At 41.1% G+C, this 72,089-nt stretch overlaps 1 protein-coding gene across 1 annotated transcript; it reads right to left on the bottom strand.

Moving 5' to 3' along the window:
• Positions 1 to 36,504: 36,504 nt before the first annotated feature.
• On the bottom strand, positions 36,505 to 45,416 carry LOC122704753 (pregnancy-associated glycoprotein 1-like). The gene is made up of 9 exons (XM_043919706.1): positions 45,316 to 45,416; positions 44,094 to 44,244; positions 42,997 to 43,114; positions 42,779 to 42,897; positions 41,390 to 41,583; positions 40,339 to 40,455; positions 38,676 to 38,817; positions 38,491 to 38,589; positions 36,505 to 36,793 (listed from the first exon to the last, which is right to left on the bottom strand). The coding sequence occupies exons 1-9, from the start codon at positions 45,414 to 45,416 to the stop codon at positions 36,644 to 36,646; spliced, it is 1,191 nt and encodes a 396-aa protein (XP_043775641.1). The 3' UTR covers positions 36,505 to 36,643.
• Between the last annotated feature and the right edge of the window lie 26,673 nt (positions 45,417 to 72,089).

Below are 72,089 nucleotides of genomic sequence, written 5' to 3'. Positions count from 1 at the left end.
AGAAAGAATGGGTACATGTGTATTATAAGGGAATTAATTTCCCATACAACTAATAGTAATACAATACTGTAAATTAACTATACTCCTATATAAATTAAAAGCTGAATTTTTAAAAATGCTTATGCCTAGAGACCCATTGAGTTGTATAGACTTGCAAGATTCCAGATATGATGCTGGAGATGGCAGAGTGGGTGTAGAAATCTAGACATCATCTGAGGTTGCATTTTCCTGAGCTATGGTGTCCTTTTGCTTCTAGTGTTACCTTTCCTTTGTCTTTGGAGGATATAATACAAAGGCTCAGAGACAGCAACTGGGTGTTAGTTGAAGGATGAGAGGGAGATGCTAGTGGGAGAGTGAAATCCCAGCTCCCTAGCCTTGAAACCTGTATGCAAGTCATGAAACAACAGTTAGAACTGGACATGGAACAACACACTGGTTCCCAATAGGAAAAGAAGTACGCCAAGGTTGTATATTGTCACCCAGCTTATTTAACTTATATGCAGAGTACATCATGAGAAACGCTGGGATGGAAGAAGCACAAGCTGGAATCAAGATTGCTGGGAGAAATATCAATAACCTCAGATATGCAGATCACACCACCCTTATGGCAGAAAGTGAAGAGGAACTAAAAAGCCTCTTGATGAAAGTGAAAATGGAGAGTGAAAAAGTTGGCTTAAAGCCTAACATTCAGAAAACTAAGATCATGGCATCTGGTCCCAACACTTCATGGGAAATAGATGGGGAGACAGTGGAAACAGTATTGAGTTTAATTTTTGGGGCTCCAAAATCAGTACAGATGGTGACTGCAGCCATGAAATTAAAAGACGCTTACTCCTTGGAAGGAAAGTTATGACCAACCTAGATAGCATATTAAAAAGCAGAGACATTATTTTGCCAACAAAGGTCCGTCTGGTCAAGGCTATGGTTTTACAAGTGGTCATGTGTGGATGTGAGAGTTGGACTGTGAAGAAAGCTGAGCACCCCAAAATTGATGTTTTTGAACTGCAGTTTTGGAGAAGACTCTTGAGAGTCCCTTGGACTGCAAGGAGATCCAACCAGTCCATCCTAAAGGAGATCAGTCCTGGATGATCATTGGAAGCACTGATGCTGAAGCTGAAACTCCAGTACTTTGGCCACCTCATGCAAAGAGTTGACTTGTTGGAAAAGACCGTGATGCTGGGACGGATTGGGGACAGGAGAAGAAGGGGACGACAGAGAATGAGATGGTTGGATGGCATCACTGACTTGATGGACATGGGTTTGAGTAAACTCCGGGGGTAGGTGATGGACAGGGAGGCCTGGCGTCCTGTGATCCATGGGGTCACAAAGAGGTGGACACGACTAAGCGACTGAACTGACTGACTGACTGACTGACTGAGCTTTGAGTTGGGGCACAACTTGTGTCTCAACTTCCCTGTGAAAACAGGCTGTAGCTTCCCTCTCCATGACTTGCCTGAAATCAAACCCAGACTGGTTTCATCCTTTTTCATGTCCTGCTTCCCCTGAGACCTCACTGATTTCCCTGGCCTGGGAGAATATTTTTTTAATATAAATTCATTTATTTTAATTGGAGGCTAATTACTTTAGAATATTGTAGTGGTTTTGCCATGCATTGACATGAATCCACCACAGGTGTACATTTGTTCCCCATCCTTAACCCTCCTTCCCACCTCCCTCCCCATCCCATCCTTCTGGGTCATTCCAGTACACCATCCCCAAGGACCCTATCACATTCATCAGACCTGGACTGGCGATCCGTTTCACATATGATAATATACATGTTTCAACGCCATTCTCCGAAATCATCCCACCCTCACCCTCTCCTACAGAGTCCAAAAACTGTTCTATACATCTGTGTCTCTTTTGCTGTCTCACATATAGGGTTATCATTACCATCTTTCTAGATTCCATATATATGCATTTGTATACTGTACTGGTGTTTTTCTTTCTGGCTTACTTCACTCTGTATAATAGGCTGCAGTTTCACCCACCTCATTAGAACTGATTCAAATGTATTGTTTTTAATGGCTGAGTAATATTCCATTGTGTATATGTACCACTGTTTTCTTATCCATTCGTCTGCTGATGGACATCTACGTTGCTTCCATATCCTGGCTATTATAAACAGTGCTGCGATGAACTTTGAGATACACGTGTCTCTTTCAATTCCGGTTTTCTCAGTGTGTATGCCCAGCAGTGGGATTGCTGGGTCATATGGCAGTTCTAGTTCCAGTTGTTAAAGGAATCTCCACACTGTTCTCCAGAGTGGCTGTACTAGTTTGCATTCCCACCAATAGTGTAAGAGGGTTTCCTTTTCTCCACACCCTATCCAGCATTTATTGCTTGTAGGCTTTTGGATAGCAGTCATTCTGACTGTCGCGAAATGGTACCTCATTGTGACTTGGATTTGCATTTCTCGGATAATGAGCAATGCTGAGCATCTTTTCATGTGTTTGTTAGCCATCTGTATGTCTTCTTTGGAGAAATGTCTGTTTAGATCTTTGACCAATTTTTTGATTGGGTCGTTTATCTTTCTGAAATTAAGCTGCAGGTGTTGCTTGTATATTTTTGAGATTAATTCTTTGTCAGTTGCTTCATTTGCTATTATTTTCTCCTAATCTGAAGGATGTATTTTCACCTTGCTTATAGTTTCCTTTGTTGTGCAAAAGCTTTTAAGTCTAATTAGGTCCCGTTTTTTTGTTTTTGTTTTTTTGTTGTTGTTGTTGTTGTTGTTGTTTGTTTTTTATTTTATTTTATTTTTTTTTGCACTTATTTCCAATACTCTGGGAGGTGGATCATAGAGGATCCTGCTGTGATTTATGTCGGAGAGTGTTTTGCCTATGTTCTCCTCTAGGAGTTTTATAGTTTCTGGTCTTACGTTTAGATCTTTAATCCATTTTGAGTTTATTTTTGTGTATGGTGTTAGAAAGTGCTCTAGTTTCATTCTTTTACAAGTGGTTGACCAGTTTTCCCAGCAACACTTGTTAAAGAGATTGTCTTTTAACCATTGTATATTCTTGCCTCTTTTGTCGAAGATAAGGTGTCCATAGCTGTGTGGATTTATCTCTGGGCTTTCTATTTTCTTTCACTGAGCTATATTTCTGTCTTTGTGCCAGTACCGTACTGTCTTAATGACTCTAGCTTTGCAGTAGAACCTCAAGTCAGGCATGTTGATTCCTCCAGTTCCATTTTCTTTCTCAAGATTGCTTTGGCTATTCGAGGTTTTTGGTATTTCCATACAAATTGTGAAATTATTTGTTCTAGTTCTGTGAAAAATACCATTGGTAGCTTGATAGGGATTGCATTGAAAATCTATACATTCCTTTGAGTAGTATACTCATTTTCACTATACTGATTCTTCCAATCCATGACCATGGTATATTTCTCCATCTATTTGTGTCCTCTTTGATTTCTTTCATCAGTGTGTTATGGTTTTCTATATATAGGTCTTTTGTTTCTTTAGGTAGATTTATTCCTAAGTATTATATTCTTTTCATTGCAATGGTGAATGGGACTGTTTCCTTCATTTCTCTTTCTGTTTTATCATTGTTAGTGTATAGGAATGCAAGTGATTTCTGTGTGTTAATTTTATACCCTGCAACTTTACTGTATTCATTGATTAGCTCTAGTAATTTTCTGGTGAAGTCTATAGTTTTCTATGTAGAGGATCATGTCATCTGCAAACAGTGAGTTTTACTTCTCTTTTCCAATCTGGATTCCTTTTATTTCTTTTTCTGTTCTGATTGCTGTGGCTGAAACTTCAAAAACTGTGTTCAATAGTAGTGATTAGAGTGGGCACCCTGACCTTGTTCCTGACTTTAGGGGAAATGCTCTCAATTTTTCACCATTGATGATAATGTTTTCTGTGCGTTTGTCAAATATAGCTTTTATTATATTGATGGATGTTCCTTCTATTCCTGCTTTCTGGTGTTTTTTTTTTTCTTATCATAAATGGATGTTAAATTTTGTCAAAGGCTATCTCTGCATCTATTGAAATAATCATATGGTTTCTATCTTTCAATTCATTAATCTGGTGTATTACATTGATTGATTTGCAGACACTGAAGAATCCTTGCATCCCTGGGATAAAGCTCATTTGGTCATGGTGTATGATCTTTTTAATATATTGCTGGATTAATTTTTAAAGGATTTTTGCATCTGTGTTCATCAGTGATATTTGCCTCTAGTTTTCTTTCCTTTTCCTTTTTTTTTTTTTGTGTGTGTGGCATCTTTGTCTGGTTTTGGTGTGAGGGTGATGGTGGCCTCATAGAATGAGTTTGGAAGTTTGTTTTCCTCTGCAATCTTCTGGAAGAGTTTGAGTAGGATAGGTGTTATCTCTTTTCTAAATTTTTGATAGAATTCAACTGTGAAGTCGTCAGGTCGTGGGCTTTTGTTTGCTGGAAGTTTTCTGGTCACAGTTTCAATTTCCATGCTTGTGATGGGTGTGTTAAGATTTTCTATTTCTTCTTGGTACAGTTTTGGAAAGTTTGTTTTTCTAAGAATTTGTCCATTTCTTCCAAGTTGTCCATTTTATTGGCATATATTTGTTGATAGTAGTCTCTTATGATCCTTTGTATTTCTGCATTGTCTGTTGTGATTTCTCATTTTCATTTCTAATTATGTTGAGTTGATTCTTCTCCCTTTCTTTTTTGATGAGTCTGGTTATTGGTGTCTCAATTTTATTTATCTTCTCAAAGAACCAGCTTTTGACTTTCTTGATTCTTACTATGGTCTCCTTTGTTTCTTTTGCATTTATTTATGCCCTAATTTTTAAGTTTTCTTTCCTTCTACTAACCCTGGGATTCTTCATTTCTTCCTTTTCTCCTTGCTTTAGGTGTAGAGTTAGGTTACTTATTTGGCTTTTTTCTTGTTTCTTGAGTTAAGCCTGCATTGCTATGAGCCTTTCCCTTAGCACTGCTTGTACAGTGTCCCATAGGTTTGCAGTTGTTGTGTTTTCATTTTCATTCATTTCTATGTATATTTTCATTTCCTTTTTTATTTATACTGTGATTTGTTGTTTATTCAGCAGTGTGTTGTTCAGCCTCCATATGTTGGAATTTTTAAAAGTTTTCCTCCATTAATTGATATATAATCTTACTGCATTGTGGTCAGAGAAGTACCTTGGAATGATTTCAATTATTTTTAATTTACCAAGGCTAGATGTATGGTGCAGGATGTGACATATCCTGGAGAAGGTTCCATGTGCACTTGTGAAAAAGGTGAAATTCACTGTTTTGGGGTGAAATGTCCTATAGATATCAATTAGGTCTAACTGGTCTATTGCATCATTTAAAGTTTGTGTTTCCTTGTTAAATCTCTGTTTAGCTGATATATCCATAGGTGTGAGTGGGATGTTAAGGGCTCCCCCAATTACTGTGTTATTGTTAATTTCCCCATATTTTAAAAACAATTTTTGCTGCACTAGGTCTTCATTGCTGCTCAGGACTTCTCTATTTTCAGGAAACAAGGGATACTCTGTAATTGCAGTGCACTGGATTTTCAATCCTGTGCTTCTCTTGATGCAGATCACAAGCTCTAGGGCACTCAGACTCAGTAGTTGTGGTCCACAGGTTTAGTTGCCCTGGGGCATTTGCAATCTTCCCAAACCAGGTCTCAAACGCATATCTTAAACAATGGATCAAAAAGGAAAACACTTTGGAAGGAATACGAAATACATCACTTTTACAGGAAACTTGCCACCATGGCCTATTTTTAAGGAGATTTATAGAGGATTCTCCGCTACTTCAAGCAACCTCCTGAGACGAGGGCTGATTCAGGTTCCCCTCCCAAGTGTCCCTACAACATCTTGAAGCTGTCCTGCCATGTGGCTTTGTTCTTGCTTGAGTTTCTGAAACCCACACTAGACCACAGCTTCCATAGGGCAGGGCTGTCACTTGACTCACTTGTAAGTATATGTCAGTAGATCTTGTCTCATTATACCAGACTCTAATGTCAAAACAAGGCTAACACAAATATCACTTATACTATTATGAGTGTTACGTTACAGGTTAAACTTCTGTAATCAAAACTAAATAGCATTGTCTTAAATACAATACAATTTATATTATCTTTCATCTAATGTTAGTGCAGGTCTCTCTACAGAGATGGGGGCCCACTTCTTTCTTGTCACATCTTCCACCTGTGCTCCTTACCTCTGATCTAATATGTCTACTACAGCTCCTGTCATTACATCTGCATTCCAGCTAATGGGAGGGAAAATAACACTTCCATTTGGAAGAGACATATCACCTCTACTCAAATTCCACTGGCCAAAGTATCTTCCATGGTCATGGCAAACTTGGGGGTGGTTGGTCCACAGAAGGGAAGGAGAATGTGATCCTACTACAGAACATTCATGATGAGTAAAAAGGGCCACCATCCTTCATTCTTGTCCCCGTAATTCATTCTTCTTCGGTTCTCCCCACACAGCTCTCAGCCTGTTCTGGACTGCAGATATGGATATGGATGAGATTATAAGAGAGGACATGGCCAAGGGTGTACAAATATGGAGGAAAAAAGAAAGGAAAGAAGATAAGAAAGTATAAAAATGCAAAATCTATAGGAAAGCATGCTTGTAATCATAATTTTGCATTTATACAATTTAGGTATACCTGTGGTTTATGAATCAATTTATAAAATAAAAAATACGAGAAATGTAAAATATAAACATATTTAGTAAACCCAACAAATAATAAGGCTATATCATATTAAACACATAGTAGTATCAGGATTAAGTTTGGATGCACATTGCAAAAAACTAAAACAACCATAACGTTAGTAAGATAAACTTGATTTTTCTTTTCCACTGAAACAAACCTGGAGGTGGGCCAGTCAGAGCTTGGGTATAATCCATCTCCAACGTTACACGATTGTCCAATTCAACTGCAAGAGTTCCAGCCATCACAAGTAAAATCCAGGCAGCAGTTAGGAAGAAGATAGGGAAGGGAAGAGACTCATCTCTCAGCTAAATCAGCTCCTTGAAAGCAGTCTTCCAAGATATCCTTCTTAAAGGTCTGTTTGCATCTCAAAGTCACCAGTCATGACTAAGAGCACGGGTGGGCAGGAAATGCAGTCCTGTCGCTTCTGGGCTTATAGCTATATAAAAAACTATTTTCAGTTTTGAAAGAGAAGCAGAGAATAGATCATTTAGTAGGTAGCCACAAGCGCCTGCCCTTAAGAACAAACCTTTTCTGAATAATTGAGGCTGAACTGCTGGGCACAGTGTGGGAGCCAGGAGTGAGGAGCAGCAATGAGAAACAGCTAGATGGATCTGAATTGTGCTCCAGAATAAAGAGGCAGACTGGTCAGTAGAGATCTTCTAAGGACTGAAGTGAGGATGAGACATACCACCTGACCCAATTTGTTTTGAAAACTGCTTTTCCAACTCAGGTCCCAAATCTATCTCAATTCTTTAGCTTCAAAATACCTTGTCTTTGTTACCTCACATTCTGACCTACCTGTCTCACCTTCCTTATTTCTGTTCACATCACTTCTCCATCCAGTCATCAGCATTACAAGATCCAGTACTGAGGAGTTAGCAACACTTTCTATAAGTGTGTAGAAACACAATGACCTTTTCTACTTTAATATTAGTTTTTGCTGATCAAGGTCTTCTGAAAGGACAGAGATGGCTAGAATTATGAAGATCTCATGTTTCCTCCTAAATCCCAAACAAGAATGTGACTTCCTTGGACCTAGAGGGGATGCATTCACTTTTGTATCCACAGGTCTTAGCAGAAAAGTAAGTCCCCAGTGTATGAAAAGGTTACATTTCAAAAGGGTGTTCAAAAATCCTAATTTCTTCATAAGTCCAACAAAGTTACCTAGGTAGCCAACTAAGACAATTGGCTATATATTAGTTTAATATAGTAGTTTAAAAGCTTTATGATACTTTTCACACAAATAATACATAAAAAAGAAACACAAACAATAAAACAAACAGTACCTGGATAGGGCATGGAATCCCACTTCAGCATTCTTCTCTCAAGAATCCCCATGGCAAGAGGAGCCTGGAGGACTACAGTCCGTATGTTGCCAAAGTTGGACACAGCTGAGCAACTAAGCACATCTTTAAAAGTAGAGTAGTAGTACCATCTACATCACCACTGCATTTATGCTTCCGTTCAGACAGCATAGGCTTGAAATAAAAACACTGCACTATTGTCCTCCATACACTTCTGTACAATAAAGTACACAAAGCACACCCACTTGTCTGGGATGTGCCCACAACAATGTGTGTCAGATCTGTGAACTAACTGATGGGGTTGCACATGCAAATGCACTTTTACATGTTTGAAAGTTTTCAACTTGAAGGTCTGCATGTAACAGACTTACTACACAGGTTTTCAGTGAATGTATGTAGTGAAGGAAAAAGAGAGGAGAGTATGGAGCTGCCTGTTCTTTCGCTTTTTACATGTATTATGGCCACTCTGAGCAGGAATTCTATTGGGTATTTTTGAGGCCCTGTTTATGGGAACATCCCTGCAAGTGAGAGAGGAAAAGGATTCCAGGATGTGGGTCAAGAGACATTGTTCGTTTAAAAGATCCAGAGTTGCAAAATTGAAGGAAACAAGTTTTCACTGGTGTATGTGAAAGACTTGGCAAATATCATCCTGATTTGTTTGTAGTGATTCAGCTGTGGTTTAGGAGAGCAGTCCCTGTTGCCCAGGATGAGCAAGAGAGGAGAAGAGAGAGGAGACTGAACTGTGAAAATCAAACATGCATCCCAGGTTAAGTATGTCTAGTACTGAAGAGACGTAAGCCCTGTCAATTTATCTGCTCCCTCCTGAGAAGAATTAGAGTAGTAAAACAGGGAAGGTCCACACTATGCTACCACCTAAGTCTTCTTCTGTCCAGTGAACATTGATTTCTAATGCAATTTCTTTATATACAGAGCATATACTTTGTATGATGGAAGACTTCTAATTTACTATCACATATAAACCTTTGAGGCTGTTCTGTGCCCAGGCACATGGGGCCCTGGAGACTAGCAGGCTGTGTTTCAGCGGCAAACTGCAGTGTATGGGGATCTGCTCTCGTCTGGGCCCTGAGTTATACCTTCAGTCTGGGTTCACATCTGAGGGGTTAACTCTGAAATTCAAAGTGAAGGGGAAGTCGCTAAGTCGTGTCTGACTCCTTGCGGCCCCGTGGACTAATGTAGCCCACCAGGCTCCTCCGTCCATGGGATTCTCCAGGCAAGAGTACTGGAGTGTGTTGTCATTTCCTTCTCCAGGGGATCTTCCCAACCCAGGGATCGAACCCAGGTCTCTGGAATTGCAGGCAGATGCTATAACCTCTGAGGCACCAGGGAAGCCCGGAGTTAACTCTCAGTCAGTCAGTCAGTCACTCAGTTCAGTCATTCAGCCATGTCTGACTCTTTGTGACCCCATGAATCGCAGCATGCCAGGCCTCCCTATCCATCACCAAATCCCGGAGATTACTTAAACCCATGTCCATCGAGTCAGTGATGTCATCAAACCATCTCATCCTCTGTCGTCCCCTTCTCCTCCTGCCCCCGATCCCTCCCAGCATCTGGGTCTTTTCCAATGAGTCAGCTCTTCGCATGAGGTAGCCAAAGTACTGGAGTTTCAGCTTCAGCACCAGTCCTTCCAATGAACACCCAGGACTGATTTACTTTAGGATGGACTGGTTGTTTCTCCTTGCAGTCCAAGGGACTCTCAAGAGTCTTCTCCAACACCACAGTTCAAAAGCATCAATTTTTCAGTGCTCAGCCTTCTTCACACTCCAACTCTCACATTCATACATAACCACTGGAAAAACCATAGCCTTGACGAGACGGATCTTTGTTGGCAATGTAATGTCTCTGCTTTTTGATATGCTATCTAAGTTGGTCATAACTTTCCTTCCAAGGAGTAAGCGTCTTTTAATTTCATGACTGCAATCACCATCTGCAAGGGCTTTGGAGCCCAAAAAATTGCAGTCTGACACAGTTTCCACTGTCTCCCCATCTATTTCCCATGAAGTGTTGGGACCAGATGCCATGATCTTAGTTTCTGAATGTTAAGCTTTAAGCCAACTTTTTCACTCTCCTCTTTCACTTTCATCAAGAGGCTTTTTTACTTCATCTTCACTTTCTGCCATAAGGGTGGTGTCATCTGAATATCTGAGGTTATTGATATTTCTCCTGGCAATCTTGATTCCAGCTTGTGCTTCTTCCAGCCCAGCATTTTCATGATGTTGTCTGCATATAAGTTAAATAAGCAGGGTGACAATATACAGCCTTGCAGTACTCCTTTCTTATTTGGAACCAGTCTGTTGTTCCATGTCCACTTCTAACTGTTGCTTCCTGACCTGCATACAGGTTTCTCAAGAGGCAGGTCAGGTGGTCTGGTATTCCCATCTCCTGAAGAATTTTCCACAGTTTATTGTGATCCACATGGTCGAAGGCTTTGGCATAGTCATAATGCAGAAGTATGTGTTTTTCTGGAACTCTCTTGCTTTTTCAATGATCCAGAAGATGTTGGCAATTTGATCTCTGGTTACTCTGCCTTCTCTCAAACCAGCTTGAACATCTGGAAGTCCACAGTTCACATATTGCTGAAGCCTGGTTTGGAGAATTTTGAGCATTACTCTACTAGCGTGTGAGATGAGTGCAACTGTGTGGTAGTTTGAGCATCCTTTGGGATTGCCTTTCTTTGGGATTGGAATGAAAACTGACCTTTTCCAGTCCTGTGGCCACTGCTGAGTTTTCCAAATTTGCTGACATATTGAGTGCAGCACTTTCACAGCATCATCTTTCAGGATTTGAAATAGCTCAACTGGAATTCCATCACATCCACTAGCTTTGTTCATAGTGATGCTTTCTAAGGCCCACTTGACTTCACATTCCAGGATGTCTGGCTCTAGGTGAGTGATCACACCATCATGATTATCTGGGTCATGAAGATCTTTTTTGCACAGTTCTTCTGTGTATTCTTGTCACCTCTTCTAAATATATTCTGTTTCTGTTAGTTCCATACCATTTCTGTCCTTTATTGATCCCGTCTTTGCATGAAATGTCCCCTTGGTATCTCTAATTTTCTTGAAGAGATCTCTAGTCTTTCCCATTCTGTTGTTTTCCTCTATTTCTTTGCATTGATCACTGAGGAAGGCTTTCTTATATCTCCTGGCTGTTCTCTGGAACTCTACATTCAAATGGGAATATCTTTCCTTTTCTCCTTTGCTTTTCACTCTAGTTGGGTTTCATTCTATCATCTTGCTCTTTATCTTCAATTTGTCCCAAGTTCTTTCTTTCCATTTCTCTTTTTATCCCTGACTTCTTTGTGACTGAATAGTTTTTATGATTCCCTTTTATATCATTTGCCACTTATTAACAATAACTGTTTTTTTAAGTTTTAAGATCCATGTTTTTCCTTCTGGTTATATTTCTTTGGTTGATTGTTTTAAACAATGAATTATGATGTGCCTTTGAATTGTTGTCATATTTCTTGTCCTTGAATTAAGTGAGCTGCTGTGTTAATGGGTTCAAAGGTCTCATCATATCTGGAAAATTTTCAGCCAGTAATTTGTTCTTTTCTCTACTCTCCTTTCACTTTCTGTGGGATTCCATTTACATAAATTTTAGTATTATTTACAAATATTTTACATATATTTAGTTTCAAGTTTCTCTGATGGAAATCTTTTTCCCAACGTCTTTCCATTACAATTTTCCATGTCTCTATTTAACATACTCAATATTCTTCAGCTTCATGAATGTAAGGATTATTGTTCTATTAAGAATTTTAATATCTTTCCCTGATAATTATGTAATGTATATTTTAACTGTTTTTACTAATTGATTTTTCCCTCATTATGGATATTTTCTTGCTTCTTTGCACATCGGAATTTTTTTTTTCTTTTTAAATGTATTTATTTATCTTAATTAGAAGATAATTACTTTTCAATATTTTGATTGACCTAGGACAAATACTTTCACAATTCATATGGAAATTTTAGATTGGGTATCGGATAAGGTCATTTTTACCCATTGGATGCTGGATATTTTTTTAATTTTTATAAATTACTCCTGGCACTGTTTGCAAACACTGTTAATTTCTTGGAAACAATTGTACTTTTTGAAGACTTGCTGTCCATTTTTTTAGCTGAGATGAGACCAGCCTTTAGACCAGGTTTACTCTTCCCCACTAGCAAGGCAATATTGTCTTCAGGGCCATACTGGTGTCATGAGAATTATGAGTAATTTGCAGGCTGGTGGATGAGGACACAATTTGACCCCTCAGTTAGACCTTGCTCAATTTGAGACTCAAGGATTGCTCCCTATAATACTGACCAGTACTATCAAATCTCTGCTGAAAACTGGAGGGGTATCCCCTGTACACTGCCACAGATCTCTGTGTGTAGCTCTCTCCTGTGAACTCTAACTCTCTAGAGCCTCAAATCTCTCTTCTTGGGGAGACCATTTGTCTCGGCCTAGATACACTTCCATGGATGTGTTGGAAATTATTTCTAGAGTTGGGGCAATGGTAGAACTCACCTTGCTTGCTCCCCGGCTCAGGAATCCATTCTCTGCTGCCTGATGTTTGATATAAAAAAGTGCTCTTTCATTTATCTTGTCTACTTTGGAGTTGTTTGAGACAGGAAGATAAATGTGTCCTTTATTCCATTATGTAGACTAAAATGGAGGTCTCCCTGCAATCAGAACTCACTGAATGCCTTGTGAATGCTAGGCACTGACTTCTGTCCCTGGGTGCAGACTTGATTGGGTATATGTGTTGGGGCCTTGGGGAGACCCAGTCTTGCTGGAGAAACACGCCAATTCAAATAGCATTTCCTATCAGGTATGTTCAGTTCAGTTCAGTCACTCAGTCGTGTCCGACTCTTTGCAACCCCATGGACTGCAGCATGTCAGGCCTCCCTGTCCTTCACCAACTCCTGGAGCTTGTTCAAACTCATGTGCATTGAGTTGGTGATGCCATCCAACCGTCTCATCCTCTGTCGTCCTCTTCTCCATCCTCTTCTCCTCCTGCCTTCAATCTTTCCCAGTAATAGGGTCTTTTCTAGTGAGTAAGTTCTTCACATCAGTTGGCCAAAGTATTGGAGCTTCAACTTCAGCATCGGTCCTTCCAATAAATATTCACGATTGATTTCCTTTAGCATTAACTGGTTGGATATCCTTGTAGTTCAATGGACTCTCAAAGTCTTGTCCAACACCACAGTTCAACAGTATCAGTTCTTCATCACTCACCATTCTTTATGGTCCAATTGTCATATCCATACACGACAACTGGAAAATTCATAGCTTTGATTATACTGAACTTCTTCAGCAATGTAATGTCTCTTCTTTTAAAATTTTTTTCTAGGTTTGTCATAGCTTTTCTTCAAATGAACAAGCATCTTTTAATTTCATGGCTGCAGTCATCATCTGCAGTGATTTTGGAGCCCCCCAAAATAAAGTCTGCCACTGTTTCCATTGTTTCCCCACCTATTTGCCATGAATTGATGGGACCAGATGCCATGATCTTCATTTTCTGAGTGTGGAGTTTAAGCCCGATGTTTCACTCTACTCTTTCACTTTCTTTTTATTATTATTATTATTATATTTTTATTTATTTATTAAAAGGCTGTTTTTTCACCATCTACCTTTTTTTTTTCTTTTTTCTTTTTTTCATTTATTTTTATTAGTTGGAAGCTAATTACTTTACAATATTGTAGTGGGTTTTGTACATATACACCATGGAATATTACTCAGCCACTAAAAAGAATTCATTTGAATCAGTTCTAATGAGATGGATGAAACTGGAGCCCATTATACAGAGTGAAGTAAGCCAGAAAGATAAAGAACATTACAGCATACTAACTCTTTCACTTTCATCAAGTGAGACTTTAGTTCCTCTTCACGTTCTGCCGTGAGGGTGGTGTCTTCTGCATATCTGAGGTTATTGATATTTCTCCCACCAATCGTGATTTCAGCTTGTGCTTCATCCAGTTGGGCATTTCGCATGATGTACTCAGCATATAATTTAAATAAGCAAGGTGATAATGAAACGTTGTTGCTAAACCACGCAAAGATTCTGGGATTCTTGGCCTCCAGAGGAGAAGAATCCAATCCGGGGTCAGAAATGAGGCTTATTTGCTCAGAGCTTTTGTTTAATACAATTTTATTAAAGTATAAAGTAGATAGAGAAAGCTTCTGACATAGGCATCAGAAGGGGGCAGAAAGAGTACCCCCTTACTAGTGTTAGCCATGGAGTTATTTACTCTATAATTAGTTATTACAGTAAATCAGATGTCTGAAGGTTGTAAGGACCTCACTAGACCTACTCCCATAAATTACACCTTAAGATAACAGGATTAGCCAGAAGGATTTTTTCCAGAGACTGTCCTCAAGCAGGATACATTATTGTTATATAATCCTAAGGGATGTAGAGGGACAAAAAAAGTTTGTCCTTTCTTCCTCCTTGAGATTTCCAGACCCCTCTCTCATTGGGGACCCCTGGACTTCTTATCAATCTGCCTAGGAATTGACTCTCTCATTCCCCCCTTTTCTTTTAGGAGAATTATTTTGCCAAGGGAAAGGGCCTTCGTTTCCATTTCATAACTATTTTCTGCTATCTAGGGGCACAGTCCCTAAAGTGTTAAGGCAATATATTCTCCTAACCTTCATATTGACGGTCTCTGATCCAGGACCCCAAGTAATAGTTGGAGGAGGCTGTGGCACTCATAGGAGCTCGGACAACCATTTGGAACTTAAAAGCCTTCATTAGATTAGAAACAAATCCAATTACATAGTTACAGATGCAGGGAACAAACAGCAAATATAGAACAATCAGAATTACCGTCATTAAGATAGTTTTCCACCATGGGGAACTAGTTAACGTCTCACAAAGTGAGGCAATTGGGGCTTCAGGAGTCTGCATAGCCTGAATCATCCTGGTCATGTGTTTAGTAAAATGAGTGACATTAGTGCTCATATCAGGTATATAAGTACAGCATTGGGTATGAATAATGGCACAAGTTCCTCCTTGCACAGCTGGCAGAATATCTAAAGCTAATCTGTTTTGTAAAACCACCTTTCTAATTTGTGCTTGTTCAGCATTAAGAGCTGAAATCGCTTTTTGAGAATACTGTAAGGCCTATTGAGTAAACTTAGCCAAAGCATCCACTCGTAGGATAATATCTGTAGTTCCCAAAGAGGGAACAAACACTGCAGCCAAATAATCATACCAGTGAAATACAGACCTTGCCCACCGGCTTTTAAGGTGGGGTAAATTAGCAGGCTTTTCCGGAAACTCTGAAAATATAAAGCCAGGAGTAAAGGCTAGACTTAGGGTGCATCTCCCTATCCAACCAGGGAGAAGCCATGCCCGTAGGTAAGAGCCACATATCCAATAACTCCCGGCTGGAGCAAGTCAGCGTGACTGAGATATCCAGTTCCAATCAGTGCCTGGCCAGAAAAAGGGAGGACCTGAATTGGGGTTGGAACACACAGGAATGATTATATTGCATATTTCCTGGGGCAAAAATCCTAACTGTTTCCAATCACTATAATGAAGTTGCCAACTAACTTCTGGGGATGGCTCTCTGTTCTAAGCATATAGTGGTAGTAGATATCAGACATACCTTTTTCAGGAGTTAACCATATAACCTCATCCCATACTTGATAAACGTCAAGTAAAAAACCATTAGATCTAGACCTATTTGCCTTATATGTAGCAAACTCGTCATTGAACTAAGACAATGTATAATCAAAATTAAAAATTGCATTATATCCATAGTTAAAGTACAACCTGTTGCACCTGTCGACTTTAGGGTTGTTCGATGTCTTCAGATGAAGAAGAGACATCCCATATGATTGTTGTCAAAGGTATTCACAGACTTGGAGAAAGTATTTCCTTAAAGTGGAGATGTCCACCATGGGAAGTCTTCCACTGATGAGGAGGGGAGTGCTCCACAGACCCAGCAGTTAGACTGATTGTGAAATGCTGCATAGGAGTGAGCCCAGGACAGGAAAGCATTGTCTTGAGGATCAATGGCAGAATAAGGATTTTTGGAGTCAGCATAAGTAGACTCACAAAAATTATCAGGCCCATCTGAAATGTACCAAGCCAGAGCATAGAAAGTAAAGACATAAAATGAAGTCACTTAGTTCTGGTCAGGGTGTCACATCTTAACTCGTGTGTGATATACCCACGAATCAATTTCTGGCACTTTGACAGCTGTGGGAAAAGAAAGAATAACCTGGTAAGGGCCTACTCAGCGGGGCTCAAGGGGTGGACCCCTAGGCCTCAATGTTTTTTTGAGGACCTCGGTTCCTGGCTCAAATAGAGGCTTGCTTGACTCAGAGGCTAGGTAAGGAGTCGTCTCCAGGATTTCTGTTAATGTCTGTTGAAAAACTGAGCTGAGTTATATAACTAGTTAATTCCAAGGCTTCAGGGTCTATAACAATGTCTGTGCATAAGAAAGGCCTTCCATAAATACATTCAAAGGGGGACAGTCCCTCTTTTTTGGGGGCAATTCGAGCCCTCATTAATGCTATGGGTAGGACTTTAAACCAATTGTCCTGGGTGTCTTGAGTTAATTTGTGCAGAAGTCTTTTAATAATGTCATTAGCTTTTTCAACCTTTCCTGAGGATTGGGGTCTCCAGGAACAGTGTAAGTGATACTCTATTCCCGGAGCTTTAGACACCCCCTGAGTTACAGCAGCTTTAAGTGTGGAGGCATTGTCACTCTGAAGGCTCCGTGGCAGACCAAACCTGGGGATAATTTCATGGATTAAAATCTTTATAACCTCCTTAGCTTGTTCACTACGACACGGAAAAGCCTAAATCTGTCCAGTAAATGTATCCATCCAATCTTGTAAGCAAGAATATCTGTTACCTTTTGGCATATGAGTAAAATCAATTTCCCCGTCCTCTCCAGGATACTTTCCACTTCATTGTAATCCAGATTTTGCTAGCTTTTCAGTTTTGGGGTTATTTTTTCTGACATATGTCACACCTTTTGATAATGTTCTTTAAAGTTTTCATTACATTTTTACCTTCAAACAAAGAGAAGCCATCTGGTAAGTACTATCTGCACCTAAATGAAAACTCTGGTGTAAACCCTTAAGAATTTTCCATTGAGCACTTTCAGGAGTTATTAACCGTCCATCCTCAGACTGTAACCATCCTTTATCAGTAATCTTTGCTCCTCTTTTCTCATATCTTTCTAATTCTTCCTTAGTATGTTGTGGTTTCTCCTGTTCCACAGGACCTGTCCAGATCAAATTTGTTTGTAGTGAGGGGGTTTTGTAAAACGCCGCTTTTCTGGCTTGACAGTTAGCCAGCTGATTACCTTCAGCTACTCTACTCCCATCCCTGTTTTGTCCTTTGCAATGTATAACATCTACTTCTTTAGGACAATGTGCAGCAGTTCCATGGGGGAGAGATTTTGCTTCTAAAACCTGTTCAGCAGTCACCACGGCGTAACCTGCTTTAGGCTCTCCATCCCGAATAAGAGAACTGCCATCAGTAAATATTTCCATGTCAGGATTGTCTAATGGGGTATCCATTAGATCCTCCTGAGCTGCATAGCTTAAAGTTAGGAATTGGGAACAATCGCGATCAAGTGTTTCATTTTCCTTCTCAGGAAGGAAAGTGGCAGGATTTAAATTTGCACAAACTTTAAGCTTAGTTACTGGTCCTTCTACCAACTATGAGTGATATTTAAGAAGCCTACTGTCTGTCATCCAAATATTAACCTTAGAATTTAAGATTCCACTCACATCATGAGAAGTCAATACAGTGATGTTTCGTCCACTAATTATTTTTAAAGTTTTGGTTGCTAATAAAGCCGATGCCCCAATTACTCTTAGGCAGTGTGGCTACCCAAGTGAAATTACATCTAATTATTTGCTTAGATAAGCAATAGGTTGCTGGTGAGGGTTGTGTCAAAACTCCCAAGGCCACACCTTTCCTTTCAGTGACAAACAAATTAAATTCTGACCGTGTGGGCAAGCTCAGAGCAGGAACTTGCAGGAGGGCAACCTGAAGAATCTTAAAAGCCTTTTGAGTGTGTTCAGACCAAACCAGTTTGTCAGTTTGGGCCTGCTGAGTTTCAGCTATAAGTTTATATAAAGGCCATTCAGGTTCCCCATAAGCTGGAATCCAAATGTGACAGTAGCCAGTGATTCCCAAAAATCCTCACAATGCTGTTAAAGTCATAGGTAGGGGATGATTTAGTATAGGTTTAATTCTCTCGGGGCCTATGGCCCAGGTTTCTTCTGATATGATTAAGCCCAGATATCTAACAGATTGTTGACAAAGCTGAGCCTTCTTTCTTGATGCCTTGTAACAACCGCCTGCCAGAAAGTTTAAGAAGTCTTCTGAGGCTCGTGAACAAGCTTCCTTTGTTTCAACACAGAGTAAAATGTCATCTACATATGATAACACCACTGCTTCGGAGCTATTAAAGTTTTGTAGATCCTGTGACAAACTTTGTCCAAATAAGTGAGGACTGTCACGAAATACCTGGGGCAAAACCGCCCAGGTTAACTGAGAAGCTGGCTGTGTAGGGCCCTGAAAGGTGAATAGAAACTGACTTTCTTCTGCCAAAGGCCCTGAATAGAAGGCACCTTTTAAAACAATTACGTAGAAATATTTGGCTTGTTCTAGAATTTCAGACAGTAGTGTGTAAGATTAGGCACCATGGGGTATAAAGGAACTACAGCCTCATTTATTATTTGTAAATCTTGAACTAGTCTCCATTTACCATTTGATTTCTTTATACCCAAAATAAGAGTGTTTCATGGACTGTTACAGGGAATTAATAGTCCCTGCCCATTTAAATTCTCAATGATGGGTTTTAACCCTTCTTAACCTCAGGTTTCAGTGGATACTGTTTCTTATGTGGAAATAAGTGTGGGTCTTTGAGCTTGACAACTACAGGAATAGCATTTTGTGCACAACCCACAGATTTGCCATGAGCCAAACTCTAGGATTTACATTTTTTTCAATTCAAGGGAGAGAAAGGGAAGGCTCCATATTCATGAAAACAGAGGCATGGGCCTTGCTCAGTATATCCCTCCCCAAAAGGGGTGAGGGAGACTCTGGCACAATCAGAAACTCATGTGAAAATAGCACAGAGTAACTCACAACTTGCAAAAAAAACTGAAGTAATACCTTTTGGCTCATCCAGACAATCCAATTACAGAAGCAGATCAGGAAGAAAGTGGGCCAGGGGCTTCAGTAATCACAGAGTAAGTTGCCCCAGTATCTAAAAGGAAATCAACGGATTGGCCCCCCACAGTTATTAATGCCCAGGGTTCATCAAGGGAGCTTGTGTGGGGACCTGAGGGCACATTCAGTCCTGATTGTCTTGAGAGTCTGACCCCTGACACCCACGCCTCTGGGGGCCGTCTCTTACAGTGTGGTCCCTTGTGGACCCAACATGGAGCTGGGGGCAGCTTGGATGCCTGAGGGCAATCCCGCTTGAGGTGCCCCTCCTTTCCACAGTAATAGCAAGCCCATCCCTTTTCACCTAGGTCCCTCTGTTCATGTTTCTCGGGCTGTTTAAGAACGGTTTTCATAGCCATTGCAAGGGCTTCCATCTGTTCCCTTTTCCTTTTCTGCCTTTCTTTCATTTCCTCATTTTCACTACCATAATAGACTGTCTGAGCCAGTTGTAACAGACTATGTAAAGATGGATTTGGCCCATACACCCATTTTAATAGCTTAAAGCGAATATCTGGAGACAACTGAGTGAGAAATAATTCCTTTAAGATCACTTGTCCCTCTTCACTTTCAGGATCAATCTCAGTGAATCTGTGAAGGGCTTCTCTCAGTCTATCTAGGAATTTAACAAAAGCTTCCTTCTCCTCCTGTTCTATGTCTGCTAATTTTCCATACTTTTAAGGCTAAGCCAGACCTCAGCAATATGTGAACCATGAAATTCCAGATGTTCAAGCTGGTTTTAGAAAAGGCAGAGGAACCAGAGATCAAATTGCCAATATCCGCTGGATCATCGAAAAAGCAAGAAAGTTAAAAAAAAAAACAAAAACGCATATGTCTGCTTTATTGACTACACCAAAGCCTTTGACTGTGTGCATCACCATAAACTGTGGAAGATTCTTCAAGAGATGGGAATACCAGACCACCTGACCTTCCTCTTGAGAAATCTCTATGCAGGACAGGAAACAACAGTTAGAACTGGACATGGAACAACAGACTGGTTCCCAATAGGAAAAGGAGTATGTCAAGGCTGTATATTGTCACTCTGCTTATTTAATTTATATGCAGAGGACATCATGAGAAATGCTGGGCTGGATGAAGCACAAGCTGGAATTAAGATTTCCAGGAGAAAAATCAATAACCTTAGAAATGCAGATGACACCACCTTTATGGCAGAAAGAGAAGAGGAACTGAAAAGCCTCTTGATGAAAGTGAAAAAGGAGAGTGAAAAAGTTGGCTTAAAGCTTAACATGCAGAAAACTAAGATCATGGCATCTGCTCCCATCACCTCATGGGAAATTGATGGGAGACAGTGGAAACAGTGTCAGGCTTTATGGTGGAGGGCTCCAAAATCACTGCAGATGGTGATTGCAGCCATGAAATTAAAATATGCTTACTCATTGGAAGGAAAGTGATGACCAACCTAGATAGCATATTAAAAAGCAGAGACATTACTTTGCCAACAAAGGTCCGATTGGTCAAGGTTATGATTTTATCAGTGGTCATGTATGGATGTGAGAGTTAGACTGTGAAGAAACCTGAGTGCCCAAAAATTGATGCTTTTGAACTGTGGTGCTGGAGAAGACTCTTGAGAGTCCCTTGGACTGCAAGGAGATCCAACCAGTCCATCTTAAAGGAGGTCAGTCCTGGGTGTTCATTGGAAGGACTGCTGCTGAGGCTGAAACTCCAGCACTTTGGCCACCTCATGCGTAGAGTTGACTTATTGGAATGGACCCTGATGCTGGGAGCGACTGGGGGCAGGAGGTGAAGGGGACCGCAGAGGATGAGATGGCTTAATGGCATCACCGACTCGATGGACATGAGTATGAGTAAACTCCGGGGGTTGGTGTTGGACAGGGAGGCCTGACGTGCTGCAATTCATGGGGTCACAAAGAGTCGGACACGACTGAGTGACTGAACTGAACTGAACTGAAAGGCTTATCACGTGCCTGTCTGAGTCCTTCAAGAACACATCTGACAAAATGACTCTGATCCCATCTACCTTTATCTGTATATAGTCCCAGTCTGGTTCTGTAGTTGGGACCACCTGATTTCCGGTGGGGAGGGATGTTATCTCATCCCCCCCTTTCCCCTACTGATTCATTAACAAACCATTCATCTCCGTAAGCAAACGCTTTCCCCAAAACTCGAGTCTTTGAGTCGGGAGTCAGTGTTTGTCCCAACACATACATCACATCCTTCCAAGTAAGGTGATAAGGCAGAGTAACAAGTTTGAAAGCTCTAATATATTTTTCTGGGTCCTCTAAATAGTCTCCCAGATCCTCCTTGATTGTTTGTACTTCTTGATAAGAAAAAGGCTTATTAACTCTCATAGACTGATTATTTCTCCTGGCGGGTGCTTCATGAAGAGGCAACAACTTGTGTGGCTGTTCCTTAGTCACTCTGGCTGCTCTGTGCATATGATCCCAGGGATAGATTGGAGAAACCTGCTTTTCTTTATCTCTTTGTCTCCTGTCCTCCATCTCATCTAGCAAAATACGAGGACAGGAGGGAGCTGAAGGTTTCACACCCAAATCTATTTCCTTAGGACCTAAGTCTGGCACATTTCACAGAGAGAAAAAGGGCAACACATATGCTACTTCTACCCATTTTCCTTGTTCTCTACAGAACTGGTCTAATTGTAAAACAGTATTATACTTAAGAGACCCTCCAACCGGCCACCATTCGCTGGCCTCCAATGGATACTGTGGCCATGCAGTATCACATAGGAAGACCAGGTGTGTCTTCTTTAAGCCCTGGGGATCAAATCTATCCGTTTTTCAGGATACAGTTCAAAGTAGTGAAGCTGGAATTCTTAGCTCCAGTCTGTAAGAGAAATAAAATAAAGCAACCAGCACCCTCTTTCTACCAGAGGCATCCCTGCCTGCTCTAGATGGGTATATAGACAAACTTTACACCAAAGCTTTTCTTTCCTGGTCGGACTTAGTTGGTCCCTTACTGACGCAGGCACCTACTCGTCCCTCCCGGTTCTACCACCAAGATGGTTGGAGATGCACCAGCGGTAAACCTGATGGTGTCCCTGACTGACGTCCAGCTCCTCACCATTAAAACCTTGCTTGCCTCTGATGCCACCTGGGGTGCAATCAGAGTAATCTTTCAGAATGCCTCCAAGGCTGAACTGCTGGGGGAAATATTCTTGTCACCTGAGTGCCTGTGCACGACTGTGAGTAAATTCCTGACCACAATACAACTGATACAAACATAAAACTGAGATGTTCCTTCCAAGCCTCACCACACCAAAATAAGAGCCTCCTAAACATCACCACACCAGTGTAAGAGTCTCCTCTGGTCCACTAAGAGCCAGTGTTACCAGAGGAGGGGAGTGACCCTTGTAGTTCCAATATGAGTAATCTCTAACCTCAGAGATGCTCTTGAAGCTAGAGCTCCATCTCTCTTCAAACTGTCCATGCCTAGCAAGGCTAGGCGCTTCCTAGTTTGGGGTGAAGTCATTGTACACAGTAATAGCATAGATCACAAGTCCCTTGACAGTCTATGATTCGACAGATTAGGTTAGTACTTCTAATTCAAAGGAATTCTGAAATGGTCAAAGAGACCGAAAAGTTTGACCAAAAAGGAGGGTTCAGTCCACACACTTTGCCCATTTCTGGTGTGTTGGGGTCCTTTAATGGACCGGAACCTTGTGGTACGGAGTCAACGATAAGAACGTGAAAGAGAGAAAGAGGCTGATATCCCTTGGTTTACGCAGAGGACCAATAAAGTCCTTGATACAGGACTTGCATCGCTCACGAAGGCACCAGGTGCCCTCTCGAGGGGGTCTTAGAAGCCCAGGCAGAAAAGTGGGCACGACGGGTCTCCATGCTCCAGAGAGTCAGCCAGAAAAAGAGAGAGAGAGAGAGAGAGAGAGGAGAGAGAGAGGAGAGAGAAGGAGAGAGAGAGAGACAAAAAAGACCCGGGAACCTAAGCTCTGATGCAGCAAAGGTGCTTTAATGATTTTTCTATGAGTATATATAGGCTACAGTACAAGAAACTTCTTTCGGGAATGATAGAGATCAGAAAACCAAATGTACAGCAACCGTTACCAAGGGAACAAGGGGTAATGTTAGTCACAAGGTCAGGAGACAATCCATATCTCAAGAAAGGGGCAGGAGATTAAGCTGTTTTGTCCTAAGGAGAATGTTTACTAAAGGAGACTCATGCTTGCCTCACACAATGACCTCAGTCCCTGGGAGCAGCGTGCTGTTCCGCTTGAAGAGGGACAAAGGACTCATGAGAGACAGCATGTAGGAATCCTCCCGTCAAACATTCCCTGACAATTCCCCCTTATTTATTTATAATATTTGTAAGAAGAGTTCTGAGCATCAGAGTTTGCTTAGTTTTGACAATCTTTGCATGAAGGCAACGGTAGACAGCAAATATAATTGTTAAAACAATCACCAAAATTATGGTTCCGGATCCAATGCTATGAGTAAGACTTTGAAACCATCCACGTGGGTCTAGCCCAGATAATTGATCAGCTAATTGTTTAGCTAAAGTTTCCATATCAATGGAAGAGGGCAGATTATTAGAAAAGGTTTCAAATATTTCTTTTTGTAATAATTGTACATTCAGAGAGGCATTATCATGTATGTTTTGTAAATGAAACTTGATTTGTTCCCAGTTGTAGGCACTATTATTAAAATGAACAGGAGTAAAATTGAGTAGAATTCTAGTCACATTTTAGCATCACCTGTTTTTGTACATCTGTTAATTGATCTCCAACCCGTTCGATGGCTGTTTTCAGTTCCTGTATTTCTTCTTGAATTTCCTCATCTATCTGAGTCTGAGTGGCCCATATAGTATGGGCATCTTTAGTCCAATTTTGAATAAAATTATGTGTCTGAATAGAGGTTTGCAAAGCAACACCAGTGACAGCAGCAGTGGTGCAAATGGCTATTGATCCAAAAATACTAAAAATCAGCCATCCAATGAATCATTTAGATCGCTGGAGCAATTTAGTAAGCAACTGGGAAGCAAGTCCAGCCATGGGAACTTCTTCCCAGGGCCATTGGAGATTTATTGGTAACCATAGACTATGTCGAGATCGAAGAATTAAAAGAGAATCATATCTTAAGGAAATAGACGAGTTAAGACAAGTACATAATCTGCAATTTATGCAAGTTACAGAACGTATAGTCTTATTGAATTGTAAGTTTCCTATAGCTATAACAAAAGGAAATGGAACACAGGCTTGTATAAAATATGATTGATTATAGCAAAAGAAATAATTGCTATAGCTATGATTCGTCCCTGTGGAATGTCTGGTTCAAGTCCCAAGTTCTTCGGTGTTTGCAGCAAGCTTTCAGATGTCCCATTGTTTAGGCCCAATCTGTTTATCAAAGATGATTCGAGGACGAGGTGGGGGCCATTCCATCATCAAGCTAGCCAACAAGTCCTCTGTCATGGTAATGTTCCATTGTAGTATTAGTAACCTTCCATGTTACTTGAGTAATATAATCATACATAGTATTGTTAATATCATCTGAGCAGTTCAATAACCACATACTATGGGGTCCCCAATTGACAACTGTATGATTAGCTATAAACATTAATTTTCCTGGTTTGGCCTGACATTTGTCCCAATGAACAGGAATATATTTAAAGTTCTTATTGGTAAACCCTTGGCATGTTGTTCTTTTTTCTTTCCCTAATTCTTTCCCTATAGTTTCAGTAGTATAATAAACATGGTTCACTGACAAAGAAAGGACAGTAAATAATCCAAGTAGTGTCTGAAAATCCTCTTCTGGAGACAGGGCGAAAGCCCAAGTTTGTCAACTAACGTTTGTACATAATTCTGCTGGGCCCATACATAAAGGAAGGACTTCATAACCTAGAACGATATTAATTAGTTTTTCTTTTTTTTCAGGATAAGAGGGCCCCTCCAGTTCCAAGGAGGGGCCTATGTGTTGACTCATTAGTGGATGTGATTGGTTCTATATCTGTCCATTTTACAACCTACAATAAAAAAAAGGGGGGTTAGGTATATTAGCCCAGTAAGTGTGATCAATCAGGTCAGCCTGAGTGGGGGAAGCAAAAGCAAGCAAAGCAAGCATAGCGAAGAAAAATATTTTTAGGATTCCAAGGCATTCCCTGTTGAGAAATCAGGTTTTCAGTTTAATTAGTAAGGGTTTTTATCTGTCCCCAAGTAGGGAGATCATAAGGTCGATGACGTCGAGTCGGGCATTTTTTGGAAATTTTTAATGTTGCCATGGCTTATATTGGAATTCTTTCTTCCTGGGTTTTTTGCTGTTTCATCTCGAGTCTGAATGCTGGGGGCCACCTTAGGTTGAATCTTCTGAAGAGGAAGTCATGTGAGCTTGTTGGATCCATCTGGAGAAATAGAAGTATATCCTTTCCCTGTTAGATTAGTTTCTTAGATTTCTATTGATTAGTTAACCCGTCTTGATATTAAATGGGCAAAGGAAAGGAGGTGTCCTATAATGTTTCAAAACTTCTTTTTTTGTTTGTTTGTTTTTTGCTTTTGTCAAAACGTCTCTTTGTGGTAAGTTTAAAAACTTTAAAACAAATAAGGCTATATTAACCATAGTTATAAAGAGAGGAAAGCGATAATGATGAAAACATTCTTAGGAAATATTTCAGTCCAAAAGAAAAAAATCATTCAGAAATCTGTTTGGGACTGGTATTTGGCTGTGGTTTGTGTTATTTGGGGCAAAGGATTAGGAGTAACCATTCAAATATTTTTTCCTAAGTGAAATTATTGAAAAGGTGATGCAGAACAACTTGACAAATGAAATGTTGCTCACATCTAAATATATTTGACCTTGTCCTTGAAAAAGAAATGCAGCTTAGCAACTGTTGAATCTCACTGTTCAGTGTGTTAAAGAGGATGACTACACTTCCAAGACAGACCTGAAAAGAAGGCAAACATTCCACATTTCTGATATTCTTAGGAACAAATAAGCCATTCGGGAAATGGTGTCTTTTTTTTTTTTTTTTTTTTAATGCCGTTTTCACCCTGCTTTAAGAATCCTACACATTGGGAACAGAAATAGTGACACCAACAATAGTTATAGGCTTAAAGACTACACTACACCAGAATCTAGCAAAGTTTGCTCTGGACAAGGAAGACAAAAGTGTTCCTGTGTATTTTCTCTTATTTAACTTTTTATTTGCAGTTACAGTGTGTAATATGTTTGTCCAATCTTGTCTTGTGTTTGTGGACTATAAGGAATGTCTGCAATCTGTTTAATAGAGAATGAATGTAAAAATTGTTTGAACTGTTTAGAAATATAGGCAAAGTCATTGTCTGTTTTTATAGAATTAGGTGTTCTCATTATCGTGAAGTAAGTTGATAGGTGGGTTATAACATATTGTGTAGTCTTACCTTAGAGAGGTGTTGCCCCTAGAAAAGAAGAATTTGTATTGATCGAGATATGTAAGAAGAAAGAGGAAGAAAGTTCAGGACAATGAGTTACATCTATTTGCCATAAAATTTTCTTTCATTTGTCATAAGCCTTTTTAAAATTCCAGCACTAAATATCTTTAAAAGTTAAAAGGCCAAAACCTAGTATCATAGCATAATAAACAAATGTAATGTTTACTTCAAATAAACATACCATACTTTGTGGTTTTCATTGTGATCCACCCAAGCATTTCAACTGTATTTTCTAATATATTTGCAGTCTGAATGTATCTGCTGACCAAAGTTAATTCTGTTAAATATTGTTTTTCCAGAATTTTTCTCTTGTTTCCAATTTGGTTTAATTTGGAGAAAGAACATTTGCTGTAGCTAGAATGACAATGAAAAACTAGTCTAGTAAAGCTTATGTAAATACCACTTTATTCTATAATAAATGTTTCAACAAAAAAGAAATATTTTTGTATTCATCATTTTATTTGCCATTTCTTATATCTTTTTATTAAACGCATATATTTTACTTTTCTATAGCAACCATGAAATGTCTTGTATATTAGCATTTTATAGACTGTTGAACATATTTCTCAAATCATATTATATTATATATATATCCATTCCTATATAAATATATATTTATATTCATTAACAGCTCAAAATCTCTCCAGCTCTTCTGCAAGAAAAACCCCTTTTAAGAGTAAGCCAATGTTCAGCAATTAACGCTTCAAAATCCTACTTCATTTGGAAATGACCCAGCCATTCAACAAACTTCTATTACTTAGTTCAGCACAACTCTAGAAACCGAAGTCACTCCAATCTACACAGACGGCTCCAGATTATAGATAATAGATCATTCTATCAAAAATACAATTATTTCTAAGAGCTTATCTAAAAGTTTTTATCTCATCTATACATTTGTGTATATATATATATAAAGAGTTACCTTTTTGTTGACAAACTTAGTTTACCTTAAACCAAGGCAGAATAAAAGTATTATATAATGTTGACGAGTCAAGACATGTCCCAACTAGATTAACAAATAATTATATTTAAATCACATTCACATTTAAATAAACATTATACCCAACATTGAACACCCTTCAGTTCATGTAAAGCTGAATCCAAATAGAGCTCATTAACTCCACACTATCCAAAAACAAAGACATACATTGAGACATAGATAATTTTAGATACATAGGCATAGTTCTCCGTTTGAAATTTAAAATATTCTTTTGTTTTATTTATTTATTTTGAGCTCCACCAATTTGTTAATGGCTGGAGTCCTAGATAGAGTGGGCTGTGTATCCCAAGGACATGATAAGCGTTAACTTAAGGTTTTTTCTTAGGCCTATTTTTGTTTCCCAGGCAGAACTGGAGCTCAAAAAAAAATTTTAACAAGTTAACCTTTTCCTAACTGCATGTGCAAGAGGAACCGGTTTTGCAATTTCAAAAAAGATTTTATTTTTATCAGTTTTTTCCGGAGTCTAAAGAATGTCATAGCCATTCAGTGTCAAAAATATCATTTCTCTTTTTTGTAGCTATAGAATATTATTAATGATATATGCATGAGTGAATTGTTGTCACATAGAAAGTAAAGCCTTGGCTACAAAATTTTGACAAATACTAGGACTGTTATGGAGACGGCAATGGCATCCTATTTCAGTACTCTTGTCTGGAGAATCCTAGGGACGGGGGAGCCTGGCGGGCTGACATCCATGGGGCCGCATGGAGTAGGACACGACCAAAGTGACTTAGCAGCAGCAGTAGCAGGACTTTTAAGCATACCTTGAGGTAACATAGTCTATTGAAATCTTTTATGAGGCCCGATATGATTAGGATAAGGGAGAGAGAAAGTGAATTTCTCCCGGTCTAAAGGGTGTAAAGGTATATTTAAAAAGCAATCTTGTGAATCAGTAATAATAATGTGCCAATTTTGAGGAATAGTAATAGGTGATGGGATCTCTGGTTGCAATGTACCCATAGGTTTCATAAAAGAATTAACTTTTCTAAACTCTGTTAAGAGACACCATTTGTTATGTTTCTTTTTTATAACAAAAATAGAGTTCCAAAAAGAGCAAGATTCTTCAATATGTTTCCATTTTAATTGTGTGTTTATAAGTTCTTTAATAGCTTGTAATTTTTTTCTTTCCGTAAGGGGCCATTGCTTTGTCCAAATAGGCTCATAATTTTTCTTAGTTATTTTAATAATTGTTTTGTTTGTTAAATGAGCAGTGGCCCCTAGGAAAAATGTGGAATGTCTATCTGAGTTTGCCATTGTATAAGTAAGTCCCTTCCTATTAGATTAAAGGGTACATTTATCACATAAGGGTTTAATGTTGCAGGTTGGCCTTCTGGTCCCTCACATGAGTATATTTGAACACTTTGATAAACTTTTTGTTCTTTAGTTTGAGAAATTCTTGCAATTTGGCAAGAGACCTTTTGTACAGGCCAGGATTTGGGCCATAAATGTTTGGAAATAATAGTAATATCAGATCCAGTGTCAAGGAGACCAGAAAATCTTCTACCATTAATTTTGATATTTATATTTGGTTGGGCATACTCAGATACTAATGATGTCCACAAAGATTGTTTTTGATCTATACTGTCAAACCCATCTGTCTGTACATTATTAGAGGAATTAATAGAAATGTAAGGTAAAAGTAGTAATTGAGCAATTTTTTCCCCCTTTTTGAATTGCCATAGAATCTGATGACATCAGAATTTGAATCTCTCCTTTATAATCTGAATCAATTATTCCAGGGTGAACAGTAATTCCTTTAGAAGTCATACTAGATCAGCCAAGCAAAAGACCAAAAGTTTGTGGGGGCAGGGGTCCAAAAAGTCTGGTAGGCACTCTAGTACGGACTGTATGAGGGTAAAGGAAAAAATCATTTAGGGCTGGTATATCGACGGCAGCACTGCCGGATGTTGAGGGTTTGAGGGAAAAGATAGTATTTGCTCCTGTTTGGAGTTTCCTGGAATAGGTTTTCCATCAATATCAAATTTAAATTTACAACTTTTGGCCCAGTGCATTCTTCTACGGCAGCGAGGGCAAATTTTTTGGTATTTTATTAGCCTTCTTAGGGCAGTCCCTTTTTAAATGATTTTTATCTCCACAATTAAAGCATCCTTCATTTTCCTTTTTAATGGTAGTAGCCATTGCCTCAATCAGCATTTGCATCTTTTGAGTTTCTGATCCTAGATTGTGATAAGCTTTTAAATAATCAATAATAATTTTAGTCTCACAAATTGCAGCTATAGCTTTTTGACATTTTTGATTTGCATTCTCATAAGCAAGTAATTTCTCTAGCTCTTTTTTGGTTTCTTCTCCGATTACAGTATGGGAAATAGCAGTTTCTAATCTAGTTTAAAAATTAGCATAACTTTTCATTAGGTTCCAACAAATGAGAGACTTTTGGAGTTGCGACTGTTGGCAGAGGAGAAGCATTTGGAGCAGCCGGGGCATGGCTAGTAAGAAAATTTTGAGATATTTTGTATTGTTTTAATTGGGCCTTTTGTAAAGTTTAATCATTTAATTTATATTTATGTAATAAGTGTTCTGTCTGTTGCTGAATATTGGAAGGGCTAGAATGTACCTTGAAATGGCAGAATTACAGCTTTAATAAGAGCCCATAGGGGCTAGAGATCAATTGGAATATTTTTTCCTTGTTTGGCTGCTCATTTAACATTTTCTTTGACCTGGAGCCAAATTTCTAAATCAAAACTGCATTTATCAGGAAACTAAGGATTCTGTTCAACTACTGTTTGAAGGCAAGCCTCTATTCATTGCCGTGAAGCCAGAAGTCCCTGAAATTTAAACAAATGGTGAAGTAAAGTAGAAAAATAATGGGGCTGGCCAGCCGTTTAACCCATGCCTTAGTACTTACCGACCTCAATAGGTCTCTGAGTCATTCCGCCCTATATGCCACGTACACCAGTGTCCCTGTTCCTTGGCGCCATTTGTTGGGGTCCTTTAATGGACCGGAACCTTGTGGTACGGAGTCAACGATAAGAAAGTGAAAGAGGCTGATATCCCTTGGTTTACACAGAGGACCAATAAAGTCCTTGATACAGGACTTGCATCGCTCACGAAGGCACCAGGCGCCTTCTCGAGGGGGTCTTAGAAGCCTGGGCAGAAAATTGAGCACGACGGGTCTCCACGCTCCAGAGAGTCAGCCAGAAAAAGAGAGAGAGAGAGAGACAAAAAAGACCCGGGAACCTAAGCTCTGATGCAGCAAAGGTGCTTTAATGATTTTTCTATGAGTATATATAGGCTACAGTACAAGAAACTTCTTTCGGGAATGATAGAGATCAGAAAACCAAATGTACAGCAACCGTTACCAAGGGAACAAGGGGTAATGTTAGTCACAAGGTCAGGAGACAATCCATATCTCAAGAAAGGGGCAGGAGATTAAGCTGTTTTGTCCTAAGGAGAATGTTTACTAAAGGAGACTCATGCTTGCCTCACACAATGACCTCAGTCCCTGGGAGCAGCGTGCTGTTCCGCTTGAAGAGGGACAAAGGACTCATGAGAGACAGCATGTAGGAATCCTCCCGTCAAACATTCCCTGACACTGGTGGGTCCCCCAAAGGAGCCATGGGTGCCTCTTGGCATTCGCAGGTCGGTATAAACCCCCAACAGGTATCTGCCATAGGCCGTAGGAGGTCACCATGGAACCACAGAGCAGGGTTCCACACGTGTTTTGTGCAGGGTGTGACATTCATTCACACAAGCACACCATAGAGTTAGTAAAGTACAGCAGAAAACGTGTTTGCTAGGAGAACAAGGAACTAGAGCTCCAAGCATCCTTACCTTGTCATGAAGAATCCCCCCAAGATGAAAGGTTGTTGCTGAACCACACAAAGACACTGGGTTTCTTGGCCTCCAGAGGAGAAAAATTCATTCCGGAGCCCGAGATAAGGCTTGATCACTCAGAGCTTTTGTATAATAAAGTTTTATTAAAGTATAAAGGAGATAGAGAAAGCTACTGACATAGGCATCAGAAGGGGGTAGAAAGAGTACCCCCTTACAAGTGTTAACCATGGAGTTATATACTCTCTAATCATTCCAGTGAATCAAAATAATGTCTGGAGGTTGTAAAGACCACAATAGACCTACTCCCATAATTTACACCTTATGAAAACAGGATTAGCCAGAAGGTATTTTTTTCCCAGAGACTGTTCTCAAGCAGGAATATTTCTCATTATATAATCCTAAGGAATGTAGAGGGGCAAAAATGTTTGTCCTTTCTTCCTCCTTGAGAATTCCAGACCCCTCTCTCCTTGGGGACCCCTGGACTTCTTATCAATCTGCCTAGGAATTGACTCTCTCAACAATATTCAGCCTTTACATACTCCTTTCCCTATTTGGAACCAGTCTGATGTTCCATGCTCAGTTCTAACTGTTGCTTCTTGACCTGTTACAGATTTCTCAGAAGGCAGGGAAGGTGGTCTGGTATTCCAATCTCTGTAAGTTTTCCAGAGTTTGTTGTGATTCACAGTCAAAGGCTTCGCATGGTCAATAAAGCAGAAGTAGGTGTATTTCTGGAATTCACTTGCTTTTTTATTATCCAGTGGATGTTGGCAATTTGATCGCTGGTTCCTCTGCCATTTCTAAATCCAGTTTGAACATATAGAATTTCACAGTTTTCATGTACTGTTAAAGACTTGCTTGGAGAAATTACTTTGGTAGCATTTGAGATGAGTGCAAATGTGTGGTAGTTGAACATTCTTTGAAATCACCTTTCTTTGGGATTACAATTAAAACGACCTTTCCAGTCCTGTGGCCACTGCTGAGTTTTCCAAATTTGCTGGCATATTGAGGGCAGCACTTTAACAGCATCATCTCTTAGCATTTCAAATAGCACAACTGCAATTCCATCACCTCCACTAGCTTTGCTTGTAGTTATGCTTCTGAAGTCCCCCTTGACTTCTCATTTCAGGATGTCTAGCTCTAGGTGAATGATCACACCATCGTGGTTATCTGGGTCATTAATATCTTTTTTGTATAGTTTTTCTATATAGTCTTTCAACCTCTTCTTAATATATACTGCTTTTGCTAGACCCATGCAATTTCTGGCTTTCATTGTGCACATCTTGCATGAAATATTCCTTCCCTACCTCTAATTTTCTTGAGCAGATCTCTGATCTTTCCCATTCTATTGTTTTCCACTATTTATTTGCACTGATCACTTAAGAAGGCTTTTTAAAAATCTCTTCTTGCTATTCTTTGGAATTCTACATTCACATGGGTATGTCTTTCTTTTCTCCTTTCACTTTTGCTTCTCTTCTTTCTTAAGTTATTTGTAAGGTCTTCTCAGACAACCATTTTGCCTTTTTGCATTTCATTTTCTCGAGGAAGGCTTTGATGTGGTATGTAGACATCAAAAAACAAGGATAATTGCATCCAGTTCCATTACTTCATGGCAAATACATAGAGAAACAATGAAAGCAGTGACAGACTTTATTTTCCTGGGATCCAAAATCACTGCAGATATTGACTGCAGCTGTGAAAAAAAAGACAGTTGCTCCTTGGAAAAAACTATGAAAAACCTTGACAGCATACTAAAAACAGAGACCTCCTTTTACCAGTAAACCTCTGTATAGTCAAAGCTTTGGCTTTTTCCAGAAGTCATGGGTGGGTGAGGGAGTTGGACCATAAAGAAAGCTGAGAACCAAAGAACTGATGCTTTTGAACTGTGGTGTTGGACAAGACCCTTGAGAATCCCTTGAACTGCAAGGAGATCCAACCTGTCCATCCTAAAAGAAATCATTCCTGAATATTCTTTGGAAGGACCAATGCTGAAGCTGAACCTCCAATACTTTGACCACCTAATGGGAAGAACTGACTCTTCAGAAAAGACCCTGATGCTGGGAAAGATTAAAGGCAGGAGGCAAAGGGGAAGACAGAAAACGCAATTGTTGGGTGGCATCAACAACTTGATGAACATGAGTTTGAGCAAGCTGTGGGAGTTGGTGATGGACAGGGAACTCTGATGTGCTGCACTCCATGACATAGAAAAGAGTTGAGCATGACTGAGAGACTGAACTGAGCTGATGTACATAGGGCAATCAGGTAGCAAGCAGAAGTCTTTGGGGGAAGGTAGAAGGAACAATTCCTGGATAGCTGACAGTGATGGGTCGACAGGCTGTTTCAAGCTGGAGAAGCTGTATGGAAGCAATTCTATGCCAGGTGGAGAGAATGGTAACAGAAAGGCAGGGCGGCAATGCTGGGATTTCTCAGAGGACAAGATCCCTGTTCTATTAAACTTTATCCAAGCTCAATTTTGTTAAATGATTGGAAACATGAGTTTTGTTTTGGAAGTGGCAGAGCAATATTCAGTGGAAGCACTGATGCTGAAGATGAACCTCCAACATTTACACCATCTGATGTGAAGATCCAGCTCATTGGAAGAGACCCTGATGCTGGGAAAGACTGTAGGCAGAAGGAGAGGGACCAAAAGAATGAGAAGGTGAGATGGCATCACTGACTCAATGGACATGAGTTTGAGGAAACTACACAAAATAGTGAAAGACAGGGAAGCCTGTTCTGTTGCCATATGTGTAATCACAAAGTGTCAGACATGACTTAGCAACTGAATAATACCAATGAGAACAGAGGGTCCAGTGAAGCCTCTGGCCCTGGTGGGAGTGGAGAAAGATTTAGGTGGAAAGGGAGTCTTCACATTCTCTGGTGCATGTCCTTGAATCCAAGGCAAGGAGCACAAAATATTGAATGTGTTAGGAAACTTTTTTTTTTTCCTAAAAAAACAAAAAACTGTTTTCTGCAGGAGTGAGAGATTTGACTGAGTTTGTCCTCCAGATTTTACTGCGGGATGTGGAAGGAAACTGGAGTGGGCTGTGTCTGCAAAAACCAGGTGACCAGCTGCTGGAGGGTGAGGCATGTGGTAAACATTCTGTACTAGGTGGAAAACTAATCTAGAAAAAGTCTCCCTTCTGGAGTGTACATGCCAATGTATCACTTTGTTGGAGCAATTCACTTCCGTGGTGTTTTGGGGCAAGCGAGAAATGCACCATCAGTGACTTGCTTTTGTCAATTCCTGTGGGTAGTTAGATGACTCAGTGTCTGGTTACTTCACTGCATGGTTGAATCATGCTTGGGAAAGAAAACTAGATGAGGTCCACACATATTTCGTCATTAAACACCAAGCATAGGAAGGTTTCTATGGCAACTGTAGGTAATTTAAACATGAGGGGACAAATAGGGACAGTTTCATTTAACAGGGTGAGATTGGACTGTACAGGTTGCCATAGTTGTTGCTATGACAAGTAGCTATAATAGCTACTTGTTGCTATGCTGCAGATGTGGGAAACTGATGAGAGACCAAAAGCTTAACAACTCTCCTTGCAGTGTAATTATAGGCTAGAAGTAGTTGACAAGGAAAGGCTGACAGGTAAGGCTGGGAAGGGAGTAATCTGAGCCAGTAATCATTAGCTCTTGTTGGAACCCAGAAAACAGAAGCATCGCTTCAGTCAGAGTTCTGTGTCATGGTTCAGAAATAGAGGTCATTTGGCTTCAATCATTATTTAGCCTTGGGGATGGCAGCTATGACCTCTAAACACACTTGCTCCTTGCAAGGAAGAAAGACTATGAAAAACCGGGATGGTGTATTAAAAAGCACAGATTCACTTTGCTACAGAAGTCTGTAGTGTCAAAACTATGGTTTTTCCAGTAATCATATACAGATGTGCTATCTGGACCATAAGAAGGGGTGAATGGCAAAAAAACTGAGATTCTGAACTCTGGTGCTTGAGAAGATTCTTGAGAGTCCCTTACACAACAAGGAGATCAAACCAGTCAATCTGGAAGGAAATCAACCTCTGACCCCTGCTGTCTCAGCTGAGGCATCTACTGAGGGCCTCCAGGTGGAAAGAATGGATGCTTCCACTGCAAAAGTGCCTAACCATGGCAGCTCCAAGCAAAGAGTTTGTAACTCCACCCCTAGAGGAAGCTCAGAAAGGCTGAAGGCTCTGTGTACCCTGGGTCCCCGATACTGCATTGCATTCTCCCCAGTAGCATTGGAGGCCAAGAAAGGGGCATTCTGGGCCCTGGAGGAGGGGGATGGCTCAGAGATCCACTGGGGCCACCACTTACCAAGTAGACTGGAAACGACAGAGCAGGCATATGTGGCAGAGAGCTGGTGATTGGGGTTTGGGAACAAGAGGGAACCAGCTCTGCAAGACCTATCTCACCCAAACTACCCTGGAGGAGAAGCCGAGTGATAAGATCATCTGAGATGGGATGAAGAGAGTCTATTTCATTACCCCTTAGAATTCTTCTGAATGAGGAGGTGGTGGAGTTGGTGGGTCAACACAAACTCTTCCATGGCCTAGACCATCCCCAGTCGCTCTACTTGGGGCTGCCTCTCCCCAGCTTCAGTCATGCAGTTCTGGAGGAAACTGAGAATCGTGTGTGCTGCTGTGTCAGGGCCAATGACCATGTAAAGCCAAACATAGGACCCCATGGCCCTGCCAGGATGGCTGATCTGGGGCTGTACAGGTGACCTGAGGTGGGCCATTCAGAGAACACCCTTGATCTCTGATGGCTCTGAGCTTCTTTCCTTACTAGGTGATGCCTTGGGGATATAAAATCCTAGGGCAGGTAGCTTGGACTCCTACACTAGGTGTAGAAGCCTTAAGGAAGGAAGTTGTCAGGCTAAGACCCCCCAAAAAAGAGGGAAGGGAAAGAGGGAGGGTGAGAAAGAGAGAACTGAAGACTTCTGATTTCTTGGGTCCAGTCACTGAGATCTTTGTATTTGCTCTGATTCCTGTGTCCTGGATTCCCTGAATCATTTCAATGAGTCTCCCTTTTCCTTGAAGCCGGTTAGAGTTGGGCTCCTCTCAATTTTGGATCAGGCTTGGTTCTAGATCCTTCACTCCCAGACACAAACAGAGGCACCCATTTGTTTCAACACCATTATGAGTGAAACCTTTTATTCTTTACTGAGAACAGGGTGTGCAGATCACCAAATACAGTTCATCAGCATCCTGGGCAGGAGTGCCCTAAGTGTGAGTGAGTGTGTGTTAGGAGTGGCCTTACTGATTCCTGAATCACTCCCAGCGTTTACACTGCCTGTGCCAGGCCAATCCTGTCATTTCCTCGATCAAAGACCGAGAAATACTGCCTCAGGAAGACGTCACCCAGGATCCAGGTCTCTGTAGATGTACTCAGTGGGTTCTCTTCAAAGGTGATATAGCAGTCATCATCAGAATCCTGGGGGAGTCAAAGACACACCAGTCAGCTTGAGCCCTTATTGGCAACTCCCCCCAATATCCAGACCGAGCACCATTCATAGTTTTATGTCCCTCTTTTGGTATGTATCAAATGGTTTTATGAGCAGCAGGGGATGTGAGAGTTCATCCAAAATCAAAAAGGGCCCGAACATATGGCTGTCATGAGGAAGGGTGTGGTGCGTGAAGGACTGGGAGTTGGGGAAACAGTGGAATGATAAACAACAAAGTCCTACTGTCGTGAGTAAGGAACTATATCAATATCCAGTGATAAACCACATGAAAAAGAATAAGAAAAAGAATACATATATTTTTATGTGTATAACTGAGTCACATTGCTGTGCAGCAGAACTTAAGGCAACACTGAAGATCATCCACACTTCAATACAATTTTTAGAAAAGAACAAAACTGTCCCCTGGTTCTCCTCACTCCCTGTTTCTTTCCTCCTGACTCCTGCTCCTTGTTTTCTCTACAGAGAATGCAGTTTCTCCTCCAGCATCCCCATAATCTAAACTTTATTCAAAGAAATTTTATTTTGTATTGGAGTATAGCTGATTAACAATATTCTGAGTTTCAGGTGGAAAGTAAACAGACTCAATTGTATGTATCTATGTATCCTGATCCCAAAGATACCCCTCCCATCCAGGCTGTCATATAACTGAGCGGAGTTCCCTGTGCTACACAGTAACTCATTATTGCTTATCCATCTTAAATATAGCAGTGTCCACAACACATTCTTGAAGACTTCACTCAGGAACTCTGGGAAGCCTCCTTCAGCCCACACTCACCCTCTTTGGCGACTCCAGGCTTGATTGGGTAACGTACTCTGGTTCCCCATTCCCACCAGTCAGTCAGTAGCCCTCATCACCCTTAGTAAGTCCCCAGTGCCCCAATGCAGAGCACCTTGGGATGCCATTTGCATGGAATCCAGTGCAGTGTTGCCTAGAACCAGGCAACCCTCCATATGGCTCCATGAGTTTGTGGTTTTAGAACTCCTGAAATTCCCTCTGTTCCTCAAAGCCTTCTTTGAGCCCATCAGTCTGCTATGTACTCCCACAGGGGGCTGACATGAAGCCTCCACCCTGTGCCGGGGTGAGCAGTCACTGTGTGCCCTTTATTCACCTTAGTATCCAACATCCCCACAGAGGGGTCAGGTACCCCAATTCACAAAGTGGGCACCTGGCCAGAGCAAGAGGAAGAAGCAACCGAGATCTAGGCGGACCATGTAATTTATCATCCAAAGCAGGAAAACTGTGAGAAGGGAAGGGAGACTGTTAATTTATGATGGAGCATCACACTGGGATTGTTCCCAGCCATTCTCCTTGTAACATGGCCTATCTCAGGGACTGCTAGTGCTGACTTTCATGTTCATGCACCTAAGGGTTCATATTGAACTGAAGCTCTCTGAGGACTGAAGCCCTCAGGGTTCCCCTCGCCTTGTGACTCCCACCATGCCAGCATGGTGTGGCGTCTCCACATTTATTTCAGGATGATCAGTGTCCCAGACGGCCCTTTACTCTCAAGTGATTGGTTCTGTGGGAGGCTCTGGCCCAGCCACAAGGCTCAGAGCATCTACAATGGTGTGACATGGCCTGCAAATGGCGCCCTCCTCCCAGCAGAAGCCCAAGGGTTCCTGCAAGCTCTAGTTTGAGAACCAATCCTCAGTATTGTCCCCTCACCATGATGGCGTAGGCTTGAGCTGGCACTGGGTAGTTGATGCCATTGATGGTGAAGTCAATAGAGGGCAGGGTATTGACCACAGAACATGGAACGTAGTGCTGTTAGAGAGAGAGGGAGAGAGGTTGGCCATAGACATCTTTGTTGTATGTGGAACTGGGAGTGACCCTGGGGCATAACCCTTCACCTCCGAATCCTGTGGCATGGCACCAATGAGCCTCAAGATGTTACTGATCAGTCTTCTTGGGCCAAGTATTAGTGACGATCCGGTGTCCAAAATGGCCTCACAGCCGCCATTACAAGCAATAACGCTTCTGTTCATGGAGATGCTGAGAAACAGTGGAACAGGGCGGGCATAGAGGTCACTCTGATCTCCCCAGAACTGCCCCGTTCCCGACTATCTCCTCAACAGACCTTTACCTCTTTCCCTGACTCTCTGCATCTGCTCTCGACACGGCACCTCCCTTGACATCCTTGAATGCAGTACTAGAATACACCAGGATCTTTTGTACCTTGACACAAGCTGGTTTTCCTTCCTAGAAGACTCCCCTCCCCTTTGACTAGCAAATTTCTTCTCATCTTCCAGATTCCAGCTTAATTGTATTGTTTACAAGGAAGACTTTACCCCAGTGTTTATCAGTCTCCTGTCTTGGTCACTCTCTATAGACCCTTCCTCACGTCTAGCATGTACCAAAGTCAATTCACTAAGTGTATGTGTCATTTCTGTGCATCTGCCTTCTTAGATGTGAGGGCAAGATTTATTCTCATTGCCTCCCTAAAGTGCCTGGCACACAGTGGATGCCCAATGTTTGTCTGCTCAGTGAGTGAATGAAGACTGAAAATAATGATAAACATCCAGAGAGCTGTATCTGGTGGGGAACAAATAATGGGTTGAACACAGAGTGAAGAAGGAGATTCACAGGGGAAGCAGATTCTCATAGTGGTGGGAGAGAGGAGCTCCTCTGGGAGAGGGTGTCTCCCCGCACTGCTCCTACAGCCAGCTCAGACCCTGAGACACTGGCCAGGAAATACATGACTAGCCTACGGAAACTCCAAGGGACAGGTCAGCTTTTGTCTGAGGGTATCACACAGAATCCTGTCTTTTATTGCCTCTTGTCCTCAGGTCACCCCTGGATCCCACCTTCATGATTTTCTGTTATAGTCCCTGCCCTACTGTATGCCCAGGGACTTGGGGTGTCTTTTTTATTAGTTGCTTTCACATCTTAAGACTGCAGCCAAACTCTCTCCACTGCTGGGTAGCTTCTCCATAAGGAGACCAGTTGTCCCCATTTGCTCAGGACTTGCCCTGTTTTTAAACTGACATTTATCTGTACTGAGAACTTCCTTGGTCCCAGGTAGCCCTGGACAGTTGGTCATCTTATAATGCTGTCCAAGCTGGTGAAATCCTCCCTGATCCTGCTCACCACACTGCAGAGTCCTCTGACCGTGCTCCCCACCTCACAGGGCAGTGGGTGCAGCCCTCTCCCAGCTGCACAGACCTCTCTGGACCCTGTGAGGACCCTGGTCAGAGCCCTGGTCAGGAGGCCTGGGGATTATGAGCCCATGACTGTTTGTGTATCTATGTGCTTGTGTGTTTGTATGTGTCTCTGTGTGTGCTTCTGTGTCTCTGAGTAGCTATGCAAGTTTTGCATGTTTTTATATGTCTCTATGTATGTTTATATGTGTCTGCTTGTGTGTTTCCATGTGTCTGTGATTCTGTCTGTGTCATTGTGGGTGGTATATATGTCTCTGTGGCTATTTGTCTGAGAATCCATTTGTGTGTGTCTGCCTGTGTCCATGTACAGTAGTGGGAGCATTTTTTGGGCTGACCCTCAGAGGGAGAGGCTTACCGGTCCATGTGGACACACCATTTGTCTGCTTGGATCAATGGTACCCAGTTGAGTGTTCCTTGGTAGTAGGATTTATCCACCCCACCAAACATCACCACACTGCCCTCTGGCTTGTTCCTGTAGAGAGAAGACAGCGGAGGTATCCTTGGAGGACGGTAACAACAGCATTGTCTGAGAGCTTGTCTGTGCTTGTCTACGCATCAAGGCACTAATAAGGGCCCCATCTACAGATGCAGAAATCGAGTCTAGGAGCAATTGAGAACCAGACTGAGGTCGGTTACTGGCTAATAAGTGGCACAGAGGAGGTTAGAAGCTGAGTCACCTGGCTGGGCTCCACCCACTGTATCTTCTGAAGATGCCTTGGACCTCCTGTGACCTAAGTGCTCAAACACCTTCAGAGGACAGGGTGCTGAAGCATTTTGGCTTTCCCCTTGTCCACTTTGTCATTTTTCAAGAATATCAAGGCCTGGGAGTGCTAACGGTGTGGGATCAGGTCACCCAGAGTTGGCTCCACTGGCCTGTGACCTCTACTGTCCAAAGGGACCCACACTCAGAAGGGATTCACATCTACTCTCCCTGTCTTGAAATGCCTAATATTTCCTGAACAAGGGATCTCACAATTTTGTTTTGTGTCCCACACTTTCATTTTTCACTGGCTCTTGCAAATTGGGTAGCTGGTCCTGGGCTTGCAGTGAAATGCTAATGAGGAAGGAAAGCTACCCACCATCCTTCTCCTTCCTTCCTTATCAAATTAATAAGCAATCCTAATGTCTTTTCCTTCAACTTGTTTCCTGTTGCCTTCCATTAGTTTTCCTCCTCACTCATCCCCCTAGACCAAGTTACTGATCTTGAGCCTAGGAGTAGAGTTGTGTTCCAATAAAACATTATTTATAAAAGCCAGTGGTGAAGCCAGGAAGGGCCCTGGGGCCATAGTTATCTTGGATTAGATTATCTCTCAGGATACTTCTTTATTAAGTCTTCTATAAATTTCCTACAACTGAAAGCAAATTACACCTCATTTGGAGAAACAGATTGTCCATCTCAGACTTACTTGCTCAGGTAGAAGGCAAAAACAGGCTCAGAAATGGCACCTTGATTCTTCAGGTTGTCAAAGATGGGGATGCCTCCCATGTGAGACATGTTAGGGTAGCTCAAGCCCAAGATGCCATCAAAAGGTATTTTCTCAAACCCAGATTGCTCCATGCTTAGACCGAATTGCTGGTCAGTACTTACAAGGTCCCCAATCTGTGGGAGAGAAGAGTGATCCCACTTACAGACACGTGAAGTGGGGCTAGGACTGGGCTGGGATGCATTGCCATTAGATCCTCAGAGAAGAACTGAGGCTGGGCTGTGTCTTTGGTGGACCTCAGACAGTTAGATCAAGCTGGGAGGGGGATTTGGGTTCCATTTGTGAGAGGCTGTGAATTTTAAAACATGTGCCCCTCTGAAAAACACCACTTGGGTGAGTCAAATTTTCCTCATGACTTCTGTACAGTTGGGGCTACCAAGAGTCAGGTCAGGTACCATCAGTGGCCCCTTGTGGACAGAAGGACCCAAGAGCAATGTAGCCTTCTCTTGCATCACTGACCTAATGATAGGAATGGACTGAATTCTCCGTAAGGTTCTGTGGATTATGCATCTGTCCTGGAAGACAGAAGCTGAAAACACATTCTTGCTTTAGAGACCTATGAAATTACTGCCTGGGGAATTCACTTTCGGGGATATGTGTGTCTTTGTGTGAGTGTGTATGAGAGAGAAAGAGAGAGAGGGGAACTACTCAAGTACTTTGGGGGAGGCAGGCCATAAATTTTGTTGGACTCTCAAAGGCCCCCTAGAGTGAGAACTCATTTATCATGTCCCCTAACTTCTCAGGCCTCCAGTTTCCCAGTCTGGATACCTGAAGCCCTTGAATGCCTCCAGGGTCCCCAGATCAGTTTTATCCTGTCCCCAAACATCCCACAGCAACTTCAGTCCTGAAAAGCCAGTCGAGCTCCACTGTTTACCACATGTGTCTACTCAGCAAGGCCCTTGATGTCTGCAACTCAGTTTCTTCATAGATCACATAAGCTAATCAGAGTAACTGCTGTGAGGGGTTGTGGCAGAACTAAAACAGTTATCACCTGAAAGTTCCTGGAACAGTCTGAGAATATAAAAGTGGGTCCTTTTTCCCCTCTTCTTGCTCCCAGCAAAATGAACCTTGAACTGCTCATGGGCAGAGAAGCTGCAAGTCCCCATCTCAAGCCACTCTCTGGGTTAGGTAATCTGTGTGCTCATGTGTCACCACAGGCACTGCCTGCCCAGGGACAGGATCCTGTGTGTAAGATGGCCAATATCTATGGGAGTTAGGCTAGGAAGGGTCCTGCCAGAAAGTCCTGCATCTGGTTTGCAAGCAGTGGTCACTCCATTGCCAGTCCTGACTCAGCATTTGTTACACTGTTACCCGAATGGTGTCACGAGCAACAACTCCCTTCATCCTCCCAGAATTGTATTCGATGCTGAAGGTCTTATTGGTAGGCCGGTAGGTGGAAGACTCAAGATGTCTGAACAAACTTTGAGAAGCTGCAGACACAAGAGGTAAGTGTCATCAGGTGCCAAGGGTGCAAAACAGGGTGGCAGGGCAAGGGAAAGATGGTCTGGGTACAGGTTGTCTGTACTCACAACAAAGACAGCTGGTGCAAAAGACAGAGTACACCCACAAGTCAGATGAGCCAGTGTCAAAGAGAACCTGGAATTCCTGAGGGGGTGTTCCAATGGTGATGTTACCCACATAGACCATCTACAGGGAAAGGAGGGAGTAGGTTAGTGCAGAAATGGCTACCCTCTATTCCCACACTCATGCCTCCCTCTGGATGTCACATATCCCTTGAGATCACTTTCTAACCATCGTGTAGCTCACTGACTTTGGTCATAGAGGTGCCTGCATTTGATGTATTTTTCCTGTGCTACATGATATGCAGGATACTGACTCTATGACCAGGCGTTGAAGTGGTACCTCCTGCATTGGAAGCACAGAGGCATAACCAGTGGAACTCCAGGATCACTGGACACCCAGGGAAGTCCTGGTGCCTTCATTTGAGAAGCTCTGTAGTCTCTTCAAACGCAGCCTTAGCGCCCCCTTCTCCAGGAGGTCCTTCTTGATCAACCTCTGCCACTCCCTCAAAACTCAGACCACATTCAATCAACACCACACAGGCGACCCTTTCATTTGACATGTATTTACTAATATGCCTATCTCTCAGGCCAGCATGAGCATTCTTGAAGACAAAATAAGCCCTTTTTTTAAATCTAAAAACAGTAACCACAGTGTTAGATACTTATGGCCTTACACGGAATACAGGTTCAGTAACATTTTATGGGTATGGTTCTTGCTTCTATGGAAACTGAAACCCTCTGCCTGGGGATTCACAATTGCTTTGCCGTTGGTTCTACCAATTGATCAGTGACGGTTCACTCTTCATCTGTAACTGACTGACTCACTTATTTCAGAAGGAACAATCTCCCTCAAACTAATGACGCATCTTTGACACAGAAATGGATATTTACCTGCCACCTGGGAATTGCCAGGCCCAGTCACAAAGACCAACAGTTGAGGATGAAAGTGTGTTCTCCTCTGGGTGGGGTCCCTGTTTTCCAGTGGTTCTGCCTCCTGCAGGAACCCCAACTCCACCATCCCACCTGGTTCCTCCAGATGAGCCCCGGTGCTGGGCTAGATCACCAGGGGGCGCTGTGGAGCACCATCCTCCAAAAATACTCACATCCTCGATGTTTCTCAGGGGGTGAGTAGTTATATTTGAGCCAGGAGAAGAAGTCAGGTACAGTCTGTAAGCATGTTCCTTCAGGAAATTTTTCAGCATAGTTTTTTCACTGTGGGTTTTTCTCATCATCTTCACTCTCATTAGAGGTATTCTTTACCGAGCATTTGACAAAGAAAACAGAGAAGCGACAATTAGCTGTCAGTGTTCAGGTAAAACTGTCGTTGTAATGGCCCTGTGTATTGTCAAATAATTTTTATGAGGCACATTATCAGAATTTTATGCACATACCATGGCAAAGACATAGGTTTGGTTACAGGTTCTGTTCTGCAATCTGGGATAAGCCATATGACCATGTGGTGTCTCCGCCTCCCCCTCGGTAAAATGGTGGAATGTAACAATACAAACCCTCCAAACAGAATATCTTGGGGATAAGTGAAGTGATGGGTATAAGGTACCTGATAAATAGGAAGTCTCAACAATGACAGCCATTAGCATTGCTGTTGCCATCCCACTGTATCCTTCTCACAGAACCTCAAGGAAGGAGGTAGAATGGGTCATTTATGCCCTTTAACAAGGGAGCAATTTGAAATGCAAGAGGTTACTGAGTTGGTTGTGGTCACACTGCTTTTCAGATACAAAACTGTGTATGAAACAGTGTATCTTTCTCCAAGTTGAAAGAGAAGACGAAGTTGAAAGAAGAATCCAGGAGATAGGGAACAAGTTAGGGAAAGGTAGAGGCTCAAGAAGGAAAGATGAGTCAAAGGAAAAATTAAAAGAAAACAACACAGAGAGAAATACATTCACAGAGACTTCCAAAGAGATTGCGAGGTAAATGATAGTGATACAGAGAATCATACATAGACATATACACACTGAAGTAGACAGGGAACAAAGAGGACATGTTGAATAAAATGTAGAAAACTGCTATTCCACAGGACCACACCTACATCTGCATAGACTGTGCACTGAACTGCGGTAAGGAGTTGCATTTTCAATAGGTCATCACTGGACCCCCAGGGTTGTGCAACCATGCAAATTCACACTAAGACCCTTGGGATCCACAGTTCCTAAAGCAAGGCACCTATCAATAAGTAAGGGTTGAACTTTAAGACTGTCAGGGAAATAGTCCATTCCCATCTAAACCTGATGGGTGGAAGAATAATCAGATGAAAAGAAAAATCAGAGCAAGGAAGATGATGCAGCTTACAGTCCCCATACTTACTTGACTATGGACTCTGAGAAGGTCACCAGCCCGAGGAGCACAAGCCACTTCATGCTTCTTTCCTGGCTGCAAGTACTCAGGGAAGTTCGGGTTCTTAGCATGTAGTGGTGACCGGGAGCCCCTAGTTATATATGCTCTGACCTACCCTAGTTTTCCCCTTTATGCCACTAATAGATCTGATAAAAACCCAAAGCTTTTGATAAAATCTTTTCCTTCATCAGTGTCCGTGGCGAGTGGACTTTGAAGCTTCTCAGAATACAGACAATCGAACTGTAATCTCTTCCTTTAATCTTGGCTAGAAAATCTACCTGATCTGCGTGGACATCTAAGAAGACAGAGAACCTTGCCTACTTGGAGAAAAATCTGCTAAGAACATCGTGAAAATGGTAACTAGGGGCCATACTCGACATTCATGGTTTCATGTCATCTTCCTAGCCACTTCATGAGATATGTATTGCTGTCTTCATTGCAGAGGAGATTGCTAGGAGGATAAGTTGTCAAGTGGCAAAGTGAAGACTTCAGGGACAGCCCAGGAACATACAACTGGCCTTGTATATTGGGTCAAATGGCAGAGATCCAGGGCACCTGTGATGTCAGTTTCCATCAAAGATTTAGGGCAGAGCAGTACTTCAGTTGCATGGGTTTCTGTATTGTAAGAAATGTCATATTCATCCACAAGATATTTTATATCATCCAACAAACACACAAGGAAAAACTGTGTGCTGGGTTCTGGGTTAAAGGCTTCAAAGACAAAGTTGATCAAGTCAAAAGTAGTCTTTATCTTAAGAGAGCTAGTAGTCTAGTTCTCACAAACTCATGTCCCAGCAGGCAAGAGAAATGATGATAGGACTAGGTGGCCATGCTGGACCCTGTGCAGCACAGGCCTGACCACTGGCAGCAGCCTTCCCTCACTTCAGCCATGCTGGAAAGCAGGCCAGTCGGCCATGTTTTCAAGAGAATCAGATGGTTGGATGTTTATGTACAATCTACTGATTGTAATGTTAGCAACTATTTTTTTTCCCAAAAAAAGAATGGGAATGAAATGTCCACAACAATGTGCTTGAATCAGAGTTCAGTCTCTGCAGGTTTTTATTTCTAGCCTAGACTTGGGAGTGCAGTGGGAACAGAGAGGAATTTAATTCAAGTTGGTTGATTTAAAAAGAGACTGAATGCATATTGAATATGTTTGTTTCATTTCTATTTATAAAGAAAAATCATCAGGGACATACAAACCAACAAATTTAACTGCTGAAGATAAATGGATATATTGCTGATATAATTTCCCCTTTAGGGTCTATACCATGAAAACTTGTATAGGCCAAAGCAAACATGCAAAGAAATAATTTTGAAAGGTCTTACCAATCAAAGAAGACAAAACAGCTGTGGCAGCCAAAGTAAAGACAATGGTGTTTAATGACTCATCCAGGACTCCCAGGGCCTATTCAGCATGAGATCTATCCACAACTATCCCTTGAATACAACAGAAGCCTCTCCTGTCGCCAGATGTATGTAGGTGGGGCACTGTGTCTTGATCCTCATTTTTGCATATTGTTTAAATTCAGTTTTGGTGGTTAAATTCCAACAGGGAGAATATGACGTCACTGAAAAGTGACACACATATATGGCCTTTGAACTATGGCCTTTGAACTATGGCCTTGAAGAAGACTTTTTTTTTTTCATTTATTTTGATTAGTTGGAGGCCAATTACTTTACAAAATTGTAGTGGTTTTTGCCATACATTGACATGAATCAGCTGTGGATTTACATGTGTTTCCCATCCCGATCCCCCCTCCCTCCTCCCTCTCCATCCCATCCCTCTGGGTCTTACCAGTGTACCAGCCCTGAGCACTTTTCTCATGCATCCAACCTGGGCTGGTGATCTGTCTCACCCTTGATAGTATACTTGTTTCAAAGCTATTCTCTCAGAACATCCTACCCTCGCCTACTCTCACAGAGTCCAAAATTCTGTTCTATACATCTCTGTCTATTTTTCTGTTTTGCATATAGGGTTATCGTTCCCATGTTTTTAAATCCATATACATGCCTTAGTATACTGTATTGTTCTTTATCTTTCTGGCTTACTTCACTCTGTATAATGGGCTCCAGGTGCATCCATCTCATTAGAACTGATACAAATGAATTCATTTTAATGGCTGAGTAATATTCCATAGTGTGTATGTACCATAGCTTCCTTATCCATTTATCTGCTGATGGGCATCTAGGTTGCTTCCATGTCCTGGCTATTATAAACAGTGGTGTGATGAACATTGGGGTGCATGTGTCTCTTTCAGATCTGATTTCCTCAATGTGTATGCCCAGGAGTGGGATTGCTGGGTTATATGGCAATTCTAGTTCCAGTTTTTTAAGGAATCTCCACACTGTTCTCCATAGTGGCTGTAGTAGTTTGCATTCCCACCAACAGTGTAAGAGGGTTCCATTTTCTCCACACCCTCTCCAGCATTTTTATTGCTTGTAGACTTTTGGATAGCAGCCATCCTGACTGGCGTGTAATGGTACCTCATTGTGGTTTTGATTTGCATTTCTCTGGTAATGAGTGATGTTGAACATCATTTCATGCACTGTTAGCCATCTGTATGTCTTCTTTGGAGAAATGTCTGTTTAGTTCTTTGGCCCATTTTTTGATTGGGTCATTTATTTTTGTGGAATTGAGCTGCAGGAGTTGCTTCTATATTTTTGAGATTAATCCTTTGTCTGTTGCTTCGTTTGCTACTATTTTCTCCCATTCTGAAGTCTGTCTTTTCACCTTGCATATAGTTTCCTTTGTTGTGCAAAAGCTTTTAAGTTTAAATAGGTCCCATTTGTTTATTTTTGCTTTTATTTCCAATATTCTGGGAGGTGGGACATAGAGGATCCTGCTGTGATTTATGTCAGAGAGTGTTTTGCCTATGTTCTCCTCTAGGAGTTTTATGGTTTCTGGTCTTACATTTATATCTTTAATCCATTTTGAGTTTGTTTTTTTTTTGTATGGTGTTAGAACATGTTCTAATTTCATTCTTTCACAAGTGGTAGACCAGTTTTCCCAGCACCATTTATTAAAGAGGCTGTCTTTTTTCCATTGTATATCCTTGCCCCCTTGTTGAAGATAAGGTGTCCATAGGTACATGGATTTATCTCTGGGCTTTCTGTTTTGTTCCATTGATCTATATTTTTGTCTTTGTGCAAGTACCATACTGTCTTGATGACTGTGGCTTTGTAGTAGAGTCTGACGTCAGGCAGGTTGATTCCTCCAGTTCCATTCTTCTTTTTCAAGATTGCTTTGGCTATTCGAGGTTTTTTGTATTTCCATACAAATTGAGAAATTATTTGTTCTAGTTCTGTGAAAAATACCGTTGGTAGCTTGATAGTGATTGCATTGAATCTATAGATTGCTTCGTGTAGTATAGTAATTTTCACAATATTGATTCTTCCAATCCATGAACATGGTACATTTCTCCAACTATTTGTGTCCTCTTTGATTTCTTTCTTCAGTTTTTTATAGTTTTCTATATATAGCTCTTTTGTTTCCTCAGGTAGATATACTCCTAAGTATTTTATTGTTTTTGTTGCAATGGTGAATTATATTGTTTCCTTAATTTCTCTATCTGTTTTCTCATTGTTAGTGTATAGGAATGCAAGGGATTTCTGTGTGCTAGTTTTATATCCTGCAACATTACTGTATTCACTGATGAGCTCTAGTAATTTTCTGGTAGAGTCTTTAGGGTTTTCTATATAGAGGATCATGTCATCTGCAAACAGTGAGAGTTTTACTTCTTTTTTTCCTATCTGGATTCGATTTTTTTTTTTTTCTGCTCTGGTTCCTGTGGCCAACACTTTCAAAACTATGTTGAATAGTAGTAGGGAGAGTGGTCACCCTTGTCTTGTTCCTGACTTTAAGAGAAATGCTTTCAATTTTTCACCATTGAAGATAATGTTTGCTGTGGGTTTGTCATATATAGCTTTCATTATGTTGAGGTATGTTCCTTCTATTCCTGCTTTCTGGAGAGTTTTCTTTGTCATAAATGGATGTTGAATTTTGTCAAAGGCTTTTTCTGCATCTATTGAGATAATCACATGGTTTTTATCTTTCAATTTGTTAATGTGGTGCAATACATTGATTGATTTGCAGATATTAAAGAATCCTTGCATTCCTGGGATAAAGCCCATTTGGTCATGCTGTATGATCTCTTTAATATGTTGTTGGGTTCTGTTTCCTAGAATTTTGTTAAGGATTTTTGCATCTATGTTCATCAGTGATATTGGCCTGTAGTTTTCTTTTTTTGTGGCATCTTTTTCAGGCTTTAGTATTAGGGTGATGGTAGCCATGTCATAAAATGAGTTTGGAAGTTTGCCTTCTGCAAATTTCTGGGAGTTTGAGTAAGATAGGTGTTAGCTCTTCTCTAAATTTTTGGTAGAATTCAGCTGTGAAGCCATCTGGTTCTGGGCTTTTGTTTGCTGGAAGATTTCTGATTACAGATTGGATTTCTGTGCTTGTGATGGGTCTGTTATGATCTTCTATTTCTTCCTAGTTCCATTTTGGAAAGTTATACTTTTCTATGAATTTGTGCATTTCTTCCAAGGTGTTCATTTTATTTGCATATAGCTGCTGGTAGTATTCTCCTATGATCCTTTGTATTTCAGTGTTGTCTGTTGTGATCTCTCCATTTTCATTTCTAATTTTGTTGATTTGGTTCTTCTCCCTTTGTTTCTTGATAAGTCTGGCTAACGGTCTGTCCATTTTATTTATTTTTTCAAAAAACCAGCTTTTAGCTTTGTTGATTTTTGCTATGGTCTCTTTTGTTTCTTTTGTATTTATTTCTGCCCTATTTTTAAAGAGTTCTTTCCTTCAACTAACCCTGGGGTTCTTCATTTCTTCCTTCTCTAGTAGCTTTAGGTGTAGAGTTGGTCATTTACTTGACTTTTTTCTTGTTTCTTGAGGTAAGCCTGTATTGCTATGAACCTTCCCCTTAGCACTGCTTTTACAGTGTCCCATAGGTTTTAGGTTGTTTTGTTTTCATTTTCATTCATTTCTATGCATATTTTGATTTCTTTTTTGATTTCTTCTATGATTTGTTGGTTATTCATGAGCGTGTTATTTAACCTCCATATGTTGGAATTTTTAATAGTTTTTTTTTTTCCTGTAATTGAGATCTAATCTTACTGCATTGTGGTCAGAAAAGATGACTGGATTGATTTCAATTTTTTGAATTTATCAGGGCTAGATTTATGGCCCAGGATGTGATCTGTCCTGGAGAAGGTTCCGTGTGCACTTGAGAAAAAGGTGAAATTGATTGTTTTTGGGTGAGATGTCCTGTAGATATCAATTAGGTCTAGCTGGACCATTGTGTCATTTAAAGTTTGTGTTTCCTTGTTAATTTTCTGTTTAGTTGATCTATCCATAGGTGTGAGTGGGGTATTAAAGTCTCCCACTATTATTGTATTTTTGTTAATTTCCCCTTTCATTCTTGTTAGCATTTGCCTTACATATTGTGGTGCTCCTATGTTGGGTGCATATATATTTATAAATGTTATATCTTTTTCTTGGATTAATCATTTGATCATTATGTAGTGTCCTTCTTTGTCTCTTTTCACAGCCTTTATTTGAAAGTCTATTTTATCTGATACGAGTATTGCAACTCCTGCTCTCCTTTGGTCTCCATTTGCATGAAATATTTTTTTCCAGCCCTTCACTTTTGGTCTGTATGTGTCTCTTGTTTTGAGGTGGGTCTCTTGTAGACAACATATATAGGGATCTTGTTTTTTTATCCATTCAGAAAGTCTTTGTCATTTTGTTGGGGAATTCAACCCATTTACATTAATGGTAATTATTGATAAGAATGGTCTCATTGCCATTTGCTTTGTTGTTTTGCATTTGCCTTCATACAACCTTTCTGTGTTTCCTGTCTAGAGAAGATTCTTTAGCATTTGTTGAAGAGCTGGTTTGGTGGTGCTGAATTCTCTCAACTTTTGCTTGTCTGTAAAGCTTTTGAACTCTCCTTCATATCTGAATGAGATCCTTGCTGGCTACAGTAATCTGGGTTGTAGGTTATTCTCTTTCATTACTTTAAGTAATGCCCTGCCATTCCCTTCTGGTCTGAAGAGTATCTGTTGAAAGATCAGCTGTTATCCTCATGGGAATCCCCTTGTGTGTTATTTGTTGTTTCTCCCCTGCTGCTTTTAATATTTGTTCTTTGTGTTTAAACTTTGTTAATTTGATTAATATGTGTCTTGGGGTGTTTTGCCTTGGGTTTATCCTGTTTAGGACTCTCTGGGTTTCTTGGACTTGTGTCACTATTTCCTTCCCCATTTTAGGGAAGTTTTCAGCTATTATCTCCTCGAGTGTTTCCTCATGGCCTTTCTTTTTGTCTTCTCTTCTGGGACACCTATGATTCGAATGTTGGGGCATTTCACATTGTCTCAGAGGTCCCTGAGGTTGTCCTCGGTTTTGTTTTTTTTTTTTTATCCTTTTTTTTTTCTTTTTTCCTCTCTGCTTCATTTATTTCCACCATTTTATCTTCTACCTCACTTATCCCTTCTTCTGCCTCTGCTATTCTACTGTCAAAAACACACTCATTTATTGCATTATTCATTTTTAATTGACTCTTTTTTATTTCTTCTAGGTTCTTGTTAAACATTTATTGCATCTTCTCAATCCTTGTCTCCAGGCTATTTATCTGTACTCTATTTTGTTTTCAAGATCTTGGATCATTTTTATTATCATTATTCTAAATTCTTTTTCAGGTAGATTCCCCTTCTCCTCCTCTTTAGTTTGGCTTGGTGGGCATTTTTCATGTTCCTTTACCTGCTGGGTATTTCTCTGCCTTTTCATCTTATTTAGATTGCTGTGTCTGGGGTAGTCTTTCTGTATTCTGGCAGTCTGTGGTTCCTTTTTATTGTGGAGGTTTCTCCCAGTGGGTGAGGCTGGACTTTTGGCTTATCGAGGTTTGCTGGTTAGGGAAGCTTGCATTGGTGTTCTGGTGGGTGGAGCTGGATTTCTTCTCTCTGGGGTGCTTTGGAGTGTCCCGTAGTGAGTTTTGAGATGGGTCTATGGGTTTGGTGTGACTTTGGGCAGCCTGCATATTGATGCTAGGGCTATGTTCCTGCATTGCTGGAGAATTTGCATGATATGTCTTGCTCTGGAATTTATAGGCTCTTGGGTGGTGGTTGGTTTCAGTGTAGGTATGGAGGCTTTTGAATGATCTCTTATTAATTAATGTTCCCTGTAGTCAGGAGTTCTCTGGTGTTCTAGGTTTTGGGCTCAAGCCCCTTGCCTCTGGATTTCAGTCTTATGCTGCCAGTAGCCTCAAGACTTCTCTATCCATACAGCACTGATAATAAAATGTCTAGGTTAATGATGAAAGTGTTCTTCACAGTGAGGGACACCAAGAGAGGTTCACAGAGTTGCATGAAGAAGAGGAGAGGGAGGAAGGAGATAGAGATGAGCAGGAGGAGAAAAGGGGGGATTCAAGAGAAGAGAGACAGATCTAGGCAGTACTCTGTGCCCTAAGTGTTCTCCACAGCCCAGAACACGCACAGAGATTCACAGAATTGAATTGAGAAGAGAAAGGGTAGGGAGGAAATAGAGGTGCTCTGGGGGAGAAAAAGGAGAGTTAAAAGTGGGAGAGAGTGCACCTCCCAGAATATTGGAAATAAAAGCAAAACTAAACAAATGGGACCTAATGAAACTTAAAAGCTTTTGCACTACAAAGGAAACTATAAGTAAGGTGAAAAGACAGCCCTCAGATTGGGAGAAAATAATAGCAAATGAAGAAACAGACAAAGGATTAATCTCAAAAATATACAAGCAACTCCTGCAGCTCAATTCCAGAAAAATAAATGACCCAATCAAAAAATGGGCCAAAGAACTAAACAATTTCTCCAAAGAAGACATACAGATGGCTAACAAACACATGAAAAGATGCTCAACATCACTCATTATTAGAGAAATGCAAATCAAAACCACAATGAGGTACCATTACACACCAGTCAGGATGGCTGCTATCCAAAAGTCTACAAGCAATAAATGCTGGAGAGGCTGTGGAGAAAAGGGAACCCTCTTACACTGTTGGTGGGAATGCAAACTAGTATAGCCGCTATGGAAAACAGTGTGGAGATTTCTTAAAAAACTGGAAATAGAACTGCCATATGACCCAGCAATCCCACTTCTGGGCATACACACTGAGGAAACCAGATCTGAAAGAGACACGTGCACCCCAATGTTCATCGCAGCACTGTTTATAATAGCCAGGACATGGAAGCAACCTAGATGCCCATCAGAAGATGAATGGATAAGGAAGCTGTGGTACATATCCACCATGGAATATTACTCAGCCATTAAAAAGAATTCATTTGAATCAGTCCTAATGAGATGGATGAAGCTGGAGCCCATTATACAGAGTGAAGTAAGCCAGAAAGATAAAGAACATTACAGCATACTAACACATATATATGGAATATAGAAAGGTGATAACGATAACCCTATACGCAAAACAGAAAAAGAGACACAGAAATACAGAACAGACTTTTGAACTTTGTGGAAGAATGTGAGGGTGGGATATTTCAAAAGAACAGCATGTATACTATCTATGGTGAAACAGATCGCCAGCCCAGGTGGGATGCATGAGACAAGTGCTCCGGCCTGGTGCACTGGGAAGACCCAGAGGAATCGGGTGGAGAGGGAGGTGGGAGGGGGAATCGGGATTGGGAATACATGTAAATCCATGGCTGATTCATATCAATGTATGACAAAACCCACTGGGAAAAAAAAATAATAAAAAAAAAAAGGAAAAAAAAAAAAGTGGGAGAGAGTGATCAAACCAGTAATCACACTCCTGAGTAAAAATGGGTATTGAAGGTTGGATTCTTAAATGTCCAAAATTGATATCAAATACTGAAAAACAAATATTCAAAATCTATAGTAGTGATGAGACTCTTAAAAATACAATATTAAAGAAATTTTAATAAATATATATGAAGTTTGCTCTAAAAGTAGTGTACTTTTTTGGGGGGAGTAGGGGTAGGGGTAGGGTTAGCTCCAGGAGTTGGTGATGGATAGGGAAGCCTGGCATCCTGCAGTTCATGTGTTGCAACCGGACGGACATGACTGAGCGACTGAACTGAACTGAACAAAATGAGAACAAAGACTAATAAATCTAGTTGCATCAAGTTGGTGGCTAGCTATATATAACAACACATTACTTAAGTGGCTTTAAAATTCAGGCTTATGACTACATTCAGAGTGGAATATCTGTTAAGGAAAAACAAAAATACTGCCCATCAAAAACAAAACCAAAGAAAACCAAAAGAAACAAAGCAAAGAAATCTAAAACTATATTAAACAACTTCAGGTTAGTTCAGTCACTCAGTCGTGTCCAACTCTTTGTGAGCCCATGAACCACAGCTCACTAGGACTCCCTGTCCATCACCAACTTGTGGACTCCTCACAGACTCATGTACATTGAGTCGATGATGCCATCCACCCATGTCATCCTCTGTCATCCTCTTTTCCTCCTGCCCTCAATCTTTCCCAGCATCAGGGTCTTTTCTAATGAGTCAGCTCTTCGCATCAGGTGGCCAAAGTATTGGAGTTTCAGCCTCAGCCTCAGTACTTCCAGTGAACATTCAGGACTGATTTCCTTAGGATGGACTGGTTGGATCTCCTTGCAGTCCAAAGGACGCTCAAGAGTCTTCTCCAACACCATGGTTCAAAAGCATCAATGCTTTGGTTCTCAGCTTTCTTTATAGTCCAACTCTCACATCCATGCATGACCACTGGAAAATCATAGCCTTGACTAGATGGACCTTTGGTGACATAGTAATTTTTCTGCTTTTCAGTATGCTGTCTAGGTTGGTCACAACTTTCCATCCAAGGTGTAAGCATCCTTTAATTTGATGACAGCAATCACCATCTGAAGTCATACTGGAGCCCATAAAAATAAACTCTACCATTGTCTCCACTGTTTCCCCATTTATTTGCCATGAAGTGATGGACCAAATGCCGTGATCTTAGTTTTCTAAATATTGAGCTTTAAGCCAACTTTTTCACTCTCCTCTTTCACCTTCATCAAGAGGTTCTTTAGTTCTTCCTCACTTTCTGCCATAAGCATTGTGTCATCTGCATATCTGAGGTTATTGATATTTCTCTTGGCAATCTTGATTCCAGCCTGTGCTTCCCCCAGCCCAGCGTTTTCATGATCTAGTCTTCATAAAAGTTAAATAAGCAGGGTGTCAATATACAGCCTTGAAGTACTCCTTTCTTATTTGGAACCAGTCTCTTCTACCATGTCCATTTCTAACTGTTGCTTCCTGACCTGCACACAGGTTTCTCAAGAGGCAGGTCAGGTGGTCTGGTATTCCCAACTCTTGAAGAATTTCCCACATTTTATTGTGACCCACACAGTCAAAGGCTTTGACGTAGTCTATAGAAAGTATGTGTTTTTCTGGAATTCTCTTGCTTTTTCGATGGTCCATAGGATGTTGGCAATATGATCTCTCATTCCTCTGCCTTTTCTAAACCAGCTTGAACATCTGGAAGTTCATGGTTCATGTATTGCTGAAGGCTGGTTTGGAGAATTTTAAGCAATACTTTACTAGCTTGTGAGATGAGTGCAATCGTGCAGTAGTTTGAGCATTCTTTGGGATTGCCTTGCTTTGGGATTGGAATGAAAACAGACCTTTTTCAGTCCTGTGGCCACTGTTGAGTTTTCCAAATTTTCTGGCATATTGAGTGCAGCACTATAACAGCATCATCTTTCAGGGTTTGAAATAGTTCAACTGGAATTCCATCACCTCCACTAGCTTTGTTTGTAGTGATGCTTCCTAAGCACCATTTGACTTCACATTCCAGGATTTCTGGCTCTAGATGAGTTATCAAGACATCATGATTATCGGGGTCATGAAGATTATTTTTGTGTGACATTTTTTTGTGTTCTTCTGCGTATACTTGCCCCCTCTTCTTAATATCTTCTGCCTCTGTTAGGGCCATATCATTTCTGTCCTTTATTGAGCACATCTTTGCCTGAAGTATTCCCTTGATATTTCTGATTTTCTTGAAGTTATCTCTAGTCTTTCCCATTCTATTGTTTTCCTCTATTTCTTTGCATTGATCGCTAAGGAAGGCTTTCTCTCTCTCCTTGCTATTCTTTGGAACTCTACATTCAAATGGGTATATCTTTCCTTTTCTCCCTTGCTTATTGCTTCCCTTCTTTTCACAGCTATCTGTAAGGCCTCCTCAGACAGCCATTTTGCTTTTTTGCATTTATTTTTCTTGGGGATGATCTTGATTCCTGTCTCTGGTACAATGTCATGAACCTGTTTCCATAGTTCATCAGGCACTCTGTCCATTAGATATAGTCCTTTAAATCTATTACTCACTTTACTGTATAGTCATAAGGGATTTTATTTAGGTCATACCTGAATGGTCAAGTGGTTTTTTCCAATTTCTTCAATTTCAGTCTGAATTTGGCAATAAGGAGATCATGATCTGAGCCACAATCAGCTCCTGGTCTTGTTTGTAATGACTGCATAGAGCTTCTCCATCTTTGGCTGCAAAGAATATAATCAATCTGATTTTGGTGTCGACCATCTGGTGATGTCTATGTGTAGAGTCTTCTCTTGTGTTGTTGGAAGAGGGTGTTTGCCAAGAACAGTGTGTTCTCTTGGCAGAACTCTATTAGTATTTGCCCTGCTTCATTCTGTACTCCAAGGCCAAATTTGCGTGTTACTCCAGGTGTTTCTTGACGTCCTACTTTTGCATTCCCGCCCCATAATGAAAAGGACATCTTTTTTGGATGTTAGTACTAGAAGGTCTTGTAGGGGTTCATAGAACTGTTGACCTTCAGCTTCTTCAGCGTTACTGGTCTGGAAATAGACTTGGATTACTGTGATATCGAATGGTTTGCCTTGGAAACAAACAGAGATCATTCTGTCACTTTTGAGATTGCATCCAAATACTGCATTTTGGACTCTTTGTTGATTATGATGGCTACTCCATTTCTTCTAAGGAATTCCTGCCTGCAGTAGTAGATATAGTGGTCATCTGAGTGAAATTCACCCATTCCAGTCCATCTTAGTTCGCTGATTCCTAGAATGTCAATGTTCTCTCTTGTCATCTCCTGTTTGACCTCTTCCAATTTGCCTTTATTCGTGGACGTAACAAATCCAGATTCCTATGCAATTTTGCTCTCTACAGCATCGAATCTTCCTTCTATCACCAGTCCCATCCACAACTGGGTGTTGTCTTTGCTTTGGCTCCATCCCTTCATTCTTTCTGGAGTTATGTCTCCACTGATCTCCAGAAGCATATTGGGCACCTACCAATCTGGGGAGTCCATTTTTCACTGTCCTTTCTTTTTCCCTTATTATACTGTTCATGGGGTTCTCAAGGCAAGAATACTGAAGTGGTTTGCCATTCCCGTCTCCAGTGGACCACGTTCTGTCAGACCTCTCCACCATGACCCGTCTTTCTTGCATGGCCACACACAGCATGGCTTAGTTTCATTGAGTTAGACAAGGCTGTGATCGATGAGATAGATTGGCCAGTTGTCTGTGATTGTGGTTTCAGTCTGTCTGCCCTCTGATGCCCTCTCTCGGTGTGTACCATCTTACTTGGGTTTCTCTTACATTGGACACGGGGTCTCTCTTCACGGCTGCTCCAGGAAAGTACAGCCACTGCTCCTTACCTTGGAAGTAGGGTAGCTCCTAACCCCTGCCGGCCTGACCTTGGATGTAGGGAAGCTCCTCTACAATGTGCTTCTGCGTTGCCCTTGCAGCCGCCAAGCATCTGTGCCACCATCGCAGCTGTGGCTACCAATAATTCAACAACTTATTATTCCTGACATTGTCTCTGTTATTGTGAAAGAATCATATGTATGTTAATAGCTAGAAGCAAGAGAATAATTAAAACTAACATTCTGATGTAAGCCTTTCAGTGGCTAGAAAAAGAGGTTCACACATAACATAAAGAATTTTAATTAAAACCCTTTGTCTTAAATCTTGAACTGAAAGCTTAAGTTTGTACCAATTATATTCCATTTTATTTTATTTTCTAGGGAAAATGTATACTTCCTCCTGTGACCCCTGTAGCCTAGAACCAGGAAACCTTGATAACAGTGACTGTTCTGAGGTCTAACATGTAGCTTCTAAATATATTTCCCATCAGACCATCTTAAAGAGATTGTTGATTTCAGGACTGGGTCAAGAAATGCACAAAATAATCTTGGGAATCTTGAATGACAGGAAGCTGAGGGACTTCAAAGACCAGTGGGGACTGGACAGAAAGTTTAGGAATCCAAATGAAAAGGCCAAACTTCTACCAGATTGTTGGTCAGAATGATATTTCTGCTTCTCAACACACTGTTTATGTTTGTCATAGCTTTCCTGCCAAGAAGCAAACTTTTTCTGATGTCATGGCTGCAGTCACCATTCACAGTGGTTTTAGAGGATAAGATGAAGAAATCTGTCACTGCTTCCACCTTTTCTCCTTCTGTTTGCTTTGAAGGATGGGACTGGACCCCATGATCAGTGTTTTCTAACATTTAATTTTAAGCTGGTCGAATGTATCCAAATGTTAATACACAGCACCTCACTTGTCACTCTGATAGACTGCTAGGGCACCAACTCACCATTCTGAGCACTGAGGAAGGAAATAATCATCAATGTGTATGCTATTTTTGTTTCTATTAAGCATATGTTATGTAACTACAAAGAGTTCCAGGAAAACAAGCTAGATTGTCCCTTCTGGGTGTGATGAGAGAGTGATGGGGAGCAGCTATAACACAGATGAAGACTCACTCACTGGCCTGCAGCTCTCCTCCAGCTGTGGAGGTCTGGTTCCTAATAGACCAAGGACTGATACTGGTCCTGGCCCACTGTGTTCATATTGTGGACTCCTGCTCTATATCCAATTGTGGGACATTCTGTATCACAAACCACCCTGCTTCCTCCTGGTTTCTGAACAAGTAAATGGCATTAAAATTGGGAGAGGAGCAAATATTTTGTCTTAAAGGAGAACAATCAAGTGCAACAAATGGGTACATTCTTTCAATAAACTGTGAAAAGACAACTGCTTTTTGAGAATCAGGGAAATTTGCATATGGACCAATACAAGATGTTCATTATATTGGAGCACAAGAGCAATTTTTTTACATGCTGTGATTTTACCCCAAATACTCATTATGTACATTTTATAAAATGTTCATCTCGCCCTAAAATACTTCAGAAAAAATGAATATGGAGTAAAAGAGAATCAAATGAGGGTCTATCTTGATTTAAAAACAGATCTGCATAGCTGATATGGATTGAATTGTGTCCCCCATTGACTCCCAATGTGATGGAATTAGGAGGTAGGGTCTTTCAGAGGTACGCAGGTTGACATGAGGTTTTTGTGGTTTTTTTTTTTTTTCAGTTAAATTTTTTTTTAATTTATTTATTTCTTTGTCATACATTGATATGAATCAGCCATAGATTTACACGTATTCCCCATCCCGATCCCCCCTCCCACCTCCCTCTCCACCCGATTCCTCTGGGTCTTCCGAGTGCACCAGGCCCGAGCACTTGTCTCATGCATCCCACCTGGGCTGGTGATATGTTTCACCATAGATAGTATACATGCTGTTCTTTTGAAATATCCCACCCTCACATTCTCCCACAGAGTTCAAAATTCTGTTCTGTATTTCTGTGTCTCTTTTTCTGTTTTGAATATAGGGTTATTGTTACCATCTTTCTAAATTCCATATATATGTGTTAGTACGCTGTAATGTTCTTTATCTTTCTGGCTTACTTCACTCTGTATAAGGGGCTCCAGTTTCATCCATCTCATTAGAACTGATTCAAATGAATTCTTTTTAATGGCTGAGTAATATTCCATGGTGGATATGTACCACAGCTTCCTTATACATTCATCTGCTGATGGGCATCTAGGTTGCTTCCATGTCCTGGCTATTATAAACAGTGCTGCGATGAACACTGGGGTGCACGTGTCTCTTTCAGATCTGGTTTCCTCGGTGGGTATGCCCAGAAGTGGGATTGCTGGGTCATATGGCAGTTCTATTTCCAGTTTTTTAAGAAATCTCCACACTGTTTTCCATAGCGGCTGTACTAGTTTGCATTCCCACCAACAGTGTAAGAGGGTTCCCTTTTCTCCACACCCTCTCCAGCATTTATTGCTTGTAGACTTTTGGATAGCAGCCATCCTGACTGGCGTGTAATGGTACCTCATTGTGGTTTTGATTTGCATTTCTCTAATAATGAGTGATGTTGAGCATCTTTTCATGTGTATGTTAGCCATCTGTATGTCTTCTTTGGAGAAATGTCTGTTTAGTTCTTTGGCCCATTTTTTGATTGGGTCATTTATTTTTCTGGAATTGAGCTGCAGGAGTTGCTTGTATATTTTTGAGATTAATCCTTTGTCTGTTTCTTCATTTGCTATTATTTTCTCCCAATCTGAGGGCTGTCTTTTCACCTTATTTATAGTTTCCTTTGTAGTTCAAAGGCTTTTAAGTTTCATTAGGTCCCATTTGTTTAGTTTTGCTTTTATTTCCAATATTCTGGGAGGTGGGTCATAGAGGATCTTGCTGTGATTTAGGTCGGAGAGTGTTTTGCCTATGTTCTCCGCTAGGCGTTTTATAGTTTCTGGTCTTACCTTTACATCTTTAATCCATTTTGAGTTTATTTTTGTGTATGGTGTTAGAAAGTGTTCTAGTTTCATTCTTTTACAAGTGGTTGACCAGTTTTCCCAGCACCACTTGTTAAAGAGGTTGTCTTTTTTCCATTGTATATCCTTGCCTCCTTTGTCAAAGATAAGGTGTCCATAGGTCCGTGGATTTATCTCTGGGCTTTCTATTCTGTTCCACTGATCTATATTTCTGTCTTTGTGCCAGTACCATACTGTCTTGATGACTGTGGCTTTGTAGTAGAGTCTGAAGTCAGGTAGGTTGATTCTTCCAGTTCCATATTTCTTTCTCAAGATTACTTTGGCTATTCGAGGTTTTTTGTATTTCCATACAAATTGTGAAATTCTTTGGTTGAGTTCTGTGAAAAATACCGTTGGTAACTTGATAGGGATTGCATTGAATATATAGATTGCTTTAGGTAGAATAGCCATTTTGACAATATTGATTCTTCCAATCCATGAACACGGTATGTTTCTCCATCTGTTTGTGTCCTCTTTGATTTCTTTCATCAGTGTTTTATAGTTTTCTATGTATAGGTCTTTTGTTTCTTTAGGTAGATATAGTCCTAAGTATTTTATTATTTTTGTTGCAATGGTGAATGGTATTGTTTCTTTAATTTCTCTTTCTGTTTTTTCATTGTTAGTATATAGGAATGCAAGGGATTTCTGTGTGTTAATTTTATATCCTGCAACTTTACTATATTCATTGATTAGCTCTAGTAATTTTCTGGTAGAGCCTTTAGGGTTTTCTATGTAGAGGATCATGTCATCTGCAAACAGTGAGAGTTTCATTTCTTCTTTTCCTATCTGGATTCCTTTTACTTCTTTTTCTGCTCTGATTGCTGTGGCCAAAACTTCCAACACTATGTTGAACAGTAGTGGTGAGAGTGGGCACCCTTGTCTTGTTCCTGATTTCAGGGGAAATGCTTTCAATTTTTCACCATTGAGGGTGATGCTTGCTGTGGGTTTGTCATATATAGCTTTTATTATGTTGAGGTATGTTCCTTCTATTCCTGCTTTTTGGAGAGTTTTAATCATAAATGGATGTTGAATTTTGTCAAAGGCTTTCTCTGCATCTATTGAGATAATCATATGGTTTTTATCTTTCAATTTGTTAATGTGGTGTATTACATTGATTGATTTGCAGATATTAAAGAATCCTTGCATTCCTGGGATAAAGCCCACTTGGTCATGGTGTATGATTTTTTTAATATGTTGTTGGATTCTGTTTGCTAGAATTTTGTTAAGGATTTTTGCATCTATGTTCACCAGTGATACTGGCCTGTAGTTTTCTTTTTTTGTGGCATCTTTGTCTGGTTTTGGAATTAGGGTGATGGTGGCCTCATAGAATGAGTTTGGAAGCTAACCTTCTTCTGCAATTTTCTGGAAGAGTTTGAGTAAGATAGGTGTTAGCTCTTCTCTAAATTTTTGGTAGAATTCAGCTGTGAAGCCATCTGGTCCTGGGCTTTTGTTTGCTGGAAGATTTTTGATTACAGTTTCGATTTCCTTGCTTGTGATGGGTCTGTTAAGATCTTCTATTTCTTCCTGGTTCAGTTTTGGAAAGTTATACTTTTCTAAGAATTTGTCCATTTCATCCAAGTTGTCCATTTTATTGGCATAGAGCTGCTGGTAGTAGTCTCTTATGATCCTTTGTATTTCAGTGTTGTCTGTTGTGATCTCTCCATTTTCATTTCTAATATTGTTAATTTGGTTCTTCTCTCTTTGTTTCTTAATGAGTCTTGCTAATGGTTTGTCAATTTTCTTTATTTTTTCAAAAAACCAGCTTTTAGCTTTGTTGATTTTTGCTATTGTCTCTTTAGTTTCTATTGCACTTATTTCTGCCCAGATTTTTAAGATTTCTTTCCTTCTACTAACCCTGGGGTTCTTCATTTCTTTCTTCTCTAATTGCTTTAGGTGTAGAGTTAGGTTATTTATTTGGCTTTTTTCTTGTTTCTTGATGTAAGCTTATAATGCTATGAACCTTCCCCTTAGCACTGCTTTTACAGTGTCCCATAGGTTTTGGATTGTTGTGTTTTCATTTTCATTCATTTCTATACATATTTTGATTTCTTTTTTGATTTCTTCTATGATTTGTTGGTTATTCAGAAGTGTGTTATTTAGCCTCCATATGTTTGAATTTTTAACAATTTTTTTCCTGTAATTGAGATCTAATCTTACTGCACTGTGGTCAGAAAAGATGACTGGAATGATTTCAATTTTTTTGAATTTTCCAAGACCAGATTTATGGCCCAGGATGTGATCTATTCTGGAGAAGGTTCCTTGTGCACTTGAGAAAAAGGTGAAGTTGATTGTTTTGGGGTGAAATGTCCTATAGATATCAATTAGGTCTAGCTGGTCCATTGTGTCATTTAAAGTTTGTGTTTCCTTGTTAATTTTCTGTTTAGTTGATCTATCCAAAGTCGTGAGTGGGGTATTAAAGTCTCCCACTATTATTGTGTTACTATTAAATTCCTCTTTCATACTCGTTAGTGTTTCCCGTACATATTGCAGTGCTCCTATGTTGGGTGCATATATATTTATAATTGTTATATCTTCTTCTTGGATTGATCCTTTGATCATTATGTAGTGTCCTTCTTTGTCTCTTTTCACATCCTTTATTTGAAAGTCTATTTTATCTGATATGAGTATTGCGACTCCTGCTTTCTTTTGGTCTCCGTTTGCATGAAATATTTTTTTCCAGCCCTTCACTTTTAGTCTGTATGTGTCTCTTGCTTTGAGGTGGGTCTCTTGTAGACAGCATATATAGGGGTCTTGTTTTTGTATCCATTCAGCCAATCTTTGTCTTTTGGTTGGGGCATTCAACCCATTTACATTTAAGGTAATTATTGATAGGTGTGGTCCCGTTGCCATTTACTTTGTTGTTTTGGGTTCACGTTTATACAACCTTTCTGCATTTCCTGTCTAGAGAAGATCCTTTAGCATTTGTTGAAGAGCTGGTTTGGTGGTGCTGAATTCTCTCAGCTTTTGCTTGTCTGTAAAGCTTTTGAATTCTCCTTCATATCTGAATGAGATCCTTGCTGGATACAGTAATCTAGGTTGTAGGTTATTCTCTTTCATTACTTTCAGTACGACCTGCCATTCCCTTCTGGCCTGGAGGGTTTCTATTGATAGATCAGCTGTTATCCTTATGGGAATCCCTTTGTGTGTTATTTGTTGTTTCTCCCTTGTTGCTTTTCATATTTGTTCTTTGTGTTTGATCTTTGTTAGTTTGATTAATATGTGTCTTGGGGTGTTTCGCCTTGGGTTTATCCTGTTTGGGACTCTCTGGGCTTCTTGGACTTGGGTGGCTATTTGTTTCCCCATTTTAGGGAAGTTTTCAGCTATTATCTCCTCGGGTATTTTCTCATGGCCTTTCTTTTTGTCTTCTTCTTCTGGAACTCCTATGATTCGAATGTTGGGGCATTTCACATTGTCCCAGAGGTCCCTGAGGTTGTCCTCATTTCTTTTGATGCTTTTTTCTTTTTTCCTCTCTGCTTCATTTAGTTCCACCATTTTATCTTCTACCTCACTTATCCTATCTTCTGCTTCTGTTAGTCTACTCTTGGTTCCCTCCAGAGTGTTTTTGATCTCATTCATTGCATTATTCATTTTTAATTGACTCTTTTTTATTTCTTCTAGGTCTTTATTTAACAGTTCTTGTATCTTTTCAATCTTTGTCTCCAGGCTATTTATGTGTAACTCCATTTTGTTTTCAAGATTTTGGATCATTTTTATTATCATTATTCTAAATTCTTTTTCAAGTAGATTCCCTGTCTCCTCCTCTTTTGTTTGACTTGGTGGGCATTTTTCATGTTCCTTTACCTGTTGGATATTTCTTTGCCTTTTCATCTTGTTTAGATTGCTGTGTCTGGAGTGGACTTTCTGTATTCTGGAGGTCTGTGGTTCCTTTTTATTGTGGAGGATTTACCCAGTGGGTGGGGTTAGACGATTGGCTTGTCAAGGTTTCCTGGTTAGGGAAGCTTGCGTCAGTGTTCTGGTGCGTGGAATTTGATTTCTTCTCTTTGGAGAGCAATGGAGTGCCCAGTAATGAGTTTTGAGATGGGTCTATGTGTTAGGTGTGTCCTTGGGCAGCCTGTATGTTGACGTTCACGGCTATGTTCCTGCGTTGCTGGAGAATTTGCGTGGTATGTCTTGCTCTAAAACTTATTGGCTCTTGGGTGGTGGTTGGTTTCAGTGTAGGTATGGAGGCTTTTGGGCAGTCACTTATTACTTAAAGTTCCATGTAGTCAGGAGTTTTCTGGTGTTCTCAGGTTTTGGGCTTAAGTCTCCTGCCTCTGGATTTCAGTTTTATTCTTCCTGTAGTCTCAGGACTTCTCCAACTATACAGCACTGATAAGAAAACTTCTAGGTTAATGGTGAAAAGATTCTCCCCCGTTAGGGACACCCAGAGAGGTTCACAGAGTTACGTGAAGAAGAGGAGAGGGAGGAGGGAGATAGAGATGAGCAGGAGGAGAAAAAGGGGGACTCAAGAGGAGAGAGACAGATCTGCGCAGCTGTCTGTTCCCAGAGTGTTCTCCGTAGCCCAGTCACCTACAAAGATTCACAGAATTAGATTGGGAAGAGAAGGGGAAAGGAGGAAATAGAGGTGTTCTGAGGTAGAAAACAGAGAGTCAAGATTGGGAGAGAATAATCTTCGGTTTAAAAATAGGGCTTCTCTTCTTTTTTTTTTTTTGTAAGGTTATAGTGTATTGAAAATGAAAATTAAGGAGTAGTAGAGGAGTACTGGAGGACTTTAAAAGAAATAAGAGAAAAAGAAAAATAGAAAATAGAAGAGAAAAAGGAAAGAAAAAAAAAGAAAAAAAAATTTTTTTTCCTAATTAAAAAAATCATAAAAATCTATGGAAATGAAAGTTAAGGAGGAATGGGGGAGAAATAGGGGATTTTAAAGGAAAATAAAAGAGAAAAAATAAAAAAGAAAAAGTAAAAAAAGAAAAAATTAGAAAAAAAAAAAAAAAGTAAAATTATATCTAGGAGTTTCCCTGGAGCTGTTGCGGTCAGTGTGGGTTCGGCTCAGTTTCAGATAGCTCCTCGTTCCAGCTTACACTTCTCGATATCTACAGGCCCCTTCCGGTATTGTCGGTGTTTTCTAGAGGGATTTTAATCTGTTGCACCAGTCCCTTCTGAGGCGGTTCCCTTTGTTTATTTGGCTTCTGTTTGCCGGTCTCTTCAGAGACTCACTTCTGCCCTGACACAGGCGGGCGGAGGTGGACTCTTATTCAGGTAGCTAGTTCCGTCGCTCTGCGGGGCAGGGAGGGGCTGGCGCTGTGGGGACGGACTTGCGCTGCGGGGACGGGCTGGCGCTGCCGGGAGGGGCTGACGCTGCTTTCTCCGTCTGCGCTGCTCAGGCTCCCGGCTGTTCTATATGGAGTGCGGCCCACGCTGCGCGAGGTTCCAGCCCTCAGGTGTTCCACAAAAGCACGGAACGAAAAGCTGCACCTGCTCTCTGTGCCTTCCCCGTCAGAGCGGTACAGGCATCGAGGGGCTTGATGGGTGCACTATCCCCAGGTGTGGCGTGCCCACTCCCTTCCGTGGACCCAGTTTCAGTTTCCGCTGGCGCCAGTCGGGTGCGCGCGCCTTCTGCCCTCCGCGTCCCCAGCCCCAGTCCCCACCCACGCTGGTCGGGTGCCTGCGCCCTGTGTCTCGCCGCGACCTTCCCCTCCCCCACTGCCTCCTGCCTCCGGCGGGGCTGGGCCGGTCAGCAGCCTGCGAGCTCTTCTCTGGATTTTCTCGGTCTCTTTGTTCTGCGAACGGCCGGCAGTGTGTTCGGGCTGGTTAATTTACTCTCTCTCTCTTGGTCTCCCACAGTTCAAGTTGGCAACTCACAGAAGCTCCCTCCAATTGTCCTCAGGGCACTCAGGCCCGGACCCTACTCCAAGCAATACCGCCTAAGATTCCCTTCCCGGGACGGATCTCCGTCCTTAGCTCTTTTGTCTCACTTTTAATCTTTTATATTTTGTCCTACCTCCTTTCGAAGACAATGGTCTGCTTTTCTGGGCGCCTGATGACCTCAGCTAGCGATCAGAAGTTGTTTTGCGAAGTTTGCTCTGCGTTCAGTTATTCTTTTGATGAATTTGTAGGAGAGAAAGTGGTCTCCCCGTCCTACTCCTCCGCCATCTTGGCTCCTCCCCCAGGTTTTATTTCTGACATGAGGTTTTGATGGTGGTCCCTCATGATGGGATTAGCCTCTCACTCTTTCTTTCTTATTCTCCCTCTACCTCCTTCCCGTCCCCCACCACATGTGTGAACATAGCAAGAAGAGAAAACCTGATACAACTCAAGAATGTCTTTACTGGGAACTCAACTGTCAACCACCTGGATGTTGCATAGTCTCCAGTCTATGACAACCTGTGGGACTAAGAGGTTAGTTTTGTAGTTATAGATGTCAAATGATGAAATACAGGGTTCATGACACTCTTCCTACTTATGTTTGTTATGTGTAAAATCGTTTAGTAGTAAGAAGATTATAGAAAGTCCACTTTGAAGATTCTGTCTTAGTGATACCCTGAGAAGCCCAAGATAGCAGATTCAGGCAGGTTCCCAATGAATGAGTGATTGGAGGACCACATGCTCCTTACTCCAACTCATCTCTTGTCATTTAAAAACTGTCCCCCTCACCTGACAAACTTACCACCCTCCCCTGCCCCTCCCCACCATCTGCATCTCCATTTCCCTGCTAGGCTGAGTCATCTAGCTGGAGATGTTGATTCAGGACAGGGTCTGGAAGCAGAAGGAATGCAGACATTTTTACAAACAATGAACGGGGCAGACCCCTCCTTGGTTTTCCCTTCTTTAGTGCCATATTCAGGTGAGGGTTTGGGCCTGGGTAGGGAGTGAGCCAGAAGTGGGACTGCATAAATATCTGCAAGTAAAGGGAGGAGGAATTCAGAACTTAGTAACCAAGAGGTTACACAGGGCAGGTTGCACAGAACCGAGGAGGGAAGGAAGAAGCACTGAAAAAAGAATAGTGCCTAACAGAGGGCCAGACATACATGAGTGTTCTGGTTAAACTTGGAAGTCACATCTTTCCTGCTGGAAGTCTTAGTCCAGATGTGGAGGGATAGAGCTGTATTCACTGATAAAGAGTAACGGGGAGATGGACAGCCTCCCCTAGGGGCCCTTTGATTCCACTCTAAATGTGGGTATCCTCCCAACCAGAGAGCAAATGGCAGGTCATCCAAAAGACGAGCTACTTGAAATAGTATTTAAAATACTAGAAAATTTGTCTAAGAGTCCTGGCATATCTTTTTCCCAGAGCTTTTTAGGAGAGATGATTCGTTACACTAATTTGGGTTTCTGCTGAAGAATCTGCAAGCTTCCGCATTGATAACTTCTGACTTATAAAAACCTGATCTCATCCCACAGAACCCAAGTGATGGTAAGTTCCAGTGGACAAGGCCTCTAAGGCCCTCGGTGTCACAGCATTTGTGTGCCAAGTGGTCTACCTCTCCCAGACCTGAGCCCAGGACCCATGAATATCTCCAGACAGTTACAACTCCCGGCCCACCAGAGGCAGCCTCATCATCCTCAGCAACACGCACCTCTGAGCTACTTGTCCACTGAGCTTGGCACTGATTGACACTGAGCTTCATTTTGGAACAACTGTTCTGGAGCAAGTCCAGTCTCCCTCATGCAAGAGATGGCAAACTGAACCCTGGGGTGTATGAATCACCTTAAGGCTGCAGGTAAGTTAGTGAAGACTTCGGATCCAGGAACTCTGATTTGAGGCTAGGAGACTTCCAAGAAGGACAAGATGAGTGAAAGCTCAATTGCATCCACTGCTGGGGAGCTCTCAGATGCCTGCAAGCACCAGAGTGGAAGTTCCTTTCCCGTTGCCCCTCAAGTCTGGCTCTGATTTTATCAGCAGACCTGCCTCCATGTAGCAGCAGGAAAGCAATATTCAGGGCTGTTTCTTCTGTGTTCAAGGCACAGTGAGGAAGCCCCAGCTGTAGTGACCCCAGGAGGCAGTCGCGCAGGTGGTGACTGACTCACTGCCAACTCAGAATCCAAAGAGCACCTGCTCTTCATTCACACAACACAGACCCTTGGCTGCCTGGGTAACATGAACCTGCATTCACAGAGAGAAGCATTCTCTTCTCAGCCTTCTGTAAACTTAAGTAAGTGTCTTATGTTTTCTCAGGGAAACCTGGGCTGAGCAAAGTTGGGGTTTCAGACTAGCCTGGATGAAGGGGATGTGTCCCCTCTTTGATGCTCCAAGAGATCTTGGAGCTTCAAAGGCCTTAAATAGGTTACAATCACATTTATGTTTTTCAGGGACTTTGCTTTATGAATCTGGTTGGAGACAGAGGACAGAAACACAGGATAAGGCTGGACATCTTTAGGTCCCAGCTGATTTTGACTTGAGTTTCAGCCAACAGGCTTCAGAGTCAGGGGTTGATGTTATTCACAAGCCATCTTTGGGAAAGGAATAGAAGAAAGAGTTTTTGGGCAGAGAGCAGTGTGGTCAAAGGGCCATGGGAACAACAAAGGGCAAGATGAAACACGAGTGATTACTTGTTTCTTTGGTCTATCAGTTCCTTGGAGTTTCTACACCTGAGAACAAGTACACGGAGATAATCAAGGCATTGGTGGTGGCCCTGGCACCTGATACTCCTGGTGATAACCAGTTTGTGTACACGTCCCTGAGTCCAGAGCCGATTCAGCCTTGTGATAGCCCCAGGTTCTTCCTTCTTTGGAAGGTTGATATGGCTCACTGCTGCTAACTCACAACTGAAGTATGGGATGAGGCCATGGTGGTTGGCCTGTAGGCCACGTTCCAAGCGTGGAAGGATGGTTGGCAGTGGAAGGGTAGCCATTTATTAAGCTTGGTTACCTTGGTTCTTAGCAGTGGCTACTTCCCACATCTAGAATGCTTTTCAGCCAGCTTTTTGCATGGCCGGGACCTTCTCAACATTTAGCATCCCTCAAAAGCGTCTCTCTCAGGTTTGCCTTCCCTGGCCACTGCACTCTCTCAAGCACAGACTCTGATCCAAAAAGTGCCTAGACACCTCCCTCAGTCAAAACAATAATTATAGTTACCAAGTGGCAAGGTGGGAGAGGGATAAACTGAGAGTTTTAGATTAATATATGTATACTATTATATTTAATAGATAATCAACAAAGATCTACTGTACAGCACTGGAATTCTGCTCAGTAGTCTGTAATATCCTGTGTGGGAAATGAATCTAGGAAAGAATGGGTACATGTGTATGTATAAGGTAATTAATTTCCCATGCAAATAATAATAATACAATACTGTAAATACACTATACTTTTATATAAATTAAAAGCTCAATTTAGAAAAGAAAGGTTACCTGTAGAGACCCATGGGGTTCTTTAGATATGCAGGATTCCAGATATAATGCTGGAGATGGCAGAGTGGGTGCAGACACCTAGACATGATCTGAGGTTTAATTTTCCTGAGCTTTGATATCTTTTGCTTCTAGTGTCAACTTTCATTTATCTTTGGAGGGCTCAGAGACACCAGCTGGGTGTAGTTGCAGGATGAGAGTGAGGTGCTAGAAGGAGAGTGAAATCCCAGCTCCCTAGCCTTGGTTTGGGGAACATTTGAGGCCCAACTTATGTCCCAAGTTCCCTGTGACAACAGGCTGTAGCTTCCCTCTACACGACTTGCATGAAATCAGACCCAGACTGCTTTCATCCTTTCCCATGTCCTCCTTCCTCTGAGAACACATTGGTTTCTCTGGGAGGATTTATTTTTCTTTAATTTTGGCTGCATTAAATCTTCATTGCTACTCAGGACTCCTCTACTTGCAGCAAGCAGGCGCTATTCTGTAATTGCAGCACACTGGTTTTCAATCGTGTGCTTCTCTTGAGCAGATCACAGGCTCTTAGGCACTCAGGCTCAGTAGTTGTGGCCCACCAGCTTATTTGCCCTGGGGCATTTGCAGTCTTCCCAAACCAGGTCTCAAACACATGTCTTAAGCACTGAATCAAAAGGAAAAACCCTCTGGGAAGAATTTGAAATGCATCACTTTTACATGAAACTTGGCACCATGGCCTATTTATGAGGAGACTGATAGAGGATTGTCCCCTGCTTCAAGCAACCTCCTGAGACCAGGACTGTTTTAGGTTCCCCTCCCAAGTGTTCCTACAGCATCTTGACTGTCCTGCCTTGTGGCTTTGTTCTTGCTTGAGTTTCTGAAACCCACACTAGACCACAGCTTCCAGAGGGCAGGGCTGTCACTTGACTCACTTGTAAGTATACGTCAGTAGATCTTGTCTCATTCATACTCTAATGTCAAGACATGGCTAACACAAAGATCAGTTATTCTATTATGAGTGTCAGGTTACAGGTTCAACTACTGTAATCAAACCCTAAATAACATTGTCTTAAATAGAACACAATTTCAATTATCTTTTGTATAATGTTTGTGCAGGTCTCTACAGAAAGATGGGGACCCACTTCTTTCTTGTCACATCTTCCACCTGTGCTACTTACCTCTGGTCTAAAATGGCTACTCCAGCTCCTGTCATTACATCTGCATCCCAGCTCCTGGGACAGAAAATACTACTTCCATTTGGAAGTGACTTATCAACTCTATTCAAATTCCACTGTCTGAAGTATCTTCCATGGTCATGGCAAACCTGGGGGTGGTGAGTCCACAGAAGGGAAGGGGAATGTGACCCTACTACAGAACATTCATGATGAGTAAAAAGGGCCACCATCCTTCATTCATGTCCCTGTAATTCATTCTTCTTTGGTTCACCCCACACAGCTCTCAGCCTGTTCTGGACTGCAGATATGGATATGGATGAGGTTATATGAGAGGACATGGTCAAGGGTGTAGAATTATGGAGAAAACAAGAAAGAAAAGAAGATAAGAAAGTATAAAAATGCAAAATCTATAGGAAAGCATGCTTGTAATTATAATTTTGCATTTATACACTTTGGGTAAACCTGGGGTTTATAAATCAATTTATAAAATAAAAAATAAGAGAAATGTAAAATATAAATATATTCAGTAAACGCAACAAATAATAAGGCTATATCATATTAAACACATAGTAGTATCAGGATTAAGTTTGGACGCACATTGCAAAAAACTAAAAAGAAAACAAAAAACAT

This window comes from Cervus elaphus, chromosome 2 (genome assembly GCF_910594005.1).
Source record: "Cervus elaphus chromosome 2, mCerEla1.1, whole genome shotgun sequence".
NCBI lineage: Eukaryota > Metazoa > Chordata > Mammalia > Artiodactyla > Cervidae > Cervus > Cervus elaphus.
This window is presented reverse-complemented; position numbering and strand designations above follow the sequence as displayed.

Coding starts and splice junctions, on each gene's coding strand:
- LOC122704753 (XM_043919706.1), bottom strand. CDS start 45,416: ATGCTAAGAACCCGAACTTCCCTGAGTACTTGCAGCCAGGAAAGAAGC. Junction 38,818..40,338: donor TGGTGTGTCCACATGGACCG/GTAAGCCTCTCC, acceptor ACTGTTTCTCAG/CATCTCCATGAACAGAAGCG. Junction 36,794..38,490: donor CTCAAGCCTACGCCATCATG/GTGAGGGGACAA, acceptor TGACTCCCCCAG/GATTCTGATGATGACTGCTA.